The following is a 72,089-nucleotide window of genomic DNA, read 5'->3' as shown; positions in this document are numbered from 1 at the left end:
TGTATGAACATGTATGAGATTTACAGGTACACAGAGAGTATAGCAGGCTTGCTACGGGTCCTAGCGGCCTTAAGCCGACCTGAATCCTAGCGCCGGTAACGGTCCGTTTTGGGGTCGTTACAGAAGACACACTAATTGAGATCTCATTATCTAATGTGACACTATAGGTGAGCTATTTATCTTCCTCTCCAAAATGGTAGAGGTTTGTGCAGCAAAAAAAAAAAAATTTTCGGAAAAGCTTCATCTGTTAAGACTAGATACTTGTGGAATTCTAGAGAATAACACTGGGACCCATTCTAAAGACGAGAATATCTCAATAAGATACATTTTAAAGCTTTAGGATTAAGTTTAGTCATATGGGGTTTAACATCGTGAACATAACAAGTATTGCTAGAAATTTGTGATTCCAAAGAAAATAATAGCTTATTAGAAAAGATAACACTATACAGAGCATTACTATTAAGTACCATGGACTACATGCAATTAATGAAAAAACATGCGGTAGAAACAGCGTTAGACCAAAATTACTTAGGAACTTGTATTTAGAATAACAAAGCTCAAGCAATCTCAAGAAGATGTATATTCTTCCTTTTAGCTATCTCATTTTGAGCATATGTATTAACACATGACAATTAGTGAAAAATACTATGTTGAGTTATGTAAGTCTGAAATGATCCTGACGTGTATACTTTGACATTATCACTCCCTATATATGCACAAAAACATCAAATTGATTCTTAATGTCAACACAAAATGCATAAAAATGAGAAAACACCTCAGAATGATTATGCATAAAGTAGATACAGGTTATTTGAGAAAAATTATCTACAAAAGTAACAAAATACCTTAATCTAGTCATAAATTCAACAGGACAAGGTCGCTAAATATTTAAATAAACTAGTTTAAAAGCAAATTCAGCTTGTTTATTGATTCTAGGACTTGAGTGAGATATGATACTGAGCATATTCATTAGCAGAGATAGTGATAAAGTTTCTAGAAATGGAGTTGAATGTAGCAACTTTAACAATTGAAATTTTTTTATTTTTATTCTGCAACTTCTTACAATATCTCTTTGTATAGCCAGATTTCTTATAATATCAGCAAACAAAATCATTTAAATTATTGGTTTTTGTCTGTTTCAAAAAAATATTGGTTTCCGCAATATTTCCATCTCGATTATTGTTTCTTCATCCTCTTTTAGTAATCATAGACTTATTATCGATGATCATTTTTAAATTTCTAACTAATAAAAAACTTCAACCAATAAATAAAATTTCAAAACTAACACAACTCAATACCAAAAAGTAAAAATAAAGAGTTGTAAAAGTACTCCAAAATCAGATTTAAAAGAGACCCAATTCAACAATGTCAAAAATTCTACAAAATCCAAAACTTCAAAGCACTACCAAGAAACAGGTGCCAAAAAAACAAAACAACACACAAAGCTGGAATCGCAAGACAAAGGCAAAAAAAAAAAAAAAACAAATGCAACTTTTAGACGTCGTGAACAATAACGGTGAACACTTCTCGTAAACGGTGCATATGAACAGTATCGATAAATAGTGTGTGTAAATAGTATCAATAAACAGTACTCAAATATAGAAATTAAAAAAACTGAAAGTTCTGATGTAATAGGCTAGATTTGTAGGAAATTGTTGATATGTGTAACAGCCCGATTACCGGACCATCACCGGCACTAGGATCCAGATTGGCTTAAGGCCGCCGGGACCCGTAGTAAGCCTACTGTCAACTCTGTGTACCTGATAAATCCCATACATGATCATACTTAAGCTTAACACTGTTACTTACTCTTCTTTTTTTTTCTTGAAACTTTTCTCATCAACTAAGCCTGGACTATGCATGCTCTGTCTGTATGCACTCGAAGAGTGATACCTACTATGGTACCATACAGTAACTACAGAGATAGAAAGACTACCATGCACCAAGCCTAGCGCATCATAACAACATTATCTCAATCATAAAATGATCATGTGCAAAGGGATAAACATACACTAGGGCCAAGCACAATGTTATAACTCAATACATAACTTGCTAATACATCATTTCTATACATTACATAAACTTTGTACTGTACATCATTATCATGTCCACTATTCTATACTATTACATATGCCTTTTACCCTTGCTATCTCTTTCTCTTTCTCTTCTCTGAGGCCCTGAAAAATTGGGGTTAGGGAGAGGGATGAGCTGCTAAAGCCCAGTGAGCGGAATCTATAAAAAATCACATTTAAAACATGCTATCATATGATGCATCACTGCACAAACATTTCACATCTCGGATTGGACATGATCCCAAAACTCCCTCTGTCAGTGCCCGGCCCCCAAAGGAGCTCACACAGGTCTTTCACTAACTACTCATGGTGCCCGACCCTATAAGGGCTCTCACAGGACTCATCCAAGGTAAATGCCCGGCCCCAAAGGAGCTCACACAGGACATACAATAATGACAGACTTATGGGCTATTGAGATCGCCTCGGTCCAATCCACATATACAAGTAGTAATGCAATGCATCAACTTGATGAATACTAATGCAAAGCATCCTACATAAACATGGCATTAATGATGCATGAATCATGCTAAAACAGTTCTTAACTTTTAAAAATAAAGTTCTGTTCCACTCACCTCTGTCAACGGCTGAGCAGTCTCTGTAACTCTAACTCTGTGGGCCTCCTTGGTCTCTCGGGTCCGTACCTACACAGGTGGACTCAAATGAGGACCAAACTTACTTAAACATAACTCTTCATATCTCCCCAAAACCCCTCTAAAACATCATAGGCATGCATGGAAAAATGGGCAAAAGAAGGCTGGACTGGGCACTTTCGGCGGCTGGTTCGGCGGCCGAAACCTCCCTCCAGAGACGAAACTCATGCATGTTCGGCGGCACCTTCGGCGGCCGAAAGTCTCGTCCAGAGACGAAACTCATGCACTTTCGGCGGCCGAACTCCCTCTTTCGGCGGCCGAAAGCCCCTTTCTCACCCAAAAGCCTAGCTTTCGGGGGCAAGGTTTGGCAGCCGAAACTGCCTCCACAAGGGGTTCGGCGGCCGAACCTTGCTTCGGCGGCCGAACCTGGATTCTCCAGAAAGGCAGAATCCGAGCACAACTCATGCTCTCAGCCTCCAAAATCCTATCAAACACCCATAACATGCATACCAACACTTCTGAACTAACATATAACATATCTCATGCCTATAGAGGCCTAAAAACTAGTTCAAGCCCCAAAAACAACAACAAAACGCATATGATCAACATATGCTCAAACTCATGCTTATACCCCAAAACATGCCATAAACCTCTCCAAAACTTCTAAAACTTACTTTAAACATAAGGGGAGGTGAGGATCCATGCTTACCTCTTGAAGAACTAGAGGATTGATGATCCAAGCTTGGAGATGGGGAAAAAAACTCACTCAAAATCTCCAAGTGCTCAACTTTGCTTCCTTTTGCTCAAATCTCTAAAACAAAACTCAAAGCAAGTTAAAACATGCAAGATTTGAGGAAAACATGAGAAATCACACCAAGGAGAGCTTGAACCTACCTTTGACCCAAAAACAGAGTGTTTAACACTCAAGTCTCGGGCAAAGGGGCTTTTGTAGTGACCAACCGACTCTTCCTTCGGCGGCCTAACGTGCATGCGAAACCATGCAACTTTCGGCGGCCGAACTTCACCTTCGGCGGCCGAACCTGGCTTTTGTCCCCTTGGCCTTTTCATTTCAAAACTCAATTTTCTTAACTCAAAACATGCAAACATGATAAAAACACGTTAAAAACCATCTTAAAAACCTTTCTTATACCCTTAGGGCAAGCTCCGACATCCTCGAATTCCGACTTCCAACGGAAAATCCGCCGGAACGTAGGAATTCCGATACCGGGGTCTAGCCGGGTATTACAATATGTCTATTCTATTTTGAACGGTAGTATTTATACACATATGTATGATGTTAAAATGAAATAAATCCTATATTTAATTTTATAATAGATTCCGTGAATCTTATTATAATTATGCAATCTAATAAAAGATAAGGTAATTATTTTAATCCTCTTATCTACTGTTGTATATTACAACAATTTAAAAAAAAAAACTGCAATTACATTTGTTTAATATTTTTATAACGAATTTTTAATATATGATATCTTAAGGAATCGGGGAGAATAATAAAAATTGTTTTCTGTTTCCATTGATATGTATATAAGAATTTATTATTATTTAAAAATTTTTAATTTAATTTGTAAGATTGATTTTTTATTTAAATTCAAATTCTTTTACATGAAGGAATATGATTCTATTGAAAATAATGATATATATTTGAGATAGATAATTTTTTTTTATTTATTGTTTCCTAATAAAATTAATTATTTTAAAGATCAGACACTTAATTTTGTAAAATATAACATCTTTTCACGGGAATTTAATGAAAACTTGAAATTTAAAAAATAAAAAAAAAAAAGAGATATATATAACATGAAACATCTAATTAGACCGAAAAGCTACAGATTTTTATTTTTTAAGAAAAACAAAAATTTCCTATAAAATTTTTTTCAATACGAATAAAAGTTCAAACTTTAATAGAAGTAAATCTCGTTTTTTAATTCAAAATATTATAAATTTGTTTATATAATTTTCTGTTTTATGTGAAATATCTTTTAAGAATTACAAATGAAAATCTATAATTTATATTATATATAAAAATATTAGTTTTACATTTATTTTCTTAATTCTTGCTATTGCTACAAAATTCCTTCATCAAAAATTTGAGTTATATGTCTCAGGATTCACATTATTCAAGTTTTACCTCATTTGGACTTCTATTGGTCGTATATTCCAGCCTTTAGTTTTATCCTGTCAGCATCAATAAATAAACTTTGAGAGATTTATAATTTAGTCCATGAGTATTGATATTATTAACAAGTCAGTCTTTATATTTTCAAAAACCTATTTAAACGTTCTTAACTTTTCTTTCCGTTAACAAAAATGTCCTTCTGTCATTTTTTCCGTTAAAAATAGATAAAGTATGAGAGAGAAAAATTTTAAAATCCAATTCTACCATCAAATAAAACTTCTTATTTAGTCCTTCAATATTGCTATTATTAACAAGTCAGTCCCTATATTTTCAGAAATCTATTAAAACGTTATTATCTTTTCTCATATCTATTAAAATATTCTTAGCGTTTCTTTCCGTCATGAAATAGTCCATATCTTTTCTCATATCTATTAAAACGTCCTTATCGTTTCTTTCCGTCAACGAAATAAGAAGTGCCTCCTCCTCCTTAAAAGAAGAAAAAATGAAGAAGAATGAGAAGAAGAAGAAGATGATGATGATGATGATGAAGAAAAAGAAGAAGAAAAAGAAAAATCACCTCCTCCTCCTTAAAGAAGAAGACTAAAAAGAAAAATCGAAGTAGAATCAAAGAAGAAGAAGAAGAAGAAGAAGAGGAGGAGGAAGAACTGATGAAGAAGAAGAAGGAGGAGGAGGAGGAGGAAGAGAAGAGGGGTAATTTGGTTTTTTTCTATATTTTTAATGGCAGAAATAGACGGAATGACTATTTTGTTGACGAATAGAAAAGATAAGGATGTTTTAATAGGTTTCTGAAAATGTAGGGACTAACTTGTTAATAATAGTAATATTCAGGGACTAAATTATAAATATCTCATAAACTTTTATTTTACAAACTCCAAATCTAAAAATTACCAAATTTTAAAGCAAAAATCCTCAACATATCAAAGACCATATATATAAAATTTCATAATCTTTCAAGTATTCTAACTTTTATATATATATAAAACACAATAGTACTAGAAATCAGTGCTCCAACTTAGGCAGAAAGAGTTATAAAATTAATATCCAAATCCAACAATTAAAAAATTATCAAATTAATATTATAACTTTTAGATATAAATATTTTCAATATATCAAAATGTCAGCGGTGAAAAATTAACCACACTCAATTGAATCAATAAGTTCTCCACACTCTTCCTCATTTCTTCTTCTTCTTCCCTTTCCTTCCTTTTTTTTCTTTTTCTTTTTCCCTTTCTTTTCTTTTCCTCTTATTTAAAATGATTAATTTAAAAAAATTATTTTTTAATTTTTATATTTATTAAAACTAAATAATATAAAAATTTAATTCTATTGAATTGTTGTAATAATTAATTTTGAATTAAAAATAAATCTTATCAAAATTTTATAAGAAACTATTTTACTTAAAACTATTTATATCAAAATTATCTAATTAACCCTTAATAACTCTTTTTTTTTCCTTTTCCTTTGCTATTTGTTTTTCTATTGATTTTACCTTTATATGGACTTCTATTTTTTAGAATTTAATTTAATATTGAGTATTAATATTTAATACATTTATGATTAATATTAAAAATATATTATATTATTTTATTAATTTTTGAAAAAAAAAGTCTCTTAATTTATATTTTTATATTATACAACCATCGATTAAAGTAAGTTATGAGTTGCCACCACGAAACAGGGCTACATGGTAAAGATCTGATAAGTGATCAACGTGGTCTCATCCGAGAAAAGGAAGATCCGAACATCTGAAACACCTAGTTCATCATCAAGGCTCACACTCCCCTAGATAGGCGAGTCTCGGCATAAAGTTATTATTATCAAACACAATCTAGTATATTTCTATTACGCTTGTAATCGCGGGATCACCAACTTAATAGCTGGTGAGATCCCTTATCAAGCAGCCGGCTACATCATCACCAGATTATCAGGAAATGCTATATTTATTTCCATCTTTTTACAGTATAAAAAGAGAACGATCACTGAGGCAATAGTACGTAATTTTTACACAATTATACTTGAATTCTTAGCAATTCCTTATACTCACTCTATTTTTCAGTTTACTGACTTAAGCGTCGGAGTAGCTATCGTGGACAACTCACCACCTCAAGTTCTCTTCCTTGCAGGTTTAGCTAATCACAACACAGCTCTATTTTTGATCGCATCATATGGTTTCATTGTCGAGAATATCCATTAAATCTCTTCTACTCATTTGGATTAAAGATGGTCTCTTATTCCTTTTCTCAGAGACAGAAATCTCTCTCGTCTTTCTTACAAAATGGCTACAACTTCCTGAGCTGCTGCTAAGGTTGCAACCAATGAGATCGTTGTCATTTCTTCCACTCCTGGCAATGGATAAAATACAGTCTCAACGGTCAATGAAGCAGATCTCAGCAATTTGAACAGCGAGCAAATGATCCAATACATCTAGAAGTTGCAGGCTACTCTCGAGTAGTACAAGACTCGAGGGAAGGCATCAATCATGGCTCCCAAAGGAAGGGAGGAAGGCCCTGTTAACACCCTGGGCACTCGTACAGAGGCAATTAAGAAATGGTCCAAAGCGAAGGCCGAGGTCGAAGAAGATGAATTAGACGATGCTTCAAAAGGTGTAGACTGAAAGCTAGTACGGACTGTTCAAATGTACCAGAAGGAACAAGAGGAGGACTTTGGCATGAAGGATGCCTCAACTCTTTTAGAAGAAATTTTGGCAAAAACTTTTCTAACCACATTCAAGCTGTCCAGCTTGGACAAATATGATGGAACAATAGATCACAGAAGTCATTTAGCGATCTTTAGGATAACCATGCAGCTTCAGGACGTTAATGACTTTGTGTTGTGCAAAGTGTTTCCATCAGGTTTGGCTAAAAAAATAGAACCAACATTTGAGACCAGATTTAATTCAAAATTTTACGCAGTTCGCTACATTATTTAAATCCATATTTATTACTTGTACACCTCCTAAAAAACTCTCCTTTGACTTTCGGAAGATCCGCCAAAGAGAGGGCGAGTATTTAAGGAGATTTATCTCACGGTTCAATACTGAAACAATACAGATGGAGGAGTTAAATCATGAGATAGCATGTGAAACACTAAAGAAAAGAACGCGCAATGTCAAGTTCATGGATTCCTTAATCAAAAATCCAGCCGCAATATATCAACAGTTGATAGACAAAGCCCAAAAGTATATCAAGTCTAATGATGAAGTCCAAGCATTAAGGGAGGACAAGAGGGCGAACCAAAAGCAAAATTAAAAGCTGGAGAGGCAAGGACACGAAGGAGACCACAGGAGTTACCCTATTTCTTGAAGGAGGGATGACCAAAGTAGTATAAGAATTATACTTTATTGTATGACTCACGGATGCATATTCTAATGTAGATCAGGAAAAACGACAAGAAAGTCAGGTGGTCGCCCAAGCTCAATCCTAAGAAAGTGGAAAGACGAGACAAGACCAAGAACTATCATTTCCACGAAGATCATGGTCATACGATGGAGGAGTATCGGTAACTGAAAGATGAGATCAAGAGGCTGATAAGGGATGACACTCTTCGAAAGTTCGCTAAGAAGGGAAGGGAAGGGAAGAGAGGAGACCTGAACCTAAGGCAATAACTCCCAAAATCACCCCTGACAGGAAACCTAGGGGGATTATTCATATAATTACGAAAGGACCTAGTGATGATCAGAAAAAATAAGCAAACCACAGATGTAACAGTCGGTCTGGTAAGCTCAATGAAAACTGAAAGCGACTATTTAGGATCTCGAAAGATATTCACTCAGGGTCTTATAGGCCGACCAAATTAGATAACTGAGTACTGAAATATTTATAACTTGAGGATATTTTATTAATAATAATTAACGAGGTATTTTTTTCATATGTTGTGTTCTTTAGTGACAAGAAACGATAGGGTTGCTTTCTCTGAAAAGGATAAGGAGCATTCATGACAAGTCACAAGGTGGGTTCCGCTAGACCACAATTCGGGTATCAGTCCCACTAATTAAGGCCATAAGACGGATTCTGCCAAGTCAAGTCATAAGGCGGATTCCGCCAGACCATAATTTGGGTATCAGTCCCACTAATTAAGGTTATAAGGCGGGTTCTTCCAAGTCAGGTCACAAGGCGAGTACCGCTAGACCATAATTCAGGAACTAGTCCCACTAATCAAGGCCACAAGGTGGGTTTTGCCAAGCCAGGTCACAAGGCAAAATTTCGCAAGGCCATAATTTGAGAGTTAGTCCTACTAATCAAGGCCACAAGGCGGGTTCTGCTAGACCACAATCTAGGCGTCGGTCCCACTAATCAAGGCTACAAGGCGAATTCTGCCAGTCCACAATCCAACCATTAATTCCACTAAAGAAGGCATTCATACTAGACCACAAGGCGAGTTCCGCCAGACCACAATCTGGGTGTTAGTCTCGTAAAACAAAGCATCTTATGCTAGGTTACTGGGTGAGCAACTGACAAGCGAACCTGTGGGTTCAAAGATTAAAGTTGATGGGGCGAGTCTTATGACCCAGTCTCAAGATTCGCGATCGGATGTAAGTACCATATTGCAAAATCTCTAAAGCATTTCATGTTCAGAAGGCGAGAGTCCACCGGGCCATATATCCAGGTATTGATCCTGTTTTGTAAAAATTTCTAATTTATTTTATGACCACTAGTCGGGTGTTAGGCACTGGTAAGTGAACCAGCCTTGACCCTTTTTTTGGGTAAAAAATGGTGACCATTAGGTTCTTAGGTTGGTTGGGCAATAACCCCTTAGCAAATCGTTAAAGGATTAATTAAATTGTTAGTGGTGACGATTGGACGAGGGTATGAGACAAATACAAAACATACAAACACCTAGTAAAAATAATGACGAGATATACAAATGTATATTTCGAAAGATCATAGGGGAAGTGTAATACCCGGCTAGACTCCGGTATCGGAATTCCTACCGTCCGGTGGAATCTTGGATGTCGGAGATCTCTAGAAGGGTAGAATCATGTTTTATAAAAATATTTTCATGTTTTAATAGTTTTAAGTATGAAATTAAATGAGTTTTTGCATGAAAAGTCTTTGGAGGAAAACCCAGGTTCGGCCGCCGAAAGTCAAGTTCGGCCGCCGAACGTGCATGCGTTTTGGAGGCACGTTAGGCCCCCGAAAGCATGAGTGAGGGCAGTCCAGGTTCGGCCGCCGAAAGTCAAGTTCGGCCGCCGAACATTTCATGGATGCGGAGGCACATTCGGCCCCGAACGTGGCCTGGCCAGCCGCCTATAAAAGGGGCACTTAGCCGAAATGGGCGAGCTTTCTCCCATTTTCGGCCACAGCAAGCTTCCGACCTTCCCTTTGCAAATCTAGTGTTTTTCCTCCAAATCCCCACCATTTTTCTTGAGTTTTAAGCTTTCATTGAAGGTTTTGAACTGTTGAAACAAGTTTTGGAGCTTTGGGAACTCAGGAGCTCATTTTCGTGGATCTCCAAGTTTAGGTCGTCTTCCTCTCGATCTTCAAGAGGTAAGAGCCGATCTTAAGCTCCTCATGTGTTTTAAGTAAGTTCTAAGTGATTTTATGGGGTAGAATGGCATGTATAGGGTTGTATGAGTTTTTAAGCAAATGTTAGGTTTTATGTGATTCTTGAACAATGTGGCATGTTTGAGTATGCTTGAAGTGTTGTAGTTGGGGCATTTGTTTGTTTGAGGCCCCTAGGAACTTGTATGCATGTTGTAGAGCAAGATTATGCATGATTAGAGGTTTTGGGAGGCAAGAGGTTCGTTTGAACCAAGTTTCTGCCCTTTGGCAGAAACCAGGTTCGGCAGCCGAAGGGAGTTTCGGCCGCCGAACCCCCTTTGTGGAGGCAGCATTCGGCTGCCGAAGTTGCCCCCGAAAAGAGACTTTCGTCTCTGTCTGGGACTTTCGGCCGCCGAAGGTGCCGCCGAAAGTGCCCGACTTTCGGATCTGTCCAGGACTTTCGGCCGCCGAAGGTGCCGCCGAAAGTGTCCTGTTCAGCCATTTCATGCATATTTCTATGTAATGTTTTCCTGATGTTTTAAGGGGTTTTTGGGGAGTTTATTAGAGTTATGTTTGTGTATGATTGGTCCCTCATTGGAGTCCACCTGTGTAGGTTCGGACCCGAGGAACCGAGGACCTCAGCAGTGAGATAGCTGCTTCAGAGTCTGTAGAGCTTCAGCCAGAGGTGAGTGGAATAACTATTATGCTTTTAAATAAATAAATCAGTTTAGCATGATTCACGCATCATGAATGCCATGAGATAATAGGGTGTTGCATTAGACTCACGAATATGTGCATTGCATATTATGTTTGATGATGTGGATGGATGTTGAATGATCCATTAGTCCCCCTATGCTATGATGATGATGATACGGTACGGAAGACCAGTGAGGCCCATTCTACGCCCCTGGCACTATCTAAGAGAAAGACCAGTGAGGCCCATTCTACGCCCCTGGCACTATGTAAGAGAAAGACCAGTGAGGCCCATTCTACGCCCCTGGCACAGTTGGACCATGTTATGTTATGTTATGTAAGAGAAAGACCAGTGAGGCCCATTCTACGCCCCTGGCACAGTTGGTCCATGTAGGGGACTATTGGTGACAAATCCATCCTTGATGTGATTAGCTGTGATGTGATGCATTTCATGTTATCATATGTTTTAAATGTTTTACTATTCTGCTCACTGGGCTTTGTAGCTCACCCCTCTCCCCTAACCCCAGATGTGCAGGTACAGGGTAGACCAGGAGGTTAGACAGAGTTTTGAAGCATGTTTTTTTGTAATAGTTAGATTGTGGACATGACAATTGTATTATGATGTAAACTTAAAAGTGTTTTAAGTTATGTTATGTAATTTGAATATTGAAGATAGAGCTGTGCTTGACCAATACAGATTGTTAATCCCACTTGTATGTACATGGTCTTTATGATATGAGATATGAAGTTATGTTTCAGCCAAGCTTATGTATGATGAGATACCCCATTGGAGCATTTTGATGAGGGCTCCAGTGGAGGTTTATGTTATGTTTATGTTTATGTACAGGTTGAGCTTGGTTGTTATATGAGAATGTTTACAGGGTTATGGGTATTGTTGATCATGTATGGGATTAAACAGGATTACAGGTTATGTCAGGCTTGCTACGGTTCCCGGCGGCCTTATGCCGATCTGGATCCTAGCGCCGGTAGCGGTCCGATTTCCGGATCGTTACAGAATGGTATCAGAGCCTTAGGTTCATATGGTCGGACCTAGAGTGTCGGGCTCATAGATGTTCTAGAAGGTCAAGCACAATAGGAAGGTCATGTCCACTAGGATAGGATGTTGAGTCCTGTCTTGTATGATGACATGAAATGCCATGATTTTGTACATGTGCATTGATGATATGCTATGCTATGTGATGTATGTGATGAGGGTTCATGTGTGCCCACATGAACCATATGATGCTAATGTTTGCTTGTTATGAGCTGTTTTTCAAAGAATAGGATGATAGGAACCCGTCGATCTGTGCGATTGACTGGAGTGCCACCTGAGGATGAGGGCACGAGCGCCCGTCCTCCTACATTGCCTAGGGCAATGTCTTGTAGAGCCAACAGAGATAGAGTGTCAAGGGACCCTAGAAGGTCTTTTGATGCCAGCAGAAGGGGGACTGATAGAGGAGGAAGTTCTTCAGATGTGAGGGAGGTTTTGGAAGAGGATCAGAGGAGGGATGGGAACCTGGATGTGAGCATGCAGGAAGAAGGGACAGGGGAGTCACAGGGAGGCGTTCAGGCCTCGAGGTATGGTTTTCCACCCCATTATCCACCCTTCCCACAGGGTTCAGGGTATCCGATGGGAGGTACATCGGATTACTCCAGCTTTAACCCCTACCCTACCTACATGCCTTATCCACCTTTCTATCCACCTTACCCATAGTACCCAGCTTATCCACCCTCACCCTTCTATCCTAACTCGGCAAACCCCACCTCAGGGAATGCTGCACCTCCACCTCCACCACCTACAGAACCAGCAGCCCCAGTTACTCAACCTCCTAGACCTAGCTCAGTCGATGGGAGCAAAGTGAAAATGACAGATTACCTCAAGCTAGATGCTCCCAAATACAAGTCAGGGGATGACCCCTTTGAGTATCTGAGAGTGGTGAAGACAATAACTGATGAGCTAGGGGCAAGTGACAGCAGGGCCATTCAGATGGCAGGGTTCACTTTGAAGTGCAAGAAGGCACGGGAATGGTTCAAGTGTTATGTGGACCCGAGACTAGACAGTATGACATGGGAGGAATTTGCGAATGAGTTCGCTGGATGGGCTTTTCCAGACAGTTCTAGAGAACTGAAAATGATTGAGTTTGAACAACTGAGGCAGTCAGAGCACATGAGTGTAGAGGAGTTCACGGATAAATTCTTGGAGCTATTGCCTTTTTCAGGGCAAGCTCTAGATTCAGATACGAAGAAAGCCAAGAAATATGTTATGAAGCTGCATTCCAGGTACTCCTCGTTGGTTCAGTCAGCTGAGAGAGAAAGTTTCCACACTGTGGTGGATATGGCTCGAAGAATGGAGGCAAGTGCTATAGTTGAGGGGTCAGTGAAGCAATCAGTGACCCAGTCTTCAGGGGTTAAGACCCCAGGCTCTTCTTCTTTTAGTGCAGCAGCTTCAGGCAGCAAGAGGTGGAGCAGTACCACCAAGAAACCGAAGAAGAATAAGTTTTGGAACAAGTTGAAATCCGGTCTGGGATTTGGCGGTGGCTCGAGCTCAGGCTCAGATGGTACAGAATGCCAGAGATGTGGAAGACCACACAGGGGAGTGTGTCGAGCTGGGACTAATGCATGTTTCAGATGTGGACAGGAGGGACACATAGCTCGGGATTGTCCTAGAGCGCCTTTTTTGGGCCAGCCCCAGCAGACAGCTTCTGGTAGTGTGGCACAGCCAGCAGTTCCAGCCACAACTCAGGGCAGTGGCAGAGGTAGAGGGAGAGGGGCAGCCTCTTCTTCTGGTTCCCGAGGTGAAGGTCCATCAGCTCCAGCCAGGATCTTCACCATGACTCAGCAGGAGGCTAACACATCCAACACCGTGGTGTCAGGTAATCTCGTCATTGGGTGTTCTGATGTGTATGCATTAATGGACCCGGGTGCATCTCATTCATTTATTGCTCCGAGAGCCGTTGAGAGGTTGGGTCTGATAGTCTCTGGGTTAGAGTGTCCCCTATGGGTCAGTGGACCCAAGTGTGACCCGTCAGTGGCAGTGTCAGTCTGCCAGTACAGTCCAGTTTTTATTGAGGGAAGATGCCTCTCCGCCGACCTTGTGGTTCTAGATTTGACAGACTTTGACGTCATTCTAGGGATGGATTGGCTGTCTACCCATGGTGCTACCTTGGACTGCAGGGACAAGGTAGTCAGGTTCAGAGATCAGAACGGGTCAGAGGTCGTCTTCAGAGGAGACAAGAGGGGCACGCCTAGAGGTCTGATATCAGCTCTTCAGGCTCGTAGGTTGCTTAGGAAGGGATGTCAGGGGTACTTAGCTCATGTGAGAGAGCTAGATAGTCAGGTCAGGGAGCCGGCCTCGGTGCCAGTTGTCCGAGAGTTTCAGGACTTCTTTCCAGATGAGCTTCCAGGTTTACCACCTGCTAGGGAGATAGAGTTCGAAATAGAGTTGGTGCCTGGAACTAGACCGATCTCTATCCCTCCCTACAGGATGGCCCCAGCCGAATTGAAGGAGTTGAAAGAACAGTTGCAAGAGTTGGTAGAAAAGGACTTCATCCGACCGAGCACTTCACCGTGGGGTGCACCAGTTTTATTCGTAAGAAAGAAGGATGGATCCCTTAGACTTTGTATCGACTACAGACAGTTGAACAAAGTCACTACCAAGAATAGGTACCCATTGCCAAGGATCGATGATCTATTCGACCAGCTAGCCGGAGCAGGTTGTTTCTCCAAAATAGATCTGAGATCGGGGTACCATCAGTTAAGGATAAGGGAGGAAGATGTGCCGAAGACAGCCTTCAGGACCAGATATGGGCATTTTGAGTTCCTTGTAATGCCGTTCGGGTTAACCAACGCCCCTGCAGCATTCATGGATCTCATGAACAGAGTGTTTAGCCAGTACCTGGATCACTTCGTTATTGTCTTCATAGATGATATCTTGGTGTATTCCAGGAATGCAGAGGAGCATGCCCATCATCTGCGGTTGGTCTTGCAGACTTTGAGGGAACATGGCTTGTATGCCAAGTTCTCTAAATGTGAGTTCTGGCTGAGGACCATTTCATTCTTGGGGCATGTAGTGTCAGAGAATGGTATTGAGGTAGACCCCAAGAAGACAGAAACTGTAGCTAACTGGCCTAGACCCACTTCAGTGACAGAGATTAGAAGTTTCTTGGGTTTGGCAGGTTACTACAGGAGGTTCGTTCAGGACTTCTCAAAGATAGCAGCTCCTCTGACCAAACTGACTAGGAAGAATCAGAAGTTTCTGTGGACCGACCAGTGCGAGGAGAGTTTTGAAGAGCTTAAGAAGAGGTTGACTTCAGCACCAGTTCTAGCTCTGCCATCTAGTGATGAGGACTTTACAGTCTTTTGTGATGCGTCCCGTGTGGGACTGGGTTGTGTACTGATGCAGAATGAGAGGGTGATCGCTTATGCTTCTAGGCAGCTGAAGAAGCATGAGTTGAATTACCCCACGCATGACCTAGAGATGGCAGCAGTAATCTTTGCACTCAAGATGTGGAGGCACTACCTCTATGGGGTTAAATGTGAGATCTTCACAGATCATAAAATTCTGCAGTACATCTTGAGTCAGAAAGATCTGAATTTGAGGCAGAGGAGATGGGTAGAGCTGCTGAGTGACTATGATTGCAAGATTAAGTACCATCCGGGTAAGGCGAATGTTGTGGCAGACGCCTTAAGCCGGAAATCACTCGGTAGTTTATCCCATATATCGGCAGAGAGGAGGCCAGTGGTGAAGGAGTTCTACAAGCTCATTGAGGAAGGTCTACAGTTGGAGTTATCTGGTACAGGTGCCTTGGTAGCCCAGATGAGAGTGGCACCCGTGTTTCTGGAGCAGGTGGCTCAGAAACAGCATGAGGACCCGGAGTTAGTGAAAATTGCCAGGACTGTTCAGTCGGGCAATGATAGTGAGTTCAGATTCGACAGCAAGGGGATCCTCCGCTATGGGAACAGAATATGTGTACCAGATGACATTGGGCTAAAAGGAGACATTATGAGGGAGGCTCATAATGCAAGATACAGCATTCACCCCGGAGCCACCAAGATGTATCAAGATTTAAAGAAGGTTTATTGGTGGCCAGCTATGAAGAAAGAAGTGGCACAGTTCGTGTCAGCCTGCGAAGTGTGTCAGAGGGTGAAGCTGGAACATCAGAAGCCGGCTGGAATGCTTAACCCGCTACCTATCCCAGAATGGAAATGGGAGAATATAGCTATGGACTTCGTAGTGGGGTTACCGGCGGCGTCCAACAGAGTGGACTCCATATGGGTGATTGTGGACAGACTCACCAAATCTGCTCACTTCATTCCTGTCAGGAGTGGCTACTCTGTGGACAAGTTGGCGCAGGTGTATGTCGATGAGATCGTCAGGCTGCATGGGGTTCCTGTTTCGATAGTGTCAGATAGAGGGCCCCAGTTCACCTCCAGATTTTGGCGGAGTCTGCAGAATGCCATGGGTACTAGGTTGGATTTCAGTACTGCCTTCCACCCCCAGACTGATGGACAGTCAGAAAGGACCATCCAGACTATCGAGGATATGCTCAGAATGTGTGTACTAGACTTTGGCGGTTCTTGGAGGCAGCATCTACCTTTGGTGGAGTTTGCCTACAATAACAGCCATCATGCTAGCATCGGGATGGCTCCATATGAAGCTTTGTATGGAAGGAAGTGCAGATCACCTGTTTGCTGGGAGGAAGTTAGAGAAAAGGCCTTGGCAGGGCCTGAGTTAGTAGAGATCACCAGCAGGGTGGTACCCATAATCAGAGAAAGAATCAAGACTGCTGTAAGCAGACAGAAGAGCTATGTAGACGTCCACAGAAGACAGTTAGAGTTTCAGGAGGGGGATCTGGTATTGCTCAAGGTGTCTCCAATGAAGGGAGTGGTTCGCTTCGGGAAGAAAGGTAAACTAGCCCCACGATACATCGGACCCTTTGAAATCTTGCAAAAGATTGGGAATGTGTCGTACAAGCTGGATTTACCTGCTTCGATGGAAAGAATCCATCCGGTTTTCCATGTTTCAATGTTGAGGAAGTTTGTGTCAGATCCGAGCAAGGTTCTTAGTGAGCCTGATGTGGAGGTCCAAGAGGATCTCACCTATGTTGAACAGCCAGTGCGGATCATAGACACCCAGATCAGAAAGTTAAGAAACAAGGAAATCCCGATGGTGAAAGTCCTGTGGAACCACCACAACTTGGAAGAATGCACTTGGGAGACACGGGAGTCTATGCTCCAGCAGTACCCTCATCTCTTTTAAGGTTGGATCTCTTTGTGTTTATGTGCTATGTATGTATGTTATGTTTTATGCCATGCTATGTGTGCTAGTTGAGGTACATTCGGGGACGAATATTCTTAAGGGGGGGAGAATGTAATACCCGGCTAGACTCCGGTATCGGAATTCCTACCGTCCGGTGGAATCTCGAATGTCGGAGATCTCTAGAAGGGTAGAATCATGTTTTATAAAAATGTTTTCATGTTTTAATAGTTTTAAGTATGAAATTAAATGAGTTTTTGCATGAAAAGTCTTTGGAGGAAAACCCAGGTTCGGCCGCCGAAAGTCAAGTTCGGCCGCCGAACATTTCATGGATGCGGAGGCACATTCGGCCCCCGAACGTGGCCTGGCCAGCCGCCTATAAAAGGGGCACTTAGCCGAAATGGGCGAGCTTTCTCCCATTTTCGGCCACAGCAAGCTTCCGACCTTCCCTTTGCAAATCTAGTGTTTTTCCTCCAAATCCCCACCATTTTTCTTGAGTTTTAAGCTTTCATTGAAGGTTTTGAACTGTTGAAACAAGTTTTGGAGCTTTGGAAACTCAGGAGCTCATTTTCGTGGATCTCCAAGTTTAGGTCGTCTTCCTCTCGATCTTCAAGAGGTAAGAGCCGATCTTAAGCTCCTCATGTGTTTTAAGTAAGTTCTAAGTGATTTTATGGGGTAGAATGGCATGTATAGAGTTGTATGAGTTTTTAAGCAAATGTTAGGTTTTATGTGATTCTTGAACAATGTGGCATGTTTGAGTATGCTTGAAGTGTTGTAGTTGGGGCATTTGTTTGTTTGAGGCCCCTAGGAACTTGTATGCATGTTGTAGAGCAAGATTATGCATGATTAGAGGTTTTGGGAGGCAAGAGGTTCGTTTGAACCAAGTTTCTGCCCTTTGGCAGAAACCAGGTTCGGCAGCCGAAGGGAGTTTCGGCCGCCGAACCCCCTTTGTGGAGGCAGCATTCGGCTGCCGAAGTTGCCCCCGAAAAGAGACTTTCGTCTCTGTCTGGGACTTTCGGCCGCCGAAGGTGCCGCCGAAAGTGCCCGACTTTCGGATCTGTCCAGGACTTTCGGCCGCCGAAGGTGCCGCCGAAAGTGTCCTGTTCAGCCATTTCATGCATATTTCTATGTAATGTTTTCCTGATGTTTTAGGGGGTTTTTGGGGAGTTTATTAGAGTTATGTTTGTGTATGATTGGTCCCTCATTGGAGTCCACCTGTGTAGGTTCGGACCCGAGGAACCGAGGACCTCAGCAGTGAGATAGCTGCTTCAGAGTCTGTAGAGCTTCAGCCAGAGGTGAGTGGAATAACTATTATGCTTTTAAATAAATAAATCAGTTTAGCATGATTCACGCATCATGAATGCCATGAGATAATAGGGTGTTGCATTAGACTCACGAATATGTGCATTGCATATTATGTTTGATGATGTGGATGGATGTTGAATGATCCATTAGTCCCCCTATGCTATGATGATGATGATACGGTACGGAAGACCAGTGAGGCCCATTCTACGCCCCTGGCACTATGTAAGAGAAAGACCAGTGAGGCCCATTCTACGCCCCTGGCACAGTTGGACCATGTTATGTTATGTTATGTAAGAGAAAGACCAGTGAGGCCCATTCTACGCCCCTGGCACAGTTGGTCCATGTAGGGGACTATTGGTGACAAATCCATCCTTGATGTGATTAGCTGTGATGTGATGCATTTCATGTTATCATATGTTTTAAATGTTTTACTATTCTGCTCACTGGGCTTTGTAGCTCACCCCTCTCCCCTAACCCCAGATGTGCAGGTACAGGGTAGACCAGGAGGTTAGCCAGAGTTTTGAAGCATGTTTTTTTGTAATAGTTAGATTGTGGACATGACAATTGTATTATGATGTAAACTTAAAAGTGTTTTAAGTTATGTTATGTAATTTGAATATTGAAGATAGAGCTGTGCTTGACCAATACAGATTGTTAATCCCACTTGTATGTACATGGTCTTTATGATATGAGATATGAAGTTATGTTTTAGCCAAGCTTATGTATGATGAGATACCCCATTGGAGCATTTTGATGAGGGCTCCAGTGGAGGTTTATGTTATGTTTATGTTTATGTACAGGTTGAGCTTGGTTGTTATATGAGAATGTTTACAGGGTTATGGGTATTGTTGATCATGTATGGGATTAAACAGGATTACAGGTTATGTCAGGCTTGCTACGGTTCCCGGCGGCCTTATGCCGATCTGGATCCTAGCGCCGGTAGCGGTCCGATTTCCGGGTCGTTACAGGAAGAGGAAGGGCTTCAGTTTCCTCCTCCCAAGCTTTTATTACATCAATATTTCCTATGTCTATTACATTATCAGCAAAGACCCAATCAGCAGGGTTTTCCTCAGCTTGTCCCTCGCCTTCTTGCTTGACCTCATCCTCTGGGAAGTTGGCGTCTATCTAGGTAAAGCCTTATGAAGGGAACCATTTCTCCGGCTGCCCTTCTGGCCTGACCTTCAAAATCAATCTTGCACAATCCAACTCACTCCAAGAGTCTTGGCACTGGAAACCATTAAAGAGACTCACACCATGCCCAACACAAAGCCCATTCATAAGTTTAATATAGTCAAGCTAATTGCAGTCCTCAGTTAATACATAGAGTTGTACAGTATGCTTCTGGGTCACAATGGCACTTTCACGAAGATTCGCCTTCTACTGCTCTTCGTAGACCATGTTGGTATCCTCCGCATGGATCTGGTTATCCACAGAAGTGGGAATGGGGCTATCGAAGGAAAGGTCGAAGGCTGGACCTTTATCGATAGAAGAAGAAAAAGAAAGCACCCCTATTGATTTCTATAAAAGGAAAGCAAACAGAAAATACCCTGGAACAAGAGTATAAAAATGGAGAAGGGGAACGGTTTTGAGTGCTAACTTTTTGCCTTTCCTATGAATTTTAAAGACTCTCAAAAAGGGTTTCTGCCAAGAGTTCTCATAACATACCCTTTTATACTTAACCTTAGAGTTTCAGTATAATAGTATTTATTTATTTATTTAACTAATTAAATAAATCAATTACAATTATGGTCTAGAACTTTAATAAGCAAGCTATATAAATCTTAGATAATTTTAATTAAGTCCATACTTAATTAATTAGATCAAAATCGTAATTCTTTCAAATTACAATTTTATCTCAAAATCAATTTATATGCAATCAAGTCCTATTTGATTTAACTTCTCATTTTATTTTGTCATGCAATTTTTTATGTGTGTGATATATTAGGTTTCAAATATATTGGCAACAAATATAATTAACTAATTAATTAATTTGAAGGTCAAGAACATTATCTAGTAACATGTCAAGACTATCCAAATATTCAGAATGTTAAAAGTGGTTTCACTTAACCTTTCAGTGCATGGTTTGTCAATGTAATTAATATCCCTTCATTACAAATGTCTCGATTTAACATTTGATGCATAGAATGTATCTATAATGTTAAATCATATTAGTTCTCATTTAGTAGCCATTAATCTATTGAATGAAATTTCAAATCTTTTTTGCTAATTTTATTCCACCTTGCGCAAGGATTTCATAATTAATACTAGCAGAGAACAAATGAGACATTTCCTAATTTAACCTAGGGTGATGATTCTTATCTCAATCACATAAATAGCTTCATACAGTTCCTGATATATCTAATTTATTCTCATTTTTTACTCATGAACCAAGCAACATGTAAGATGAATCAAAACATAAAAATCCCTATATAATATTATTTATTGATTTCAAGTTAAAAAATCACTTACACAACCATCACTTGAGTAATCCATAGACACAGATTATTTTCCATATGGATTTCTCAGGCGGGTCAGTTCAGTCCACATTTCATAAAATGAGCACCAACATATTAATTCTATATATCTCACACATCTCAATCTATAAGATCAATCACTTCCTCTAAAAGAAAAGAACATAATATATATTAGTCTAAACAACGCTAATTATTGTCCAATCATAATAAGAGCATCGATCAGGAACATTTATAGACATTATTTAAATGCAATTGAAATAAAATTTTTTCACAGTAATATAATCTCATGGACTTTATCTTTACTCGATATTCAATTAATTTAATCATAGGAATAAATAATAGTCTTTATTTAAAATTGAAAATTACATAAAATAAAATGTTTGGCTACAACCAACTGATTGGGTGTAGTGCACATTACTAACACCTCTGCTTCATACTCTTTGGTTTATGCAACTTTTTATTCTCCATAATCTCTACTACTCCACCGTTGAGAGAATACAAGAGAGGAGGGGAGCTTTTGCTATGGCTGAAATACAAAATACATGGTTAAGGAGAGGAAATAAAGAGACTACAGAAATTAAGAGAGAAATCGAGCGAGGCAAATGGGAGGAAGAAGGGGCATTCTTTTCTCATTTCATAAAAGCACTAAGATTAATTTTAGAAAAATTTATTATTTAGTTTCTATATTATGCATTAATTGGTTTCTATATTTTGAAAAATACATTCAAACTAAGTTGATATTTTCAAAAATTTATAAATTAGTTTCTCTATTAATTTTAACGGTTAAGTATTATAAAAAAAATCTAAAATTCCACTGATATGAAAGGACTAATTAGTAGATTTTTTAAAAACCTGAAAGTCAATTAATAAGTTTTTAAAATCACACTAAGTAGTATAATACTTAATAGCTAAAATTAACGAAATAGCTAACTAATAAACTTTTTAAAAACTTAGGAATGATTTAATGTATTTTTACATATCATAGGAACTAAATAGTCATTTTTTCTTAATTTTAAAATTTTAAAATATTCTCTTTATTTGACTAAGAGATACTCCTATTCACTAACAGAATTATTAATAAAAAAAATTAACTAGTTATATTTTGAGAAAAAGAACTAAAAATTATAAGAATTGACTAGTTAATTTCATTAAAATTCAAGAATTCTATAATAATTTTTTCTTAAATTAAATAATCCTATCTAAACTAACTATATAAAAAATTTCTAAATTTTAAAACTGCAGTTATTATTAAAACTGAAGTTATTATTTTATTTAATTTTAGATTTTAAAAAATACAGTTATTATTTTTTTCAATTAGAAATAGCGATTATTGTTGGGGCCTAATTTAACCCAACTTCACAGCTGCTTTTCTTTAACTCAACAAAATATGAAAGTGGATCAGGTAATCTCTTTTCGTTTTCTTCGAATTTGTAATTTTGTGGATATTCGAATGGGAACATGAAAATAATAAAAGTAATAGGGAGTGTTTGAAAAAAAAAATCATCATTAAATATTAAAATAGCATATTATAAAAGAATAATATTTTCATCGTGAAGATATTGAATCCAAATATAAATAAAATTCTATTATATTTAAATAATTAAATTTTAATTTGACTTATATTAATTGCAGATAAATAAATTAACTCAAAATTAATTTGATTCTTAACTGCAAATATATTATATTTAAATTAAAGTCTTATCTAAACTATTTATATAAAAAAAATTTTAAAAACTCTAGTTATTATTTTATTTAATTTCGATTTTAAAAGGTACAGTTATTATTTTTTTAATTAAAAGTATCAATGATCATAGGCCAGGCCTACCCATCAAGAAAGGAGAGAGACAGAGAGCCATCCAAACACTAAGTCAGCGAGTGCAATTTCAATTTCGACAAAGAAAGAAAAATAATAATAATAATAATACAGGAGGTGCAATTTCAATAAACGTATGAATTCCATGGTTCCATATGTACTGCCAAATAGACAGCAGAAACCCAAGGGAAAACGGAATCTGATTTTTGCAAAACATTCTTCTACAACAGTTATAGTTTTGTAATTACTGTTCAGGTTATATTTGCAACTCTTTTTTTCTTATTTTTTAACTTTTGCTTTAGATTTATTTTTAAATTTCGTATGAATGTGATAGCAAAAATTTTTTAATTTAAATATATCAAAAATAGTTGGTGATCCCAGTGTTTAAATAATAAAAGATGTCATATTTTTCAGCAGAATAGATGATAAAAGTCTTTCAGAGGTACAAAAACTCTAAATGCTACTCGTCAAAAACATCATCCCCATATACACCACCATTACTAATATCAAGGTCAACTACGTATTTATTTTTAAGTTTAGACAATCTACCAGAAGATTTCAATGGTTTCAAGGGCTTCCTCACCTTCTCAGCCTGCAACTCTAACCCCTTTTCTGAAGGTTTCCGTTTCCTCTTAATTCGGGTACCTCCTGTGTCCTCTGTCACAGTATTCAACACCACATGTTAGTTAGATAAGGACTCCTTTAGACACACAAATTGCAAAATCAGAACAATCAACAGCTCGTTCTAACATCGACTATCCTCGGGCATCGCCCAAGTCAACAAGTATTAGAGTGAATGAATATTTAAGTGTCTCGACTTTTAAGAAAATTCACTAGTCCATCAAAACTCTTTAGTCCTTTTGTCAAAGAAAAGGTTACCCTACTTTTGCAAACTTTGATCAAGGAGACTAAATAGTATGAATATTCAAAATTACATGAGTAAATAATGATGTCTATAATTAAAATTATGACATTCAAGGACTAAAAGTGTTAGATTTTACAAAATATAAGAACGTTTTGATTGAGAAATTTTGAAATATTAACGAACTAGTGAATTTTTAAAAATCCCAGGACCTAATAGTCATTCTTCCTAAGTATTTTATAAAAACTGTTTCCTTGATAGTAATTATATACATAAGAGTTGCAACAGCTATACAATTACAAAATCTAAAATTTAAAGATGCTTACAAATCTAAAATTTAGAGACAACAAATAATAAATGGACTAGCACCTGATCAGAATTTGGTTTTAACAAGTAGCAATAGAATTAGTTAAAATGTGTGAAAAGGGAAAACTAAACTTACTTCTCTCTCTCTCTCTCTCTCTCACTCAATTTTTTATTAAACAGATTTTCTTTGTTATCTTGGTATTTTTCATCCTTTATTACTACTATGGCAAGTGGACACAGTTAAGTTCCAATAGTTCTGGATCCCTACAGATGGGCTTTATTTCAATCACGGACTCTGAAATTAAAAAATAAAAATAAAAAAAATTAACAGTTATTTAAAGTTGACAGCACCTCAACATATATTTTATACCTACTAGTTACAATAATACCAAAGCCTATTTCTAATTGTAGAGCCATACTAGTAAATTTTTACATGTCAAAAATTTGACTGGTACTTAAATCAAAATCTAGAAAATTGTGACTCCATCAAAACAAAACTAAGGTTGAATGATTTTGCAGATAAAAATTGAAGTCTAGTAGTAATCATTTTGAAATTAGTACTAAGCTCAATGACAAAAGGCAAAATGACTGCAGCTTCAGGTGTAACATATGAATGTCACAAAAGTTAAATTACCTTCAAGTGGACTTGATGCATGATTCACTGCTGCTCCATTTTGTCCAGCTCCTTCAGAAAGAGGTGATCCAGAATGATTACTGTCCAACTTGGAAGAGCTTCCAACACACTTGTCCTGTTGCTCAGGAACATCAGGACAGGGAATGGCTGGCAAGAAGCATAGTTCTTCCTGTGATATATCAGAATCACTGAAAGCATCTTTCTCCACAGTAACAATGTCAACTTCTTCATCGTCATTAACATCTGATTCCTTCACCTGCAAGAATACAAATATTTCAGAATCACAGAAATGAACTTAATAACATCTGATTCCTTCACCTGCAAGAATACAAATATTTCAAAATCAGACAGATGAACTTAACACCTGTCAAACAATGTACTTTCTTTCACCTTTTCAGTTTCAGGCATCAGATCAAATTCATCTTCTCGCTCCATATACTCTTCATTTTCCTCTAGCTCTTTGAAGTCTGGTGCAAATGCACTCCAGTTCTCAGTATAATCCTTAGCCCAAATATACACCAAACCAGTCAAGGAAACAGAGACTACAATGGGATGAACAGGATGCCATGCTAAATCAATTAATGCTTCTTTTGGACCTTCAAGGATTTTTACAAGATGTCCAGCCCTATCCCATATGTAGATTTTGTGCTCTCCTTTGCTTGCAGAACCACCAATTACCCACTCACCATCACCACTGAAACATGGTGCCTTCCAGTGCACCTTGGTGATAGAATCCTGAAACTCTCGGAATAGTGCTAAGCACTTTGATCCAATAGCTTTCTTCTTTTCAACACCATCTGGCTCATTGATTTTCTTGTCCATCTCCTCCAAAGCAGAAAGGCCATCTTTCAAAGGCAGAAGATTTTCATAGATTCTGATAGTGCGATCATTCGAATTCGTCAGCAGATACTGTCCATTTCTGCTGAATACTATGTTCTTTATCACAGCACCACCAGGAATAGAAACCATTGCACGCACTTGAATAACTTTGTGGTCTATTATAAATATTTCCCCTTTGGAATTTCCCACATACACTACATCTCCACACTTGTTGAAGCATGCAGCAGTTGGAGTGAAAGGGGGAGTTCCATCTGAAGATTTGCTGCGTGGTGGAGGGGCAAGTCCATTGCCCATATCAGGTACTGCAACTGGAAGCATAGTGGTGCTTCCTGTGTTTAAGTCAACAATCATTGGAGCAGAAGAGAGTGGGCATGCCAAACAAAGAGATGGAGCAGTGGAACCTGGATGCAGGCGAGCTAGCAGTGGTGTTTGCTGCAGAATAGTGCGTGAAATCTTCTCTCCATTAACAACATCCCAAAGTGTTAACGATTTATCAGCAGCAGAAACAAGGATTCGATGACCATACTTGGACCAGCAGATGCTTGTTATTGCAGCAACACAGTCCTTATCTCGAAGCTCCTTAGCAATTCCTCTAGTCTCGAAATCCCAGATAACGCAACTTCCATCAGAGCATCCAGCTGAAAAAGAATGAAATTGACAGTAATGAACAAGAAGGAATTTAGAATACTTCCCATCCACACTGAAACTTTTCTTACTGGGATAAAAGGGAAAAACAACAAAAAATGAGTACAAGTTTAAAGAGCATGAAACAATACATGGTTTCTCTTCCAAATCATAAGCAAAAAATTAAATCAAGATGAAAAGCAGGAACTCAAGGTATGGAGAATAATTGAAAAATGTAAAGAAAAGGGCTATAGTATTAGCAGGTGCAGTCCCGTTGACGGCTCATTCAAACCTTGACAAGCCAAAAACGCAACAGCAATTGAGATCAAGCCTTACTAGTGAATACTTTAGCATAGGATAAACAAAAAGCTCTCTAGCTAGTTCACATTGACTACTCCAATACCATATTCTAATCAATTATTAGATACATAGTCAAAGATTTTACATTTCCTACCTTTGAAAATACGGACCAATGCAATCGACAGATTTCTGGAGGTCAAAGGCACAAGAAAATTGCAAGACAATAGGTAAACTAAATGAAACACCTAAATCATATAGAAAATGTAAAAATTAGAAGTACCAATAGAGAAGAAGATTTTATATATATGGATGTATATATATATATATGTGTGTGTATATATATATATTAAGAAGAAGAAGAAAGTTTTGACATGCCACCATATCAGCTAGCTATCAAGCATTCTAGCTAAGATTAGGATTAAGATGGTCGAGTTCTTCATATCATGCTATGCTGCTAAAACCCATAAGAACATCAATTAGGAAGCAGAAAACCATAAGAACATACTGTTCCATGCATTTATCTTTACCAAGTGAACCTTATGGATTGAATCATCTCCAAATATACATACAAAACAAAAGACCAAGAAACCAATTTCTACTTATCATGTTCAATTAGGAGACTCAATAACAAACATAAAAGACTCATAACCAGCGTTCCAAAAAAATAACTGTAGATCAGAGAAAATTTCATAACTGTGATTCAAGAACAGCCACCATCAATTTAAGAACAGACCAAGCAAATGTCAAATCATTTCCATATACAAGTATATCAAAATGAACAACCATTTTCACAATGGAATGATTTTACTCATAATGTTCAATAAAAATTAAAATAAAATGGATGAATGCTAAACAACAATTTGCACATTGATTGCAGAGACATTATAAACATCATAAATACAATTATACTTGGCAATAGAATATTGTGTCTCCCAAATACTACTTCCTAGAGCTCAGAGGGCAAACTATTCATGAAAGGATAGTTCTAGCAAACAACCAAAGATTTCAATGCACTAATTTTGGAAACCCAAGTACTCAATCATATGAACATTTAGAATAGAGGATTTTTTTTTTTCCTTCTAGCAAGAAAAGGAGGGAAGCAGATAACTAAATTTTAAATGAGCAAACAGAATATCATACTCAACCTCATAAACACATACATAGAATTACGGGGAGTCCACTGGCTTATGCAGTATTGGATGAAAAAATCAACATATGGCTTGAAAGGAGTTAGCTAATATCTTCGAAAGTCAAATATACAGTAAATAAATACTTTAATGAAGCTTAGTAGAAGGAAAATTGATTCTTGAGATTCCATTGTTAGAATCAACTAAAAAGAAACATCCTATCGATCGACAGAACTTGGTAACACCATTCAAGACACCTTTTAAAGATTATATGTAAACGAAAACAAAATGCAGATACACCAAGTTGGAAGAAAACAAAAATGAAAACATACCAGCGAGAAGAGTGCCACGGCGATTAAAGGCGATACATTTCATGACCCCATGCTCCAAATACTCCTCTATAACCTCTGGAAAATCTCCTTGCAGTGGATCTTAACACCAATATACAGCACATTACACAAATTACATGTAAACATTGACATATACAAACCACAGAGAGAGAGAGAGAGCAAACCGATTATCGAAGCGTTCATGGTCTGTCCTTGCTTTTCAGATTAATAAGAACTACACGTCGGTGAAGCAACTACAATCGCTTTCAATTTCGGACAATTTGCCCTAATTATGAAAACAAGCCAAAAACACAAGCTTTGCCTCCTTTGACCTAACAGCATAAAACTAGACCAGAGAGAGAGAGCAGCGAGAAGTTGGTGGCGGTAAGGTGGAATTCGCCGAAGGCAAAAGCTGCGAAGTTGTGGAGGGAGAGTAAGAGAGTAATGCCCAGGTTTTTTTCTTTTTCTTTAAATTATTTTTTCCCTATCGTTTTCCGGTCTTAGAGATGTAGCAAGATTACCTCGTCTGAATACTAAGAGTGACTTTGTTTTGCCATATCAAAATTAGAATAAAAAGTCATATTATATGTCTTTGTAAGTAGGGATAGCAACGGGTACCTGCAAAATTGAGAGTACCCAAATCCGAACCCGATTATATGTAAAATTTCTGAACCCGTTCCAAACCAGTTTAGTATTTTAATTTTAATACCCGTACCCGTTCCAAACCCGTTTAAAAATACCCGGGCATTACCCGAACCCGACCGAACCCCATTTTTTTAATTCAATTCAATGGCAAAAAATTTCAAGATTTGATATTATAACCCAAATAACAAACCTGAATTAGGAAATTTAAATATACTTAAACAAAATAAATATATTACAAATTCATCATAACACGACCATTAATAAATTATCTATCAAACATAAAATTTTGAACAAATGAAATGTTTTAGAAGTTCATTAAATTACATTGTTCCATTTCAATTTCCAATATCAAATTGTGCTCGAAAACCTTCAAAAAAACAAATACAGAAAACATAGATTGTAAATCAATTCTGAGAACTTAGCAATAACTTTCACAAAAACTATCTGTAAGATATGCACAACCCAGCAGTAGAAACATTGGAGAAATGCTCAATGACAGGTGACAGGAACCAGGTGGATTACATAGAGGGTACTTAGGATTTATAATCTCATCAAATATCATTCAGGTAAATTAACAAATATTTTTCTTAATCAGCATGGAATCTGATAGTATTAACATATTTCAACAGCATCTAAAAAGATCTTGATTATCAGATTAACTAACAGTAACCAAATAGCAAATAATCCATAAATTCTAAAAATCTTTAATAGCAACTTTTAGTCCATAAATCAGATTAATAGTCCATAAATTCTAAAAATCAACAGTGTTACAATAACCAAATAGCAAATAATCAGAGTTTTTACCAGTATCCAAATAATCAGAATAGCAACTGAAAATTCTTTAACAACATGCACAAATTTGATTGCAAACCTGAATAGAGTTCCAGTCAAAGGAGATGTCGCCGACGCCGATTGGGGAGAGGCAAGGGTTGTCTCCGGCAGTCGTCAATGAAGTGGGGGAGAGAAGCGTCAATTGGAAAGAGTAGATGTCACCGACTGGGGAGAGAGAAGGAGATGTTGCCGATGCCGACAGGGGAGAGGGAAGAGTTGTCTCCGACTGGAAAGTGGGAGATGTCGCCACAATGGAGAGAGAGAAGGAGACATCACTGACTGGGAAGAGAGAATATTTATTGTCGACTGGGGAGAGAAAGGAGACGTCGCCGGTGCCGACTGGGCTGCCGGCACTCGTCCGTGAAGTGGGGGAGAGAGGCGTTGACTGGGAAGTGGGAGATGTCGCCGACTGGAGAGAGAAGGAGATATCGCTGACTGGGGAGAGAAGATTTATCGTCGCTGGGGAGAGAAAGGAGACGTCGTCGGTGCCGACTGGGCTGCCGGCAGTCGTCAGTGAAGTGGGGGAGAAAGGCGTCGATTGGGAATTCTGGGAAGGGAAGCGGGGGAGAGAGGCGCCGACGGAGAGAGGGTATGACTCGAGTAAACTGAAAAGGAGATTAGGGTTATTGAGCAGAATTGGGTTCAAACCGAAAAAACCGACCGAACCGAACCGATTTGATAATTTGGTTCAGTTTTTTATACATTTTGGTTCGGTTCGGTTCGACTTTTAATTTTAAAAATTTAGGTTATATCGGTTCGGTTTGATTTTGATCAGAAAAAAATTGAAAAAATCAAACCGAATCGATTAATGATAATAATATATTTTTTCAAAAATATAAAGAAATTAAATCATAGATTAAAATATTTTAATTAAATTTTAAAATACTAAAAATAAAATTTAAAAAATAAAAAAATTATTAAAAATTAAAATCGATCAAATCGAACCGAATCAAATCGAATCGGTCTGATTCTGTTCGATTCAATTTTTGATCAAAATTGATTCGATTTAGTTTTCATAAACACTAAAATTTTGGTTTTCGATTTATTCGATTCGGTTCGATTTTAAACCGAACCGACCGAATACTCACCCCTAATTAGTACAGCTAATCGAATTCGGGTAATGGATATCCAATCATCTAATTTTGAACCTTACACGAATTCCAGACCAATAAAATTTTATAAACTCAAAACTGTCCAAATCCATTTTATAAAAATTCAAATTCGTCCTAATAAGTTTTAAACGAATGAGTACCCGCAAAAAGATATTTTTTTTATGAAATTGGATTATTACCTATTTTAGTTTTTAATACATGCGAGTAGATTAAATTTTCATATTAAATTTTATAAATTTTACACTTTATAAATAGATTATATAATAAGTGTGTACTTCAAAAATTTATTTGTTATATATTTATTAAAATAATATAACATCTCAAGAGATGAAATTTAAAATAAATATAATATGTAGTAATTATTTATCACATTCTCTTTTCAATATTTTTATATTTAAAATTATATTTCTTTTTAAATTAAACACAATTAATTCATCAATAAATACAAATAAATATAATAATGTTTAATAATCTTCCTCATTTTATAATTATCGTAATTTTAATTTAATTTATTTTTAAAAATATCACTTTAAATCTAATCGAATTATTTATAATTCTTTAATAATAATATAAGAAAACAAGAATTAAATTAAATTTCAAATAACTATCAAAATTATAAGTGTATATAGTAAATATTACTTATAATCGATTAATGATAATAATATATTTTTTTAATAATATAAAAAAAATCATATTAAAATTAAAATATTTTAATTAAATTTTAAAATACTAAAAATAAAGTGTAAAAAATAAAAAAATTATTAAAAATTAAAACCGATCAAATCGAATCAAATCAAATCGAATCAGATTGGTTCGGTTCGATTCGGTTTTTGACTAAAATCAGTTCGGTTCGGTTTTCATAAACACTAAAATTTTGATTTTCGTTTTATTCGATTCGGTTCGGTTTTGAACCGAACTGACCGAATGCTCACTCCTAGTTAGTACAGCTAATCGGGTTCGGGTAATGGATATCCGATCACCTAATTTCGAATCCTACAGGAATTCGAGACGGATAAAATTTTATAAATCCAAATCCGTCCAAATCCATTTTATAAAAATTCAAATTCGTCCTAATAGGATTTGGGCGAATTGAGTACCCACAAAAATCCGCCCGCCTACCATCCCTATTTATAAGGTCATGTACCCTTCATAAAGACATTTTTTTATGAAATTGGATTATTCTATATAAATGACCTATTTTAGTTTTCAATATATATGAGTAGATTAAATTTCATTTTAAATTTTATAAATTTTACACTTTAGAAATAGATTGTATAATCAGTGTGTACTTCAAAATTTTATTTTTTATATATTTATTAAAATAATATAACACCTCAAGAGAGATGGAATTTAAAATAAATATAATATATATTAATTATTTATCACACATTCTCTTTTCAATATTTTTATATTTAAAATTATATCTTTTTTAAAAATTAAACACAATTAATCGATCAATAAATACAAATAAATATAATAATGCTTAATAACCTTCCACATTTTACAATTATCTTAATTTTAATTTAATTTATTTTTTAAAAATATCACTTCAAATCTAATCGAAACCGATTAATGATAATAATATTATTGTTAAATAATATAGAGAAATTAAATCATATTAAAATTAAAATATTTTAATTAAATTTTAAAATACTAAAAATAGTATGTTAAAAATAAAAAAATTATTAAAAATCAAAACTGATCAAACTGAATCGAATCGAACCGAATCAGATCGGTTCGATTTGATTCAGTTTTTGACCAAAATCAGTTCGGTTCGGTTTTCATAAATATTAAAATTTTGATTTTTGGTTTATTTGGTTCGGTTCGGTTTTAAACCGAACTGACCGAATGCTCATCCCTAGTTAGTACAGCTAATCGGATTCGGGTAATGGATATCCGATCACCTAATTCCGAACCCTACACGAATTCAAGACGGATAAAATTTTATAAACTCAAATCCGTCCAAATCCATTTTATATTTTATAAAAATTCAAATTCGTCCTAATAGAGTTTGGGCGAATCAAGTACCCGCAAAACTCCGTCCGCCTGCCATCCCTATTTGTAAGGTCATGTACCCTTCATAAAGACATAGTTTTTTATGAAATTGAATTATTCAATATAAATGATCTATTTTAATTTTCAATACATGTGAGTAGATTAAATTTCATTTTAAATTTTATAAATTTTATAAATTTTACACTTCAGAAATAGATTGTGTAATCAGTTTGTACTTCAAAAATTTATTTGTTATATATTTATTAAAATAATATAACACCTCAAAAGATGGAATTTAAAATAAATATAATATATATTAATTATTTATCACATTCTCTTTTCAATATTTTTATATTTAAAATTATATTTTTTTTAAAAATAAACACAATTAATCGAACAATAAATACAAATAAATATAATAATGCTTAATAACCTTCCTCATTTTACAATTATCTTAATTTTAATTTAATTTATTTTTTAAAAATATCACTTCAAATCTAATCGAAACCGATTAATGATAATAATATTATTGTTAAATAATATAGAGAAATTAAATCATATTAAGATTAAAATATTTTAATTAAATTTTAAAATACTAAAAATAATGTGTAAAAAATAAAAAAATATTAAAAATTAAAACCGATCAAAATGAACCGAATCGAATCGAATCAGATCAATTCGGTTTGATTCGGTTTTTGACCAAAATCAGTTCGATTCGGTTTTCATAAACACTAAAATTTCGATTTTCGATTTATTTGGTTCGGTTCGGTTTTGAACCGAACTCACCGAATGCTCACCCCTAGTTAGTACAGCTAATCGGATTCGGATAATGAATATCCGATCACCTAATTCCGAACCCTACACGAATTCAAGACAGATAAAATTTTATAAATCCAAATCCATCCAAATCCATTTTATAAAAATTCAAATTCGTCCTAATAGGGTTTGGGCGAATCAAGTACCCGCAAAAACCCGCCCGCCTGTCATCCCTATTTGTATGGTCATGTACCCTTCATAAAGACATATTTCTTTATGAAATTGGATTATTCTATATAAATGACCTATTTTAGTTTTCAATACATGTGAGTAGATTAAATTTCATTTTAAATTTTATAAATTTTACACTTTATAAATAGATTGTATAATCGATCTGTACTTCAAAAATGTATTTGTTATATATTTATTAAAATAATATAACACCTTAAGAGATGGAATTTAAAATAAATATAATATGTAGTAATTATTTATCACATTCTCTTTTCAATATTTTTATATTTAAAATTATATTTTTTTAAAAAATAAACACAATTAATCGATCAATAAATACAAATAAATATAATAATACTTAATAACCTTCCTCATTTTACAATTATCTTAATTTTAATTTAATTTGTTTTTTAAAAATATCACTTCAAATCTAATCGAAACCGATTAATGATAATAATATTATTGTTAAATAATATAGAGAAATTAAATCATATTAAGATTAAAATATTTTAATTAAATTTTAAAATATTAAAAATAATGTGTAAAAAATAAAAAAATTATTAAAAATCAAAACCGATCAAACCGAACCGAATCGAACCAAATCAGACCGGTTTGGTTTGATTCAGTTTTTGACCAAAATCAGTTCGGTTCGATTTTCATAAACACTAAAATTTCAATTTTCGATTTATTTGATTCGATTCGGTTTTGAACCGAACTGACCGAATGCTCACCCCTAATTAGTACAGCTAATCGGGTTCGGGTAATGGATATCCGATCACCTAATTCTGATCCCTACACGAATTCGAGACGAATAAAATTTTATAAACCCAAATCCGTCCAAATCCATTTTATAAAAATCCAAATTCGTCCTAATAGGGTTTGGGCGAATCAAATATCCGCAAAAACCCGCCCGCCTGCCGCCGAAAGACCCCTGTCCAGCCTTCCTTTGCCCCTTTTTCCATGCATGACTATGATGTTTTAGGGGGTTTTTGGGGAGATGTTCATAGCTATGTTAGAGTATGTTCGGTACCTCATTTGAGTCCACCTTTGTAGGTGTGGACCCGAGGAACCCAGGAGGCCCACAGAGTTAGAGATACAGAGACTGCTTAGCAGTTGCTAGAGGTGAGTGGAACTAAACTATGTTTTTAAATAAATGAATGATTTAGCATGTTTCATGCATCACGAATGCCATGTTTATAGTAGGGTGTACTGCATTAGTGTTCACTAAGGTGATGCATTGCATTATTTGTTGTTGATGTGGATGGACAACAGGACGACTCAATAGCCATCTGGTATTATTGTCATGTAACAGAAGTCCTGAGGAGCCCCACCGAGGGCCGGGCATAGAGTTTATTTGTATGTAACAGAAGTCCTGAGGAGCTCCTTTGAGGGTCGGGCACAGAGCAGAGGGATTTTTGGGTCAGTCCATCCGTGATGTGATTTGCTTGTGATGTGATGCATTTCATGATAGCATGTTTTATTACATGTTTTTATAGTTCTGCTCATTGGGCTCTAATAGCTCACCCCTCTCCCTAACCCCCATGTTTTCAGGGCCTCAGAGAGAAGACAGAGTAACAGCAAGGGTAAAGTCTATGTAATAGCATACAGTAGTGGACATGATGTAAAGAAAAGTTATGTAATACAAAGAGATAATGTATAGTGATGTAATGTATACAGAGTTATAGTATTGTGCTTGACCCTAAAGTATGTTTAATCCCTTTTTGTACATGATCATTTTATTATGTTTTATCATGTTTCATGATGAGAACTAAGCTTGACATATATGATGATGACCCATCTAGAGTATTTGATGAGGACTCTAGTATGTGGTTTAATGTTTACAGAGACAGTGCATGCACAGGTCAAGCTTGGTAAATGAAAAGTTTCAAATTTTTATGGAAGTGTATGATCATGTATGGGATTTATCAGGTACACAGAGTTCATAGTAGGCTTGCTACGGGTTCCGGCGACCTTAAGTCGACCTGAATCCTAGCGCCGGTAGCGGTCCGATTTTCGGGCTGTTACATACCTAGAGTGGAGCCTCATGGTATACCTTTTTGCTTTCTTCTGATCTGTGTCATAGGCTTGCCCCACAAGCGGCAACAGCTCCAAGAACTTGTCTATGTATTCATCAACACTCATCTCCTCTGTCTGCCTCAACTGCTCAAATTCAATCATCTTCAATTCCCTGGAGCTATCAGGGAAAGCCCATCCTGCAAATTCATCCCAGGATAGACTATCCAACCTCGGGTCCACATAGTTTTTGAACCATTCTTTTGCCTTCTTACACTTCAGAGTGAACCCCGCCATCTTAATGGCTCTACTATCGTTTGCCCCCAACTCATCTGTTATCATTTTCACCGTTCTGAAGTACTCAAACGGATCATCACCTGATTCATACTTGGGAGCATCCAGCTTTAGGTAGTCTGTCATCTTTACCTTGCTCCCCCCAGATGAGCTAGGCTTAGGTGTTTGGACTACTGGGGCTACTGGTTTTATGGGTGGAGGAGGAGGTGCCGCATTCCCTGAGATAGGGTTTGCTGTGCTTGGGTAGAAAGGTGAGGGTGGATACATTGGGTACTGTGGGTATGGTGGGTAAAAAGGTGGATAAGGCATGTAGGAAGGGTATGGGTTAAAACCGGAGTAATCCGATGTACCCCCCATCGGATACCCTGGGCCCTGTGGAAAGGGTGGATACTGGGGTGGATAACCAAACCCCGAGGCCTGAGCGCCTCCTTGTGACTCCCCTGTACCCTCCTCAGACATGCTCACATCTAGATCCCCATCCCTTCTCTGATCCTCTTCCATAGCTTCCCTCACATCTGAAGACCTCCTGATCTGTTCCTCTCCTGCTGCTTGCATCAAAAGACCTTCTAGGGTCCCTTGATGTCCTTTCTCTACCTGATCTACATGACATTGCCCTTGGCAATGCAAGGGGACGGGCATCCATACCCTCGTTTTCTGGTGGTACTCCTGTAACGACCCAAAAATCGGACCGCTACCGGCGCTAGGATCCAGATCGGCTTAAGGCCGCCGAGACCCGTAGCAAGCCTGACATGAAACCTGTAAACCTGCATAATCCCATACATGATCAACAACATACATAAAAATTAAAACTTTTCTTTCCATATACATCAACCAAACTCAACCTGCATACACATTAACATAACATTGATCCCTCTGTGGGATCTCATCAGTGCCCCCAGTGGGTGACATAACATATGCTGAGTTGGTTTACATAAACATCAAGAAAGTCTCTAAGATCATGTATTAAAAGGGATACAACAATCTATGGTCAAGCACATCTCTAACATCCATAAACATCATTACATAACTATACTGTACTTTTACATTACATCATACTACGATTTGTCATGTCCACATTATATCTATTACACAACAAACTTTACTCTAACCGACCTCCTCTTCTATCCTGTACCTGCAAGCCTGGGGGTAAAAAGGAGAGGGGTGAGCTAAAAGCCCAGTGAGTAGAACTATAAAACATATTAACACTATGCTTTAATGAAATACATCATAACACAGACAATTCACATAAGGGTTGGGTGAACTTGTCACCAATTAGTCCAAGCTAACTCTGTGCCAGGCCGTAGCATGGGGTCCTGGTCTTCCTGTCATGGACTAATTGGGTCATTCAACATTCACCCACATCAACAACAATCGATGCAATGCGGCATATTCGTGAAAACTAATGCAATCATCCTATTGCATAATTATGATGCATGAAACATGATAAAACATTTAATTTAAAAGATTAAGTTTAGTTCCACTCACCTCTGGCTGACTCTGACAACACCGAAGCAGCTGGACTCACTGCTGGGGTCCTCGGTTCCTCGGGTTCGAACCTACACAGGTGGACTCAAATGAGGGACCAAACACACCTGAACATAACTATAAACTACTCCCCAAAAACCCCCTAAAACATCATGAAACAACCATATAAAATCATGCAAAGGAGGCCTGGACAGGGCACTTTCGGCGGCAGGTTCGGGACCGAAAGTCCCTCCAGAGCCGAAAGTCAGGCAGGTTCGGCAGCACCTTCGGCGGCCGAAACTTCCAGACAGAGACGAAACTCATGCATGTTCGGCGGCACTTTCGGCGGCCGAAACTGCCAGACAGAGACGAAAGTCTCCTTTCGGGGGCAAGCTTCGGCAGCCGAAAGGCTGCTTCCCCAGCCATGTTCGGCGGCCGAAAGTCCTTCGGCTGCCGAACCTGGTTTCTACCAAAGGGCAGAAACTTGGCTCCCTTTGTACATTTCGCCTCCAAACTTATCAAACATACATCAAACCTATTCTACAACACTCATACACAAGCATACATGTTCCTAGGGGTCTCAAACCATCATAAACCCCATCTACAACACATCAAGCATCCACATTGTTCAAGAATACACATTTATACCCATAAATATAACCATAACCTAAACATGCATTCTAACCCATAGATCTTGCATAAAACTTATTTAAAACATGCAATGAGCTTAAGATCGGCTCTTACCTCTTGAAGATCGAGAGAGACGACCAAAAACTCGGAGTTGGGAGAGATTTGGTGCTTGAACCTCCAAGCTCCAAAACTTTGCTCAAAAGCTTAAATCTTCAAAACCAAGTTAAAACAAGTGAAAATCTTGAAAGATTTAGAGGAAGAACATCAAAAATGGGTGAGGGACGGCGGAGAGCTCACCTTGGCCGAAAATGGGGAAAAGCTCGCCCGTTTTCGACTAAGGGACCCTTTTATAGTGGCTGGCCAGACCACGTTCGGGGGTCGAATGTGCCTCCGCATGCATGCCATGTTCGGTGGCCGAACATGAGGTTCGGCGGCCGAACATGAGGTTCGGCGGCCGAACCTGGACTTCCCTCACTTATGCTTTCGGGGGCCTAAAGTACGCCCGCAACGCATGCATGTTCGGCGGCCGAACTTAAGGTTCGGCGGCCGAACTTGAGTTTTCCTCAATTGCTATTTTCATGCAAAAACTCATTTTCTTTCATGCTTACAACATAAAACTCATTAAAACATTTTATGAAAACATGATGTTTCCCCTTCTAGAGGCTTCCGACATCCGAGATTCCACCGGACGGTAGGAATTTTGATACCGGAGTCTAGCCGGGTATTACATTCTCCCCCCTTAAGAACATTCATCCCCGAATGTTCCTCTACTAGCACATGCAAGGCATACAACATAACATACACATAAAACACATGGAACATATAAGAAACTAACCTTAGAAAAGATAAGGGTACTGCTGGAGCATGGACTCCCGTGTCTCCCAGGTGCATTCTTCCATATTGTGGTGGTTCCAAAGGACTTTCACCATCGGGATTTCCTTGTTTCTTAACTTTCTGATCTGGGTGTCTAGGATCCGTACTGGCTGTTCCACATAGGTGAGATCCTCTTGGATCTCCATATCAGGCTCACTGAGAACCTTGCCCGAATTTGACACGAACTTTCTCAACATAGAAACATGGAAAACCGGATGGATTCTTTCCATTGAAGCAGGCAAATCTAGCTTGTACGACACATTCCCAATCTTTTGCAAGACTTCAAAGGGTCCGATGTATCGCAAAGCCAGTTTACCCTTCTTCCCGAACCGAACCACTCCTCTCATTGGAGACACCTTGAGCAATACCAGATCCCCCTCCTGGAATTCTACTAGTCTTCTGCGGATGTCTGCATAACTCTTCTGTCTGCTTGCAGCTGTCTTGATTCTTTCTCTGATTAAGGGTACCACCCTGCTGGTGATCTCTACTAACTCAGGCCCTGCCAAGGCCTTTTCTCCAACTTCTTCCCAGCAAACAGGTGACTTGCACTTCCTTCCATATAAAGCTTCATATGGAGCCATCCCGATGCTAGCATGATGGCTGTTATTGTAGGCAAACTCCACCAAAGGTAGATGCTGCCTCCAAGAACCGCCAAAGTCCAGCACACACATTCTTAGCATATCTTCTATGGTCTGGATGGTCCTCTCTGACTGTCCGTCTGTCTGTGGATGGAAGGCAGTACTGAAATCCAACCTGGTACCCATGGCATCCTGCAGACTCCGCCAAAACCTGGAGGTGAACTGGGACCCTCTATCTGACACTATAGAAACAAGAACCCCATGCAGTCTGACTATCTCATCAACATACACCTGCGCCAACTTGTCCACAGAATAGCCACTCCTGACAGGGATGAAGTGAGCAGATTTGATTAGTCTGTCCACAATCACCCATATGGAGTCCAATCTGTTGGACGTCGCCGGTAACCCCACTACGAAGTCCATAGCTATATTCTCCCATTTCCACTCTGGAATAGGTAGCGGGTTAAGCATTCCAGCCGGCTTCTGATGTTCCAGCTTCACCCTCTGACATACTTCGCAGGCTGACACAAACTGTGCCACTTCTCTCTTCATAGCTGGCCACCAATAAACCTTTTTCAGATCCTGATACATCTTGGTGGCCCCGGGGTGAATGTTGTATCTTGCATTATGAGCCTCTCTCATAATGTCTCCTTTTAGCCCTATGTCATCTGGTACACATAAATGACTCCCATAGCGGAGGATCCCCTTATTGTCGAATCTGAACTCACTGTCCTTGCCTGACTGAACAGTCCTGGCAATCTTCACTAACTCTGGGTTCTCATGCTGTTTCTGAGCCACCTGCTCCAGAAACACGGGTGTCACTTTCATCTGAGTAACCAAGGCACCTGTACCAGACAACTCCAACTGTAGACCTTCATCAATGAGCTTGTAAAACTCCTTCACCACTGGTCTCCTCTCTGCCGTGATGTGGGATAGACTGCCTAGTGACTTCCGGCTTAGAGCGTCTGCCACGACATTCGCCTTACCCAGATGATACTGAATCTTACAATCGTAGTCACTCAGCAGCTTTACCCATCTTCTCTGCCTCAAGTTCAAATCTCTTTGACTCAGGATGTACTGCAGGCTTTTATGATCTGTGAAGATCTCACATTTTACCCCATAGAGGTAGTGCCTCCACATCTTGAGTGCAAAGATTACTGCTGCCATCTCAAGGTCATGTGTGGGGTAATTTAACTCATGCTTCTTTAGTTGCCTAGAAGCATAAGCAATCACCCTCTCATTCTGCATGAGTACACAACCCAGTCCCACACGGGACGCATCACAAAAGACTGTAAAGTCCTCATCACTAGATGGCAGAGCTAACACTGGTGCTGAAGTCAACCTCTTCTTAAGCTCTTCAAAACTCTCTTCGCACTGGTCGGTCCACACAAACTTCTGATTCTTCCTGGTTAGTCTGGTCAGAGGAGCTGCTATTTTCGAGAAGTCCTGAACGAACCTCCTGTAGTAACCTGCCAAACCTAAGAAACTCCTGATCTCTGTCACTGAAGTGAGTCTAGGCCAGTTAGCCACAACTTTTATCTTCTTGGGGTCCACCTCAATCCCATTCTCTGACACGACATGCCCCAAGAATGAAATGCTCCTCAGCCAGAACTCACACTTAGAGAACTTGGCATACAAGCCATGTTCCCTCAAGGTCTGTAGAACCAACCTCAGATGATGGGCATGCTCCTCTGCGTTCCTGGAATACACTAAGATATCATCTATGAAGACAATAACAAAGTGATCCAGGTACTGGCTAAACACTCTATTCATGAGATCCATGAATGCTGCAGGGGCGTTGGTTAACCCGAACGGCATTACAAGGAACTCAAAATGCCCATATCTGGTCCTGAAAGCTGTCTTTGGTACATCCTCATCTCTGATCCTCAGCTGATGGTACCCCAATCTCAGATCTATTTTGGAGAAACAACCCGCTCCTGCTAGCTGATCGAATAGATCGTCGATCCTTGGCAATGGGTACTTATTCTTGGTAGTGACTTTGTTCAACTGCCTGTAGTCGATACAAAGTCTAAGGGATCCATCCTTCTTTCTCACAAACAAAATTGGAGCACCCCAGGGTGAGGTACTCGGTCGGATGAAGCCCTTGTCTACCAGCTCCTGTAACTGCTCCTTCAACTCTTTCAATTCTGCTGGCGCCATCCTGTAGGGAGGGATAGAGATCGGTCGGGTTCCAGGCATCAGTTCTATCTCGAACTCTATCTCCCTAGCAGGTGGTAAACCTGGCAGCTCGTCTGGGAACACATCTAAGAACTCTCTAACCACTGGCACCGAGGCGGGCTCTCTAACCTGACTGCTAAGCGCTCTCACATGAGCCAAATACCCCTGACATCCCCTCTTGAGCAACCTACGAGCCTGAAGAGCTGATATCAGACCTCTAGGTGTACCCCTCCTGTCTCCTCTGAAGACAACCTCAGACCCATCCTGACCTCTGAACCTGACTACCTTGTCCCTGCAGTCCAAGGTAGCACCATGGGTAGATAACTAGTCCATCCCTAGAATGACGTCAAAATCTGTCAAATCTAGAACCACTAGGTCGGCGGACAAGCATCTTCCCTCAACAAACACAGGACTACACTGGCAGACTGACTCTGCCACTGATGGATCACACTTGGGTCCACTGACCCAGAGAGGACACTCTAACCCAGAAGTCATCAGACCTAACCTCCCCACGGCTCTCGGAGCAATAAAAGAATGAGATGCACCAGGGTCCATCAAGGCATACACATCTGAACAACCAATGATTAAGTTACCTGCCACCACGGTGTTAGATGCATCTGCCTCCTGCTGTGTCATTGTGAAGATCCGTGCTGGAGCTGATGGACCTTCACCTCTGAAACCCGCTGAAGAAGAGGCTGCCCCTCTCCCTCTGCCTCTGCCACTGGCCTGAGTCATAGCTGGAGCTGCTGGCTGCGCTACACTGCCTGAAGCTGTCTGCTGGGACTGAGCCATCGGGACTGCTCTTGGACAATCTCGAGCCATATGCCCCTCCTGGCCACATCTGAAGCAGGCGTTCGTCCCAAACCGACATACTCCCTTGTGTGGCCTACCACACTTCGCACAAACTGCATTATCCGCACCAGAGCTTGAGCCACTTCCAAATCCCAGACTAGACTTAACCTTGTTCCAGAACTTATTCTTCTTACCCTTGGGCTTACCCCATCTCTTACTGCCTGAAGCTGCTGCACTCAGGGTAGAGGGATCTAATCTTTCCCCACTCGGAGTTTTAGAACCGGAAGACTGTGCCACTGACTGCTTAACTGTCCCCTGAACGATGGCACTGGCCTCCATTTTCCTGGCCATATCTACTATGGCATGGAAGCTCTCCCTGTCCACTGACTGAATCAAGGAGGAATACCTAGAATGGAGTTTCATGACATACCTCCTTGACCTCTTCGAATCTGTATCCAGACTCTGCCCAGCAAAAGGCAACAGTTCCAAGAATCTGTCGGTGTACTCCTCTACACTCATTTCATCCGTCTGCCTCAACTGTTCAAATTCTATCATCTTCAGCTCCCTTGAACTATCGGGAAAAGCCCATCCTGCAAACTCGTTCGCGAACTCTTCCCAAGACATGCTGTCCACTCTCGGGTTCACATAATTCTTGAACCACTCTCGTGCCTTCTTGCACTTAAGCGTGAACCCGGCCATCTGAATGGCTCTACTGTCATCAGCCCCAATCTCCTCTGTGATCACTTTAACCCTCTCAAGATACACAAATGGGTCATCCCCTTTTTCATACTGAGGAGCACCCAACTTCATGTAGTCAGTCATCTTAACCTTGCTCCCACTGGCCGAGCTAGGTCTAGATGGCTGAGCAACTGGGGCTGCTGGTTCTGCTGGTGGTGGAGATGGTGCAACATTTTCTGAGGTAGGGTTTGCTGGATTTGGATAGTATGGTGGGGGTGGATACATTGGGTACTATGAGTATGGTGGGTAGTATGGTGGGTATGGCATCTGTGTGGGATAAGGGGTGAAGCTAGGGTAATCCGATGTGCCTCCCATCGAATATCCAGGGTTTTGTGAGAAGGGTGGGTAATATGGTGGCTGAACAAATCCCGAGGCCTGAGTGCCTCCTTGGGACTCTCCCATTCCCTCTTTTGACATGCTAACTGCCAGACTGCCATCCCTCCTCTGCTCCACATCCATATCATCCCCCATGTCCTCTGACTCTCCTCCCTGAACTGTTTCTCTAACTGATCTGCTCCTACCCAGATCCAAAGACCTTCTAGGGTCTCTTACTGCTCTGTCTCTGCTAGACCTACTAGACATTGCCCTAGGCAATGCTGGAGGACGGGCGCTCGTGCCCTCAACCTCAGGTGGCACTCCAGTCAATCTTGCTGATCGACGAGTTCCCCTCATCCTGTTTCTGAAAAACAGTACACATAGCACAAACATTAGTATCATATGGTTCATGTGGGCACACATGAACCCGCATCACACATCACATATCATAGCATATCATTAATGCACATGCATATTATCATGGCATTTCACATCATCATGCAAGACAGGACACCACATCCTATCCTAGTGGACATGATCTTTCCTATTGTGCTTGACCTTCTATAACATTTATGAGCCCGACACTCTAGGTCCGACCATATGAACCTAGGGCTCTAATATCATTTTGTAACGACCCGAAAATCGGACCGCTACCGGCGCTAGGATCCAGATCGGCTTAAGGCCGCCGGGACCCGTAGCAAGCTTGACATGAAACCTGTGAACCTGCATAATCCCATACATGATCAACAACATGCATAAAAATTAAAACTTTTCTTTCCATATACATCAACCAAACTCAACCTGCATACACATTAACATAACATTGATCCCTCTGTGGGATCTCATCAGTGCCCCCAATGGGTGACATAACATATGCTGAGTTGGTTTACATAAACATCAAAAAAGTCTCTAAGATCATGTATTAAAAGGGATACAACAATCTATGGTCAAGCACATCTCTAACATTCATAAACATCATTACATAACTATACTGTACTTTTACATTACATCATACTACGATTTGTCATGTCCACATTCTATCTATTACACAACAAACTTTACTCTAACCGACCTCCTCTTCTATCCTGTACCTGCAAGCCTGGGGGTAAAAGGGAGAGGGGTGAGCTAAAAGCCCAGTGAGTAGAACTATAAAACATATTAACACTATGCTTTAATGAAATGCATCATAACACAGACAATTCACATAAGGGTTGGGTGAACTTGTCACCAATTAGTCCAAGCTAACTCTGTGCCAGGCCGTAGCATGGGGTCCTGGTCTTCCTGTCATGGACTAATTGGGTCATCCAACATTCACCCACATCAACAACAATCGATGCAATGCGACATATTCGTGAAAACTAATGCAATCATCCTATTGCATAATCATGATGCATGAAACATGATAAAACATTTAATTTAAAAGATTAAGTTTAGTTCCACTCACCTCTGGCTGACTCTGACAACACCGAAGCAGCTGGACTCACTGCTGGGGTCCTCGGTTCCTCGGGTCCGAACCTACACAGGTGGGCTCAAATGAGGGACCAAACACACCTGAACATAACTATAAACTACTCCCCAAAAACCCCCTAAAACATCATGAAACAACCATACAAAATCATGCAAAGGAGGCCTGGACAGGGCACTTTCGGCGGCAGGTTCGGCGGCCGAAAGCCCTCCAGAGCCGAAAGTCAAGCAGGTTCGGCGGCACCTTCGGCGGCCGAAACTTCCAGACAGAGACGAAACTCATGCATGTTCGGCGGCACTTTCGGCGGCCGAAACTGCCAGACAGAGACGAAAGTCTCCTTTCGGGGGCAAGCTTCGGCAGCCGAAAGGCTGCTTCCCCAGCCATGTTCGGCGGCCGAAAGTCCTTCGGCTGCCGAACCTGGTTTCTGCCAAAGGGCAGAAACTTGGCTCCCTTTGTACATTTCGCCTCCAAACTTATCAAACATACATCAAACCTATTCTACAACACTCATACACAAGCATACATGTTCCTAGGGGTCTCAAACCATCATAAACCCCATCTACAACACATCAAGCATCCACATTGTTCAAGAATACACATTTATACCCATAAACATAACCATAACCTAAACATGCATTCTAACCCATAGATCTTGCATAAAACTTATTTAAAACATGCAATGAGCTTAAGATCAGCTCTTACCTCTTGAAGATCGAGAGAGACGACCAAAAACTCGAAGTTGGGAGAGATTTGGTGCTTGAACCTCCAAGCTCCAAAACTTTGCTCAAAAGCTTAAATCTTCAAAACCAAGTTAAAACAAGTGAAAATCTTGAAAGATTTAGAGGAAGAACATCAAAAATGGGTGAGGGACGGCGGTGAGCTCACCTTGGCCGAAAATGGGGAAAAGCTCGCCCGTTTTCGGCTAAGGGACTCTTTTATAGTGGCTGGCCAGACCACGTTCGGGGGCCGAATGTGCCTCCACATGCATGCCATGTTCGGCGGCCGAACATGAGGTTCGGCGGCCGAACCTGGACTTCCCTCACTTATGCTTTCGGGGGCCTAAAGCACGCCCGCAACGCATGCATGTTCGGCGGCCGAACCTGAGTTTTCCTCAATTGCTATTTTCATGCAAAAACTCATTTTCTTTCATGCTTACAACATAAAACTCATTAAAACATTTTATGAAAACATGATGTTTCCCCTTCTAGAGGCTTCCGACATTCGAGATTCCACCGGACGGTAGGAATTCCGATACCGGAGTCTAGCCGAGTATTACACTCCAGTCAATCTTGCAGATCAATGAGTTCCTCGCATCTTGCTTTCTGAAAAGCACAACATTCAACACAAACATAAGCATCATATGTGTAATACCCGGCTAGACTCCGGTATCGGAATTCCTACCGTCCGGTGGAATCTCGGATGTCGGAAGCCTCTAGTAGGGTAGAATCATGTTTTCATAAAATGTGTTAAGGTATTTCGTGGTTTTAAGTAAAATGGAAATGAGTTTTTGCATAAAAACAACCTTGGAGGAAAACTCAGGTTCGGCCGCCGAACATGCATGCCTTCGGGAGCGCCTTTAGGCCCCCGAAAGCACAAGTGAGGGAAGTCCAGGTTCGGCCGCCGAACCTCAAGTTCGGCCGCCGAACATGGCATGCATGCGAAGGCACATTCGGCCCCCGAACGTGGCCTGGCCAGCCACTATAAAAGGGTCCCTTAGCCGAAAACGGGCGAGCTTTTCCCCATTTTCGGCCAAGGTGAGCTTTCCGCCACCCCTCACCGATCTTTGATGTTTTTCCTCTAGATCTTTCAAGTTTTTCACTTGTTTTAACTTCGTTTTGAAGATTTGAGCTTTTGAGCAAAGTTTTGGAGCTTTGAGGTTCAAGAACTCGAATCTCTTCCAACTCCAAGTTTGGTCGCCTCTACTCTCGATCTTCAAGAGGTAAGAGTCGATCTCTAGCTTATGTTATGTTTTAAGTAAGTTTTATGAAGTTCATGGGGGTAGAATGCATGTTTAGGTCATAGTTATGTTTATGGGTTTTTGGTGTGATTTTTGAACAATGTGAGTTGCTTGTGTGTTGTAGTTGGGGTTTTGATGGTTTGATGCCCCTACGAACTTGTATGCTTGTGTATGAATGTTGTAGAATAGGTTTATGCATGTTTGGATGAGATTGGAGGCATAAATGCATAGGGGAGCTGAGTTTCTGCCATTCTGGGAGAAACCAGGTTCGGCAGCCGAAGGAACTTTCGGCCGCCGAACGTGCTTGTGGAGGCAGCCTTCGGCTGCCGAAGCTTGCCCCCGAAAGGAGACTTTCGTCTCTGTCTGGCACTTTCGGCCGCCGAAGGTGCCGCCGAACATGCATGAGTTTTGCCTCTGTCTGGGAGTTTCGGCCGCCGAAGGTGCCGCCGAACCTACCTGACTTTCGGCTCTGGAGGGACTTTCGGCCGCCGAACCTGCCGCCGAAAGTGCCCTGTCCAGCCCTTTCTTGCATGTTTTTCTATGATTGTTTCATGATGCTTTAGGGGGTTTTTGGGGGATAGTTTAGAGTTATGTTCATGTATGTTTGGTCCCTCATTTGAGTCCACCTGTGTAGGTTCGGACCCGAGGAACCGAGGACCCCAGCAGTGAGTCTGTTGCCCCAGTGTCTGGTCAGAGCTATCCAGAGGTGAGTGGAATACCTCATTATGTTTTAAAGCAAATGATGGACTTTTTAGCATGATTCATGCATCATAAATGCCATGTGATGTTATAGGTTGTTTGCATTAGAATTCACGAATATGTTGCATTGCACATTTTAATGTTTATGTGGATGAACGTTGGATGATCCATAGCCCTCGATCTATGATATGATGATGTGATATGTACGGTACGGAAAGTAAGACCAGTGGGACCCATTCTACGTTCGCTGGCACTATGTAAGGGAAAGACCAGGACCCATTCTACGTTCTGGCACAGTTGGACACTGTTATGTTATGATATGTAAGGGAAAGACCAGGACCCATTCTACGTTCGCTGGCACTATGTAAGGGAAAGACCAGGACCCATTCTACGTTCTGGCACAGTTGGACACTGTTATGTTATGATATGTAAGGGAAAGACCAGGACCCATTCTACGTTCTGGCACAGTTGGACCATGTAGAGGGCTATTGGTGACAAGTTCATTCTTGATGTGATTAGCTGTGATGTGATGCATTCCATGATCCATATGAATTAAATGTTTTTATTATTCTGCTCACTGGGCTCTAGTAGCTCACCCCTCTCCCAACTTCCCCAGGTTTGCAGGTACAGGGTAGACCAGGAGGTTTACAAGAGTAATGAAGTCTGGTATATGTAATAGATAGTGTGGACATGATAAATGTAATAGTGTTATGTAAAAGTACAGTTACAGTTATGTAATGATATTGAGGATTAGATATTGTGCTTGACATTATGTATGAGGTATCCCTTTTTTTACATGGTCAAAAATGTTTTATAATGTTTATGGAAGCCAACTCATCTCATGTTGTATCGCCCGTTGGGGCATTGATGAGATCCCACAGAGGGATCACGATTATGATTATGACTATGTACATGTATGTTCAGGTTGAGTTGGATGTTTAAAGGAAAAGTTTTAAATTTTTATACATGTTGTTGATCATGTATGGGATTATACAGGTTTACAGGTTATATGTTAGGCTTGCTACGGGTCCCGGCGGCCTTAAGCCGATTTGGATCCTAGCGCCGGTAGCGGTCTGATTTTCGGGTCGTTACAGAATGGTATCAAAGCCCTAGGTTCATAGGTCGGACCTAGAGTGTCGAGCTCATAGATGTTCTAGAAGGTCAAGCACAATAGGAAGATCATGTCCACTAGGATAGGATGTTGAGTCCTGTCTTGTATGATGATGTGAAATGCCATGATAGTATGCATGTGCATTGATGCTATGATATGAATGATGTATATGTGATGAGGGTTCATGTGTGCCCACATGAACCATATGATGCTAATGTTTGTATGATGTGTATTGTTTTTCAGAAAATAGGATGAGAGGAACCCGTCGATCTGCAAGATTGACTGGAATACCACCTGAGGATGAGGGCACGAGGGCCCGTCCTCCTACATTGCCTAGGGCAATGTCTTGTAGAGCCAACAGAGAAAGAGTGTCAAGGGACCCTAGAAGGTCTTTTGATGCTAGCAGAAAGGGGACAGATAGAGGAGGGAGTTCTTCAGATGTGAGGGAGGTTATGGAAGAGGATCAGAGGAGGGATGGGAACCTGGATGTGAGCATGGAGGAAGAAGGGACAGGGGAGTCTCAGGGAGGCGTTCAGGCCTCGGGGTATGGTTTTCCACCCCATTATCCACCCTTCCCACAGGGTTCAGGGTATCCGATGGGAGGCACATCGGACTACTCCAGCTTTAACCCCTACCCTACCTACATGCCTTATCCACCTTTCTATCCACCTTACACACAGTACCCAGCTTATCCACCCTCACCCTTCTATCCAAACCCGGCAAACCCCACCTCGGGGAATGCTGCACCCCCACCTCCACCACCTACAGAACCAGCAGCCCCAGTTACTCAACCTCTTAGACCTAGCTCAGCCGATGGGAGCAAAGTAAAGATGACAGATTACCTCAAGCTGGATGCTCCCAAATACAAGTCAGGGGATGACCCCTTTGAGTACCTGAGAGTAGTGAAGACAATAACTGATGAGCTAGGGGCAAATGACAGCAGGGCCATTCAGATGGCAGGGTTCACCTTAAAGTGCAAGAAGGCACGAGAATGGTTCAAGTGTTATGTGGACCCGAGACTAGACGGTATGACATGGGAGGAATTTGCGAATGAGTTCGCTGGATGGGCTTTTCCAGACAGTTCCAGAGAACTGAAGATGATTGAGTTTGAGCAACTGAGGCAGTCAGAGCACATGGGTGTAGAGGAGTTCACGGATAAATTCTTGGAGCTATTGCCTTTTTCAGGGCAAGCTCTAGATACAGATACGAAGAAAGCCAAGAGATATGTTATGAAGCTGCATTCTAGGTACTCCTCATTGATTCAGTCAGCTGAGAGAGAAAGTTCCCACACTGTGGTGGATATGGCTCGAAGGATGGAGGCGAGTGCTATAGTTGAGGGGTCAGTGAAGCAGTCAGTGACCCAGTCTTCAGGGGTTAAGACCCCAGGCAGAGGAGGAACAGGTTTCTCTTCTCAGAGCTCAAGTAAGAAGAGGTGGGATAACACCACCAAGAAGCCGAAGAAGAATAAGTTTTGGAACAAGTTGAAATCCGGTCTGGGATTTGGCGGTGGTTTAAGCTCAGGCTCAGATGGTACAGAATGCCAGAGATGTGGAAGACCGCACAGGGGAGTGTGTCGAGCTGGGACTAATACATGTTTCAGATGTGGACAGGAGGGACACATGGCTCGGGATTGTCCTAGAGCACCTTTTATGGGCCAGCCCCAGCAGACAGCTTCTGGTAGTGTGGCACAGCCAGCAGCTCCAGCCACAACTCAGGGCAATGGCAGAGGTAGAGGGAGAGGGGCAGCCTCTTCTTCTGGTTCTCGAGGTGAAGGTCCATCAGCTCCAGCCAGGATCTTCACCATGACTCAGCAAGAGGCTAACACATCCAACACCGTGGTGTCAGGTAATCTCGTCATTGGGTGTTCTGATGTGTATGCATTAATGGACCCTGGTGCATCTCATTCATTTATTGCTCCGAGAGCCGTTGAGAGGTTGGGTCTGATAGTCTCTGGGTTAGAGTGTCCCCTATGGGTCAGTGGACCCAAGTGTGACCCGTCAGTGGCAGAGTCAGTCTGCCAGTACAGTCCAGTTTTTGTTGAGGGAAGATGCCTCTCCGCCGACCTTGTGGTTCTAGATTTGATAGACTTTGACGTCATTCTAGGGATGGATTGGCTATCTACCCATGGTGCTACCTTGGACTGCAGAGACAAGGTAGTCAAGTTCAGAGATCAGGACGGGTCAGAGGTCGTCTTCAGAGGAGACAAAAGGGGCACACCTAGAGGTCTGATATCAGCTCTTTAGGCTCGTAGGTTGCTTAGGAAGGGATGTCAGGGGTACTTAGCTCATGTGAGAGAGTTAGACAGTCAGGTCAGGGAGCCAGCCTCGGTGCCAGTTGTCAGAGAGTTTCAGGATGTCTTTCCAGACGAGCTTCCAGGTTTACCACCTGCTAGGGAGATAGAGTTCGAGATAGAGTTGGAGCCTGGAGCTAGACCGATCTCTATCCCTCCCTACAGGATGGCCCCAGCCGAATTGAAGGAGTTGAAAGAGCAGTTGCAAGAGCTGGTTAAAAAGGGCTTCATCCGACAGAGTACCTCACCTTGGGGTGCTCCAGTCTTGTTTGTAAGGAAGAAGGATGGGTCCCTTAGACTTTGTATCGACTACAGGCAGTTGAACAAAGTCACTACCAAAAATAGGTACCCTCTGCCAAGGATCGATGATCTATTCGACCAGCTAGCGGGAGCGGGTTGTTTCTCCAAAATAGATCTAAGATCGGGGTACCATCAGCTAAGGATAAGGGATGAAGATGTGCCGAAGACAGCTTTCAGGACCAGATATGGGCATTTTGAGTTCCTTGTGATGCCGTTCGGGTTAACCAATGCCCCTGCAGCATTCATGGATCTCATGAACAGAGTATTTAGCCAATACCTGGATCACTTCGTTCTTGTCTTGATAGATGATATCTTAGTGTATTCCAGGAATGCAGAGGAGCATGCCCATCATCTGCGGTTGGTCTTGCAGACCTTGAGGGAACATGGCTTGTATGCCAAGTTCTCCAAGTGTGAGTTCTGGCTGAGGAACATTTCGTTCTTGGGGCATGTAGTGTCAGAGAATGGTATATAGGTAGACCCCAAGAAGACAAAAACTGTGGCTAACTGGCCTAGACCCACTTCAGTGATGGAGATCAGGAGTTTCTTGGGTTTGGCAGGTTACTACAGGAGGTTCGTTCAGGACTTCTCAAAGATAGCAGCTCCTCTGACCAGGTTAACCAGGAAGAATCAGAAGTTTGTGTGGACCGACCAGTGCGAAGAGGGTTTTGAAGAGCTTAAGAAGAGGTTGACTTCAGCACTAGTTTTAGCTCTGCCATCTAGTGATGAGGACTTTACAGTCTTTTGTGATGCATCCTGTGTGGGACTGGGTTGTGTACTGATGCAGAATGAGAGGGTGATTGCTTATGCTTCTAGGCAGCTGAAGAAGCATGAGTTGAATTACCCCACGCATGACCTTGAGATGGCAGCAGTAATCTTTGCACTCAAGATGTGGAGGCACTACCTCTATGGGGTAAAATGTGAGATCTTCACAGATCATGGGAGCAGACTATGTGTACCAGATGACATAGGGCTAAAAGGAGACATTATGAGAGAGGCTCATAATGCAAGATACAGCGTTCACCCCGGAGCCACCAAGATGTATCAAGATCTAAAGAAGGTTTATTGGTGGCCGGCTATGAAGAAAGAAGTGGCACAGTTTGTGTCAGCCTGCGAAGTGTGTCAGAGGGTGAAGCTGGAACATCAGAAGCCGGCTGGAATGCTTAACCCGCTACCTATTCCAGAATGGAAATGGGAAAATATAGCTATGGACTTCGTAGTGGGGTTACCGGCAGTGTCCAACAGAGTGGACTCCATATGGGTGATTGTGGACAGACTCACCAAATCTGCTCACTTCATTCCTGTCAGGAGTGGCTACTCTGTGGACAAGTTGGTGCAGGTATATGTGGACGAGATCGTCAGGCTACATAGGGTTCCTGTTTCGATAGTGTCAGATAGAGGGCCCCAGTTCACCTCCAGATTTTGGCGGAGTCTGCAGAATGCCATGGGTACTAGGTTGGATTTCAGTACTGCCTTCCACCCCCAGACTGATGGACAGTCAGAAAGGACCATCCAGACCATAGAGGATATGCTCAGAATGTGTGTGCTGGACTTTGGCGGTTCTTGGAGGCAGCATCTACCTTTGGTGGAGTTTGCCTACAATAACAGCCATCATGCTAGCATCGGGATGGCTCCATATGAAGCTTTATATGGAAGGAAGTGCCGATCACCTGTTTGCTGGGAAGAGGTTGGAGAAAAGGCCTTGGCAGGGCCTGAGCTTGTTGAGATCACCAGCAGGGTGGTACCCATAATCAGAGAAAGAATCAAGACTGCTCAGAGCAGACAGAAGAGTTATGCAGACATCCGCAGACGACAGGTCGAGTTTCAGGAGGGGGATCTAGTATTGCTCAAGGTGTCACCTATGAAGGGAGTGGTTCGCTTCGGGAAGAAAGGTAAACTAGCCCCACGATACATCGGACCCTTTGAAATCTTGCAAAAGATTGGGAATGTGTCGTACAAGCTGGATTTACCTGCTTCGATGGAAAGAATCCATCCGGTTTTCCATGTTTCGATGTTGAGGAAGTTTGTGTCAGATCCGAGCAAGGTTCTTAGTGAGCCTGATGTGGAGGTCCAAGAGGATCTCACCTATGTTGAACAGCCAGTACGGATCATAGACACCCAGACCAGAAAGCTAAGAAACAAGGAAATCCCGATGGTGAAAGTCCTGTGGAACCACCACAATTTGGAGGAATGCACTTGGGAGACACGGGAGTCTATGCTCCAGCAGTACCCTCATCTCTTTTAAGGTTAGATCCCTATGTGTTTATGTGCTATGTATGTATGTTATATTTTATGCCATGCTATGTGTGCTAGTTGAGGTACATTCGGGGACGAATGTTCTTAAGGGGGGGAGAATGTAATACCCAGCTAGACTCCGGTATCGGAATTCCTACCGTCCGGTGGAATCTCGGATGTCGGAAGCCTCTAGTAGGGTAGAATCATGTTTTCATAAAATGTGTTAAGGTATTTCGTGGTTTTAAGTAAAATGGAAATGAGTTTTTGCATAAAAACAACCTTGGAGGAAAACTCAGGTTCGGCCGCCGAACCTCAAGTTCGGCCGCCGAACATGCATACCTTCGGGAGCGCCTTTAGGCCCCCGAAAGCACAAGTGAGGGAAGTCCAGGTTCGGTCGCCGAACCTCAAGGTCGCCGCTGAACATGGCATGCATGCGGAGGCACATTCGGCCCCCGAACGTGGCCTGGCCAGCCACTATAAAAGGGTCCCTTAGTCGAAAACGGGCGAGCTTTTCCCCATTTTCAGCCAAGGTGAGCTTTCCGCCGCCCCTCACCGATCTTTGATGTTTTTCCTCTAGATCTTTCAAGTTTTTCACTTGTTTTAACTTCGTTTTGAAGATTTGAGCTTTTGAGCAAAGTTTTGGAGCTTTGAGGTTCAAGAACTCGAATCTCTTCCAACTCCAAGTTTGGTCGCCTCTACTCTCGATCTTCAAGAGGTAAGAGTCGATCTCTAGCTTATGTTATGTTTTAAGTAAGTTTTATGAAGTTCATGGGGGTAGAATGCATGTTTAGGTCATAGTTATGTTTATGGATTTTTGGTGTGATTTTTGAACAATGTGAGTTGCTTGTGTATTGTAGTTGGGGTTTTGATGGTTTGATGCCCCTAGGAACTTGTATGCTTGTGTATGAATGTTGTAGAATAGGTTTATGCATGTTTGGATGAGATTGGAGGCATAAATGCATAGGGGAGCTGAGTTTCTGCCATTCTGGGAGAAACCAGGTTCGGCAGCCGAAGGAACTTTCGGCCGCCGAACGTGCTTGTGGAGGCAGCCTTCGGCTGCCGAAGCTTGCCCCCGAAAGGAGACTTTCGTCTCTGTCTGGCACTTTCGGCCGCCGAAGGTGCCGCCGAACATGCATGAGTTTCGCCTCTGTCTGGGAGTTTCGGCCGCCGAAGGTGCCGCCGAACCTACCTGACTTTCGGCTCTGGAGGGACTTTCGGCCGCCGAACCTGCCGCCGAAAGTGCCCTGTCCAGCCCTTTCTTGCATGTTTTTCTATGATTTTTTCATGATGCTTTAGGAGGTTTTTGGGGGATAGTTTAGAGTTATGTTCATGTATGTTTGGTCCCTCATTTAAGTCCACCTGTGTAGGTTCGGACCCGAGGAACCGAGGACCCCAGCAGTGAGTCTGTTGCCCCAGTGTCTGGTCAGAGCTATCCAGAGGTGAGTGGAATACCTCATTATGTTTTAAAGCAAATGATGGACTTTTTAGCATGATTCATGTATCATAAATGCCATGTGATGTTTTAGGTTGTTTGCATTAGAATTCACGAATATGTTGCATTGCACATTTTAATGTTTATATGGATGAACGTTGGATGATCAATAGCCCTCGATCTATGATATGACGATGTGATATGTACGGTACGGAAAGTAAGACCAGTGGGACCCATTCTACGTTCGCTGGCACTATGTAAGGGAAAGACCAGGACCCATTCTACGTTCTGGCACAGTTGGACACTGTTATGTTATGATATGTAAGGGAAAGACCAGGACCCATTCTACGTTCTGGCACAATTGGACCATGTAGAGGGCTATTGGTGACAAGTTCATTCTTGATGTGATTAGCTGTGATGTGATGCATTCCATGATCCATATGAATTAAATGTTTTTATTATTCTGCTCACTGGGCTCTAGTAGCTCACCCCTCTCCCAACTTCCCCAGGTTTGCAGGTACAGGGTAGACCAGGAGGTTTACAAGAGTAATGAAGTCTGGTATATGTAATAGATAGTGTGGACATGATAAATGTAATAGTGTTATGTAAAAGTACAGTTACAGTTATGTAATGATATTGAGGATTAGATATTGTGCTTGACATTATGTATGAGGTATCCCTTTTTTTACATGGTCAAAAATGTTTTATAATGTTTATGGAAGCCAACTCATCTCATGTTGTATCGCCCGTTGGGGCATTGATGAGATCCCACAGAGGGATCACGATTATGATTATGACTATGTACATGTATGTTCAGGTTGAGTTGGATGTTTGAAGGAAAAGTTTTAAATTTGTATGCATGTTGTTGATCATGTATGGGATTATACAGGTTTACAGGTTATATGTTAGGCTTGCTACGGGTCCCGGCGGCCTTAAGCCGATCTGGATCCTAGCGCCGGTAGCAGTCCGATTTTCGGGTCGTTACAATATGGTTCATGTGGAAACACATGAACCCACACATATATATCATATCATTAATGCACATGCATAAAATCATGGCATTTCACATCATTGACAAGACAGGACTCTATATCCTATCCTAGTGGACATGATTTTTCCTATTGTGCTTGCCCTTCTATAACCTCTATGAGCCCGACACTCTCTAGGTCCGACTATATGAAACCTAGGGCTCTGATACCACTCTGTAATGACCCAGAAACCGGACCGCTATCGGCGCTAGAATCCAGATCGACTTAAGGTTGCCGGGACCCGTAGCAAGCCTTAAATGCAATCTGTATACCTGATAAAATCCCATACATGATCATACATTTACATAAAAATGTTAAACTTTTTCCCATACCAAGCCTGTCTCACATACATTATACCTGTAACATATAAACCCCATACTAGAGCGCTCATCAAATGCTCTAGTGGGGTCAACATTTTATAAGACAAGCTTGGTTCAACATCAACATCATTAGAACATTAATAAAAACAGATCATGTATAAAAGGAATTACAACAGACCATAGGGCCAAGCACAATACTATACTCAAATCGTTACATTACTTTACACTTTATGAAATCCTTTTACAAACCATGTCCACACTACACTATTACATGGACCAAACCTTCACTCTCGAAGACTCTCCGGTCTATCCTGAACCTGCAAGTCTGGGGGTTAAGGGAGGGGGTGAGCTAGAAAGCCCAATGAGCAGAACAATAAAACAATATATAAAACATGTTTCATGGAATGCATCACAACACAATTAATTCACATCACGGATGGACTGACCCAAAATTCCCTCTACTCTGTGCCCGGCCCTCGAAGGAGCTCCTCAGGGCTTCTGTTACATACAATAAGCTCTGTGCCCGGCCCTCGGTGGGGCTCCTTAGGACTTCTGTTACATACAATGAAAATCTAGAGGGCTAGTGAGTCATCCTGTTGTCCATCCACACCCACAATGAATAATGCAATGCGGCATATTCGTGAGTTCTAATGCAATCAACCTATTATACATCATGATGCATGAACATGCTTAAAACATTTGATTTCTTGAAATAAAGAATTAGTTAGTTCTACTCACCTCTGGCTGACTCTGAACTGACTCTGAAGCAGCTATCTCACTACTGGGGTCCTCGATTCCTCGGGTCCAAACCTACACAGGTGGACTCAAATGAGGGACCAAACATACACTAACATAACTCTAAACATGTAATACCCGGCTAGAGTCCAGCACCGGAATTCCTGTTGTTTGGTGGAATCCGGGGTGTTGGGATTCTATATAAGGGTAGGATATTTGTTGTACTACGTGGTGTGATGTGTGTTGATGTTTTAAGGTTAAGAGAAGTGAGTTTTGAGTTGAAATGACCTAAGGCAGTTGAGCCAAGTTCGGCCGCCGAAAGTAAGTTCGGCCGCCGAAAGTGTTTGGCTTCCGAAGGGAAGTTCGGCCCCCGAAGGTTGCATGCGTTTGCATGCGATTGGGCAGCCGAAATTGAGTTGGCCAGCCAGCTTTTGGGCATCCTTAGTCAGCATTTTGGACAGGTGTTATGTCCACCTTGTTGCCAGAAGCTTGGCCACGTCTCCCCTGGTTTATTTGCTGCGTTTGAGCAGCTCATGCATCACAAGGTTTGGAAGCAAAAAGCTCCGTTTGTGTGAGTTTGAGAGTTTGAGGAGAGTTGGACTGTTGTCCTTAGTTCAGAGTGTTCATCTTCTTGGTACAGGAGGTAAGTAAGGCTCTTGACCATGTTTCTATGTTTTCTGAAGGTTGTATGGAGTTGGGGAGAGAGAGATGCATGTTTAGGTTATTAATGATAGTTTTGATGAGTTATGCATGTATACATGTTTCTGTGTTATGTGTGATTTGTTGTTTGGGGTATTAGATAAGTTTGGACCCCTGTGATCATATACATGAGTATATGTGTGTTGAGGAGTTGGAGTATATATGGTTGGAGAAGTTGAAGGGAAGGAGAAGATGGTTTGCCGTTGAAGCTGAGTTCTGGATGAACTCAGGTTCGGCAGCCGAAGGTTCATTCGGCCGCCGAACCTCCTGCTTGGTGACTTGGTTGCCACAGCTTACCCCCGAGTGTTTTTGCATGTTCGGCTCTGTTTGGGGGATTCGGCCGCCGAAGGTGCCGCCGAAGGTGCTTGAGTTTCGTCTCTGGAGAGGACATTCGGCCGCCGAACCTGCCGCCGAAAGTGTCCTGTCCAGCTCTTCTTTTGCATGCTTTGCTTGAGTTTTAGAGTGAGTTTAAGGGGATTCTTGGGGAGGTTATAGAGTTATGCTTATGATAGTTTGGTCCCTCATATTGAGTCTTTATGTGCTTATACAGACCAGAGGAACCAGAGAGAGCAGCAGTGAGTACTGCTCCAGAGTGTACAGAACCTGCAGAGTCAGTCCAGAGCCAGAGGTGAGTGGAACTAAACTGATTCCTTGATTTAATTCAGACAATAACTACTTTTAGCATATTTCATGCATCATATTTATGCCATAGGGTGAGTGCATTAGAATGCATAAAGATGTTGCATTGCATAGTTTCCTTATTGGTGTGGGTAAATGCTGAATGATCCAGTAGTTCCAGACAGGAAGACCAGGACCCCATTCTACGGCCTGGCAGGTATAGGAAGTCCAGGACCCCATTCTACGGCCTGGCGGGTATAGGCAAACGGTCTATGCTGGCAAAGGGTAAGTACAGGTGTTATATACACATATACATATATGGTACAGGAAGACCAGGACCCCAGTCTACGGCCTGGCACAGTTTACTGGGGACTATGTGGTGACAGGTTTACTCTTGATGTGGACTGTCTGTGTTATGATGCATTCCATCAGATCATATTTTATTGAAATGTTTTCGTATTCTACTCACTGGGCTATAGAGCTCATCCCACTCCCTTAACCCCAGTCTTGCAGGTTCAGTATACAGTGTACAGGGGATGTTCAGAAGAAGTCAGAAAAAGAGAAGAGACTTGTAATAGCTTAGAGTGGACATGTAATATTAAAAAGATATGCTTGTGGTATATTCAGTTAGATATGTGCTTGACTTAGTGGTTTGTGTTGTAAATCTTTTGTTGTGTACATGATCTGTATATGTATATGTGTTTACAGAGTATGTGAAAAACCAGGCTTACCAGGTATGAGACAACCCATCTAGAGCAAGCTCTAGTCAGGGGTACAGAGTACTGGGTACTGAGATAGTGCATGCACAGGTTAAGCCCTGGTACAGAGAAAAGAATTGTTATTTTCACAGTTTATGTCTGATCATGTATGAGATTTACAGGTACACAGAGGGTATAGCAGGCTTGCTACGGGTTCTGGCGGCCTTAAGCCGACCTGAATCCTAGCGCCGGTGACGGTCCATTTTGGGGTCGTTACAGATTGGTATCAGAGCCCTAGGTTTACATGATCGGACCTATAGAGAGAGTGTCGGGCTCATAGAGATTACAGTTGATCAAGCACAATAGGGAATCATGTCCACTAGGATAGGATGTGGAGTCCTGTCTTTTTTATTCTATGCAATGTGCATGTGTATTATAATTGAGCTATATGTTTATGTGCTGATACGCTAAAGTATGTGTTGTTTTTCAGAGTTAAGATGCGAGGAACTCGTCGATCAGCTCGATTGACTGGAGTCCCATCAGATAGTGAGGGATTCGCTGCTCGTCCTCCTGCATTGCCAAGGGCAAGGTCTCAGAGATCTAGCAGGGAAGGCATGTCAATAGACCCTAGAAGGTCTGTAGACGAGAGCCGAAGAGGGATAGTTAGAGGAGGTAGATCAGAGGAAGAGAGGGAGGCCATGGAGACTGATCCGTCTATGGATGAAGGTATGGGAGAATCTCTGGGAGGTGTTCAGGCCTCAGGTTTTGATTATCCAGCTGTTTCCCAAGATCCAGAGTATCCGATGGAAGGTATGTCGGAGTACTCTCGATTTGACCCATATCCTACATCTATGCCATATATGCCATATCCTTACTATTACCCATTATATCCACCATATCCTATGTATCCATCCTCCCCTATCCATCCAAGTGCAGCACACCCAGAAATAAATGAACCAGTACCTCCACCACCACAAACAGAACCAGTAGTCCCTGGTGTACAAATACCTCCACCTAGTTCATCTGGGAGTAAGGTGCAGATGACTGAGTACCTTAAATTGGATGCTCCGAAGTTTAATACAGGAGATGATCCATTTGAGTATCTGAGATGTGTGAAAATGATTACTGATGAGTTGGGTGCGGATGGTAGTAGAGCCATTGAGATGGCGGGATTTACACTAAAGTGTAGAAAGGCTCGGGAATGGTTCAGAAACTATATCGAGCCTAGAATGAACAGTATGTCGTGGGGAGAGTTTGCTAATGAGTGTGCAGGATGGGCTTTTCCTGATAGCTCCACGGAGATGAAGCTAATAGAGTTTGAGCAGTTAAGACAAACAGATGAGATGACGGTTGATGAGTTTACGGATAAGTTCCTAGATTTGCTTCAGTACGTGGGTCAGGCCTATGATACTGATCAGAAGAAAGCTAGAAGATATACCATGAGACTACATCCCAGGTATTCTTCTTTGATCCTTCCAGCAGAAAAGGAGAGTTTCCACTCTATTGTGGATGCAGCTAGAAAGATGGAAGCTAATGCCAAGATTCAAAAACAGTCTCAGGCACAGGCTTCGGGTTCTAAGGCCCCCAGTTCAGGCACCTCAGGTAGCAAAAGATGGGATAAGACAAAAGGAACAAAGAGTAGGTTCTGGAGTAAAGTCAAGTCTGGTCTAGGAATGGGTAGTGGCTCAAGCTCTGGCACAGCTAGTCCAGCATGTAGGAGAGCTTGCTCTAGATGGGTTGTCTCATACCTGGTAAGCCTGATTTTTCACATACTCTGTAAACACATATACATATACAGATCATGTACACAACAAAAGATTTACAACACAAACCACTAAGTCAAGCACATATCTAACTGAATATACCACAAGCATATCTTTTTAATATTACATGTCCACTCTAAGCTATTACAAGTCTCTTCTCTTTTTCTGACTTCTTCTGAACATCCCCTGTACACTGTACACTGAACCTGCAAGACTGGGGTTAAGGGAGTGGGATGAGCTCTATAGCCCAGTGAGTAGAATACGAAAACATTTCAATAAAATATGATCTGATGGAATGCATCATAACACAGACAGTCCACATCAAGAGTAAACCTGTCACCACATAGTCCCCAGTAAACTGTGCCAGGCCGTAGACTGGGGTCCTGGTCTTCCTGTACCATATATGTATATGTGTATATAACACCTGTACTTACCCTTTGCCAGCATAGACCGTTTGCCTATACCCGCCAGGCCATAGAATGGGGTCCTGGACTTCCTATACCTGCCAGGCCGTAGAATGGGGTCCTGGTCTTCCTGTCTGGAACTACTGGATCATTCAGCATTTACCCACACCAATAAGGAAACTATGCAATGCAACATCTTTATGCATTCTAATGCACTCACCCTATGGCATAAATATGATGCATGAAATATGCTAAAAGTAGTTATTGTCTGCAATAAATCAAGGAATCAGTTTAGTTCCACTCACCTCTGGCTCTGGACTGACTCTGCAGGTTCTGTACACTCTGGAGCAGTACTCACTGCTGCTCTCTCTGGTTCCTCTGGTCTGTATAAGCACATAAAGACTCAATATGAGGGACCAAACTATCATAAGCATAACTCTATAACCTCCCCAAGAATCCCCTTAAACTCACTCTAAAACTCAAGCAAAGCATGCAAAAGAAGAGCTGGACAGGACACTTTCGGCGGCAGGTTCGGCGGCCGAATGTCCTCTCCAGAGACGAAACTCAAGCACCTTCGGCGGCACCTTCGGCGGCCGAATCCCCCAAACAGAGCCGAACATGCAAAAACACTCGGGGGTAAGCTGTGGCAACCAAGTCACCAAGCAGGAGGTTCGGCGGCCGAATGAACCTTCGGCTGCCGAACCTGAGTTCATCCAGAACTCAGCTTCAACGGCAAAACCATCTTCTCCTTCCCTTCAACTTCTCCAACCATATATACTCCAACTCCTCAACACACATATACTCATGTATATGATCACAGGGGTCCAAACTTATCTAATACCCCAAACAACAAATCACACATAACACAGAAACATGTATACATGCATAACTCATCAAAACTATCATTAATAACCTAAACATGCATCTCTCTCTCCCCAACTCCATACAACCTTCAGAAAACATAGAAACATGGTCAAGAGCCTTACTTACCTCCTGTACCAAGAAGATGAACACTCTGAACTAAGGACAACAGTCCAACTCTCCTCAAACTCTCAAACTCACACAAACGGAGCTTTTTGCTTCCAAACCTTGTGATGCATGAGCTGCTCAAACGCAGCAAATAAACCAGGGGAGACGTGGCCAAGCTTCTGGCAACAAGGTGGACATAACACCTGACCAAAATGCTGACTAAGGATGCCCAAAAGCTGGCTGGCCAACTCAATTTCGGCTGCCCAATCGCATGCAAACGCATGCAACCTTCGGGGGCCGAACTTCCCTTCGGAAGCCAAACACTTTCGGCGGCCGAACTTACTTTCGGCGGCCGAACTTGGCTCAACTGCCTTAGGTCATTTCAACGCAAAACTCACTTCTCTTAACCTTAAAACATCAACACACATCACACCACGTAGTACAACAAATATCCTACCCTTATATAGAATCCCAACACCCCGGATTCCACCAAACAACAGGAATTCCGGTGCCGGACTCTAGCCGGGTATTACATTCTCCCCTCCTTAAGAACATTCGTCCTCGGATGTTCCTAAAACACACAAAAACAAAACACAAGGAGGAAACTAACCTCAAAACAAATATGGATACTGCTGGAGCATAGACTCCCGCGTCTCCCATGTACATTCTTCTAGGTTATGGTGGTTCCATAGAACTTTCACCATCGGAATCTCCTTGTTCCTTAGCTGTCTGATCTGCGTGTCCAGAATCCGCACTGGCTGCTCTATATAGGTGAGATCTGTGTGAATCTCCACCTCAGGCTCACTCAGAACCTGATTCGGATCTGACACAAACTGTCGTAGCATAGAAACATGAAATACCGGGTGAATCCTCTCCATAGAAGCAGGTAAATCCAGCTTATACGACACGTTTCCGATCCTCTGCAATACCTCAAAGGGTCCAATGTATCGTGGAGCCAATTTACCTTTCTTCCCAAAACGAACCACTCCTTTCATTGGAGACACTTTCAGCAATACCCAATTACCTTCTTGAAACTCTAACTGTTTTCTGCGAACGTCTGCATAACTTTTCTGTCTACTCTGAGCTGTTCTAATTCTTTCTCTGATCATGGGCACCATTCTACTGGTAATGTCTACTAACTCTGGCCCTGCAAGAGCCTTCTCTCCTACCTCTTCCCAGCAAACAGGGGATCTGCACTTCCTCCCATACAAAGCTTCATAAGGAGCCATCCCAATGCTAGCATGATGACTGTTATTGTAGGCAAACTCCACCAAAGGTAGATGCTGCCTCCAAGAACCGCCAAAGTCTAACACACATAGTCGAAGCATATCTTCTATGGTCTGGATGGTCCTTTCTGATTGTCCATCAGTCTGTGGGTGGAAAGCAGTACTAAAATCCAATCTCGTGCCCATCGCACTCTGCAGACTCCGCCAAAAGCGGGAGGTAAACTGAGGTCCTCTGTCTGAAACTATAGACACTGGAACTCCATGTAATCTCACTATCTCATCCAGATAGACCTGTGCCAACTTATCCACAGAATAGTTACTCCGTACTGGAAGAAAATGAGCAGATTTCGTGAGTCTGTCCACAATCACCCATATCGAGTCTATCCTGTTGGACGCTACTGGTAAACCCACTACAAAATCCATGGCTATGTTCTCCCATTTCCATTCTGGAATCGGTAATGGGTTAAGCATTCCGGCTGGTTTCTGATGCTCTAATTTCACCCTCTGACAAACCTCACAGGCTGTCACGAACTGCGCCACTTCTTTCTTCATGGCTGGCCACCAATAGACCCTTTTCAGATCCTGATACATCTTGGTAGCTCCTGGGTGAACACTATACCTCGCATTATGAGCTTCCCTCATAATGTCTTCTTTTACACTGCCCCTATCTGGTACACAAAGTCGACTCCCATAGCGAAGGATCCCTTTGCTGTCAAATCTGAACTCTGCGCTATTGCCTGACTAAACAGTCCTGGCAATTTTCATCAACTCAGGGTCCTCGTGCTGTCTCTGAGCTATCTGCTCCAGAAACACAGGTGTCACTCTCATCTGTGCTATCAACGCACCTGTACCAGACAACTCTAGCTGTAATCCCTCGTCAAAGAGCTTATAAAGCTCCATCACAACTGGTTTCCGCTCTGCTGCTATATGGGATAAACTGCCTAGTGACTTCCGGCTTAGGGCGTCTGCGACAACATTCGCTTTACCCGGATGATACTGGATTTTACAATCATAATCACTGAGCAATTCTACCCATCTCCGCTGCCTCAAATTCAGCTCTTTCTGACTTAAGATGTACTGTAAACTCTTGTGATCAGTAAAGATCTCGCATTTAACCCCGTAGAGGTAATGCCGCCACATCTTAAGTGCAAAGATAACTGCTGCCATCTCTAGGTCATGGGTAGGGTAATTCAACTCGTGCTTCTTCAACTGTCTAGAAGCATAAGCTATTACTCTATTACTCTGCATCAATACACAACCCAATCCCACTCGAGATGCATCACAGAACACTGTGAAGTCCTCATTACTGACCGGCAGAGCTAACACTGGTGCTGTTGTCAATCTCCTCTTGAGCTCCTCAAAGCTCTCTTCACACTGGTCTGACCAGATAAACTTCTGGTTCTTCTGAGTCAATTTGGTCATAGGAGCTGCTATCTTTGAGAAGTTCTGAACGAACCTCCTGTAGTAACCTGCCAGTCCCAGAAAGCTTTTAATCTCAGTCACTGTCGTGGGTCTGGGCCAGTTAGCTACAGCCTCTATCTTCTTGGGGTCTACCTCAATACCCTCTGCTGATACCACATGTCCCAAGAAGGCAATGCTCCGTAACCAAAATTCACACTTCGAGAACTTGGCATATAAACCATGCTCTCTCAATGTCTGCAAAACTGTCCTCAGATGCTGGGCATGCTCCTCTGCATCTCTGGAATACACTAAGATATCATCGATAAACACAATGACAAAGTGATCCAGAAACTCACTGAATACCCTGTTCATGAGATCCATAAATGCTGCAGGGGCGTTAGTCAACCCGAACGGCATCACTAAGAACTCATAATGCCCATATCTGGTCCGGAAAGCTGTCTTAGGCACGTCTGCCTCTCTGACTCTCAACTGATGATACCCAGATCTCAGATCTATTTTCGAGAAACAACCTGCTCCAGCTAGCTGGTCAAATAGATCATCAATCCGTGGTAAGGGATACCTATTCTTGATAGTGACCTTGTTCAACTGTCTGTAGTCGATACAAAGTCTGAGGGATCCATCCTTCTTTCTGACAAAGAGCACTGGAGCACCCCAAGGTGAGGTACTAGGGCGGATGAAACCCTTATCTACCAAGTCCTGCAACTGTGCTTTCAACTCTGTTAACTCAACTGGCGCCATCCTGTAGGGAGGAATAGAGATAGGTCTAGTACCTGGCAGTAATTCAATTTCAAACCCTATCTCCCTATCAGGTGGTAGTCCTGGCAAATCGTCTGGGAACACATCGAGAAACTCTCGGACTACTGGTACTGTGGCTGGTTCCCTCACCTGACTGTCTAGCTCTCTCACATGAGCTAGAAACCCCTGACAACCCCTCCTAAGCAAACGACGAGCCTGAAGGGCTGAAATCATACCTCTGGGTGTACCTCTCCTGTCTCCTCTGAAGACACACTCTGACCCATCCTGGTCTCTGAGACTCACTAGCTTCTCTCGACAGTCCAACGTAGCACTATATGCAGATAGCCAATCCATCCCTAGAATGACATCAAAATCTGTCAAGTCTAGAACCACAAGGTCAGCTGGAAGGCATCTACCCTCGATAAACACTGGACTGAAACGACAGACTGACACTGCCACTGATGGGTCACATCTAGGTCCACTGACCCAGAGAGGATACTCTAACTCAGAACTGATCAAACCCAATCGCTCTATGGCTCTCGAAGCAATAAAGGAATGAGAAGCACCGGGGTCCATCAAAGCATACACATCTGAACACCCAATGATGAGATTACCTGACACCACTGTGTTCGACGTGTTAGCCTCCTCCTGTGTCACTGTGAAAATCCGTGCTGGGGCTACCGGATTTCCACCTCGGGAACCTGCTGCTGAAGTAGAGGCTGCCCCTCTCCCTCTACCTCTGCCACTACTCTGAGGCATGGCTGGAGCCACTGGCTGCCCTACTGGCTGTGCTACACTGCCTGAACTCATCTGCTGGGAAGGTGCCACAAAAGTCACCTGAGGACACTCTCGAGCAAAATGCCTCACCTGTCCACATCTAAAACAGGCTGAAGATCCCAACTGACAAGCTCCTCTGTGTGGTCGTCCACATCTCTTCTCTTTTTCTGACTTCTTCTGAACATCCCCTGTACACTGTACACTGAACCTGCAAGACTGGGGTTAAGGGAGTGGGATGAGCTCTATAGCCCAGTGAGTAGAATACGAAAACATTTCAATAAAATATGATCTGATGGAATGCATCATAACACAGACAGTCCACATCAAGAGTAAACCTGTCACCACATAGTCCCCAGTAAACTGTGCCAGGCCGTAGACTGGGGTCCTGGTCTTCCTGTACCATATATGTATATGTGTATATAACACCTGTACTTACCCTTTGCCAGCATAGACCGTTTGCCTATACCCGCCAGGCCGTAGAATGGGGTCCTGGACTTCCTATACCTGCCAGGCCGTAGAATGGGGTCCTGGTCTTCCTGTCTGGAACTACTGGATCATTCAGCATTTACCCACACCAATAAGGAAACTATGCAATGCAACATCTTTATGCATTCTAATGCACTCACCCTATGGCATAAATATGATGCATGAAATATGCTAAAAGTAGTTATTGTCTGCAATGCAACATCTTTATGCATTCTAGTCAGGGGTACAGAGTACTGGGTACTGAGATAGTGCATGCACAGGTTAAGCCCTGGTACAGAGAAAAGAATTTTTATTTTCACAGTTTATGTCTGATCATGTATGAGATTTACAGGTACACAGAGGGTATAGCAGGCTTGCTACGGGTTCTGGCGGCCTTAAGCCGACCTGAATCCTAGCGCCGGTGACGGTCCATTTTGGGGTCGTTACAAAACATCTCCCCAAAAATCCCCTAAAGCATTACAAAACATTCATAGAAAACATGCAAAGGAAGGCTGGACAGGGCACTTTCGGCGGCAGGTTCGGCGGCCGAAAGTCCCTCCAGAGCTGAAAGTCATGCACCTTCGGCGGCACCTTCAGCGGCCGAAGGTCCTTTCCAGATCCGAAAATCATGCATGTTTGACAGCACCTTCGGCGGTCGAAACTCCCATCCAGAGCCGAAAGTCCAAACTTTCGGGGGGCGAGCTTAGGCGGCCAAAGCATGCCTCCACAGCCCTTTTGCCATTTGTGTCTCCTAAAACCTTCCAAACATGCATTTAGCTATACTACACATGCATAAACACATTCTCAAGCATATAGGGGCATAAAACTAGCCTAAACCCCAACAAACAACAACATAACATCACATTTCATACATTTATCCTCAAATCTACATAAACCCTAACATTTATACAACTAGCTAAAACATGCATCTCTATCCCAACACCCTTCATAAAACTTGCTTAAAACATCAAAGATGGTGAGGATCTACACTTACCTCTTGAAGATCGAGAGAAGGCGTGACCCAAACTTGGAGATTAAGAGGATTTGAGCTACGGGGTCTCCAAGCTTTCCAACTTCGATTTTGAACTTAAAATCTTCAAAACAAAGCTAAAACTCATTAAAAACTTGAAAGGATTGAAGAAAAACATCAAAACTAACCATGGAAGGGCATGAACTCACCTTTGCCCGAAAATGGAGGAGAAAACTCGCCCATTTTCGGACATGGGGCCTTTTATAGGTGGCTGGCCAAACCATCTTCGGAGGCCAAAGGTGACTCCAAAACTCCATCAAGTTCGGCGGCCGAACCTGGATTTCCTCCCTTGGTGCTTTTCTTTCAAAACTCAATTCTTTTGTTCATTAAAACCATGAAAACATGTAAAAACATTTTAGAAAAACATATTCTTACCCTTCTAGAGAGTCCCGACACCCGAGATTCCGCCGGATGGTAGGAATTTCGATTCCGGAGTCTAGCCGGGTATTATAGAATTACTTGCAAATTTGTTAATGGTTTGTGATATTGTGGAAAGGGAGTTATACTGAGATTGACTAAACCTCCAAGAAAAAGAATATAAGGTTTTGGGTGCCCATGACGGCCACTTTGATGCTCAAGTCAGTAAGATGAAGAGAAGAGCGAGTATAATATTTAGAACTCAAGAGTAGTGTGAGAGAACAACATACCTTTGCCTCTATGATCCTTCTCCTTTTATACTATAAAATGGTGGGGATAAATATAGCATTTTCTGATAATTCGGTGATGATGTGGCCAGTTGCTCGATAAGGGATATCATCAGCTAATAAGTCGGTAATCCTACTATTACAAGCATAATGGGGATACGCTGGACTATGCTTGATAACAATAACTTTGTGCCGAGATTCGCTCTATCCAGGGGAGGATGAGTTTTGATAATGAACCGGGTGTTAGGGTATCCAGATCTTTCTTTCCTCAAATAGGACCATGTTACTCATTTATCAAATTCTTATCATGTGACCCTGTCTTAGGGTGACAGCTCACTACCTACTTTGGGTGAGTCTCATATAGCATCAGAGGTCCCCCTGCAGGTCTTTAATTCTTTAGATTCGAAGGAGACAATTATCTTCATGATCTGGGTCATGTGAGTTGTTTGTTTAGGCTGAGCGCATGATATCCTTGCTTTCTTCTTTTTTGCCTTGCCAACCAGTTAGATCCAAGGTCTTGTTTGGCAAAAATATCTGAGAGATGTAGTAATGTCTTGATGAGTTTCTGGGATCTCTCTAGCCCTGGGGATCATCCAGGCATCTTCCAGCCCTTACAAGCCTCTTGGCCTTTTCCAGCCTTATCGAGCTTTTGGGCATTTTCAGCCTTGGCGTACTTTCGAGCATTTTCTTGTGCCGACTAGCCCTGACGGGCTTCCTGACATTCTCTAGTCTTTGTGAGCTCCCTAGTTTTTTACAGACCTGATGGGATTACGTGCATTTTCTTGCCCTTGATGAACTCCTTAGAATTTTTGAGCTCCCGGGAATTTTCCTCCCCTAACAAGCTTCCGAGTGTTTTTTCGGCCTTTACGAGCTTTTGGATATTTTTTTAGCCCTTGCGAGCTCCTTGGCATTTTTCCAGCTCTGATGGGCTCCCAAGCATTCTCCAGCCTTGATGAGCTTTCAGGCATCAAATGCCTTAGGAACTTTTTATGAAGCGAGACTAACACCCAGTTGGTCGGCCGGGTGTGCACCCACCTTATGGCCTGACATGATGATGTAAGCACATCACATGAAATGTCTTAGAATCTTTTTTGAGTTTCTGGGACTAACACCCAATTAGTCGGCCTAGTGTGTACCCGCCTTGGGGCTTGACATTAGATGTCTTAGAAACTTTTTGTAAAGTGAAACTAACACCCGGTTGGTTGTTCTAGCGTGTACCCGCCTTGCGGCCTGACATTAAATACCTTAGAAACTTTTTGTAAAGCGAAACTAACACCCGATTTGTTGTTCTAGAGTGTACCCACCTTGCGGCCTGTCATGAAATGTCTTAGAAACTTCTCATAAAGTGGGACTAATGCCCGGTTAGTCGGCCTGGCGTATACCTATCTTGAAGCCTTGCATTAGATACCTTAGAAACTTTTCATAAAGTGGGACTAACACCCGGTTGGTAGGCTTGGCGTGTACTTGCCTTGAGGCCTAGCATCAGATGCCTTAGAAACTTTTTGTGAAATGGGACTAACACCCAGTTGGTTATCCTCACATAGACCTGTAACGACCCAAAAAACGGATCGCTACCGGCGCTAGGATCCAGGTCGGCTTAAGGCCGCCGGAACCCGTAGCAAGCCTGACATAAAACCTGTAAACCTGCTTAATCCCCTACATGATCAAGAATATACATAAAAATTAAAACTTTTCTTTCATACATACATCCTTTCATTCTTTTACCAAACTCAACCTGTACATGCACTATACATAGTCATAATCATAAACATTGACCCCTCTGTGGGATCTCATTAATGCCCTAATGGGCGGTGTAATATACGTTGAGTTGGTTTACATAAACATCACAAAACATCTAAGATCATGTATAAAAAGGGATACCTTAAACATTGGGTCAAGCACAATCTCTAATCCTCAATATCATTACATACGTTACTATTCATAACTTTACATCATTTTACAATTTATCATGTCCACACTCTATCTATTACATACACATGACTTCATTACTCTTGCGGACCTCCTGGTCTACCCTGTACCTACAAACTTGGGGAATTAGGGAGAGGGGTGAGCTACTAGAGCCCAGTGAGCAGAATAATAAAACATTTAAAAACATATGATAACATGGAATGCATCACATCACAGCTAATCATGCTAAAATGTCCATTATTTGCTTTAAAAACGTAATAGGTTATTCCACTCACCTCAGGATAGCTCTGACCAGACACTGGAGCAGCTGACTCACTGCTGGGGTCCTCGGTTCCTCGGGTCCGAACCTACACAGGTGGACTCAAATGAGGGACCAAACATACATGAACATAACTCTAAACTACTCCCTAAAAATCCCCTAAAACAACATGAAACAATCATAGGTAAACATGTAAAGGAAGGCTGGACAGGGCACTTTTGGCGGCAGATTCTGCGGCCGAAAGTCCCTCCAGAGCCAAAAGTCAGGCAGGTTCGGCGGCACCTTCGGCGGCCGAAACTCCCAGACAGAGATGAAACTCATGCATGTTCGGCGGCACTTTCGGCGGCCGAAACTGCCCTCCAGAGACGAAAGTCCTCTTTCGGGGGCAGGCTTCGGCAGCCGAAGGCTGCCTCCACAATCGGGTTCGGCGGCCGAACCTGAGTTTCTCCAAAGTGGCAGAAACTCAGCTCCAACATGCACAAACGCCTCCCAAACTTTTCAAACATGCATAAACCTATTCTACAATACTCCCAATCATACACAAACAAGCATACAAGCTCCTAGGGGCTTCAAACCATCAAAAACCCCAACTACAACACATCAACAACTCACATTGTCCAAAAACATAACATAAACCCATAAACCTAACCATGAGCTAAACATGCATTCTACCCCATAGATCTACTTAAAACTTACTTAAAACATATAGTGAGCTCAAGATCGGCCCTTACCTCTTGAAGATCGAGAAGAAAACGACCCTAGCTCGGAGATGGGAGAGATTGAGCTTCTTGAACCTCAAAGCTCCAAAACTTGCTTTATACTCGAAAATCTTCAAAACAAAGATGAAAACTTGTGAAAATCGTGAAAGATTTGAAGGAAAGAACTCAATATCGGTGAGGGGCGGTGGAGAGCACACCTTGGCCGAAAATGGGGAAAAAGCTCGCCCGTTTTTGGCTAAGGGACCCCTTTATAGGTGGCTGGCCAGGCCACATTCAAGAGCCGAACGTGCCTCCGCATGCATGCCATGTTCGGCGGCCGAACATGAGGTTCGGCGACCGAACCTGGACTTCCCTCACTTATGCTTTCGGGGGCCTAAAGCACTCCCAAAGTGCATGCATGTTCGGCGGCCGAACCTGAGTTTTCCTCCAAGGTTGTTTTCATGCAAAAACTCATTTTCTTTCATGCTTAAAACATAAAACACATTAAAACATTTTATGAAAACATAGTTTTACCCTTCTAAAGGTCTCCGACACCCGAGATTCCACCGGACGGTAGAAATCCCAATACCGGAGTCTAGCCGGGTATTACAAGACCCATCTTGCAACCTGTCATGAAATGTCTTAGAAACTTCTCATGAAGCAGGACTAACACCCGGTTGGTCAGTCTGATGTGTACCCGTCTTGCATGCAGCCTTAGCATGAGATGCCTTAGAAATTTCTCGGGATTAACACCCGGTCTTCTGGCTTGGTATATACCCGCCTTGCGACCTTGGCATGAAATGTCTTAGAAACTTCTCATGAAGTGGGCTAACACCCAGTCTTCTGGCCTAGCATATTCCTACCTTGTAGCCTTGG

The 72,089-nt window shown here is 41.5% G+C and overlaps 1 protein-coding gene across 1 annotated transcript; it reads right to left on the bottom strand.

The window, feature by feature from the left end:
- Positions 1–23,224: 23,224 nt before the first annotated feature.
- LOC110608050 (protein RBL) lies at positions 23,225–29,682 on the bottom strand. The gene is made up of 6 exons (XM_021747267.2): positions 29,380–29,682; positions 28,049–28,275; positions 27,867–27,965; positions 25,034–26,121; positions 24,644–24,899; positions 23,225–23,498 (listed from the first exon to the last, which is right to left on the bottom strand). The coding sequence occupies exons 2-6, from the start codon at positions 28,065–28,067 to the stop codon at positions 23,302–23,304; spliced, it is 1,659 nt and encodes a 552-aa protein (XP_021602959.1). The 5' UTR covers positions 28,068–28,275; positions 29,380–29,682; the 3' UTR covers positions 23,225–23,301.
- Positions 29,683–72,089: the final 42,407 nt, after the last annotated feature.

The sequence above is a fragment of the Manihot esculenta genome, chromosome 13 (genome assembly GCF_001659605.2).
Source record: "Manihot esculenta cultivar AM560-2 chromosome 13, M.esculenta_v8, whole genome shotgun sequence".
NCBI classification, from domain to species: Eukaryota; Viridiplantae; Streptophyta; class Magnoliopsida; order Malpighiales; family Euphorbiaceae; genus Manihot; species Manihot esculenta.
The sequence above is the reverse complement of the archived record's forward strand: the minus strand, read 5'-3'. Positions and strand labels throughout refer to the sequence as shown.

Bases quoted from the DNA above. Each gene is read 5' to 3' on its own strand.
- LOC110608050 (XM_021747267.2), bottom strand. The intron at 26,122-27,866 runs GTATGTTTTCAT...ATTCTTTTTCAG, and splicing joins CCGTGGCACTCTTCTCGCTG to CTGGATGCTCTGATGGAAGT. The intron at 24,900-25,033 runs GTGAAAGAAAGT...GTATTCTTGCAG, and splicing joins TGATGCCTGAAACTGAAAAG to GTGAAGGAATCAGATGTTAA.